Source organism: Ostrea edulis, chromosome 4 (assembly GCF_947568905.1).
Source record: "Ostrea edulis chromosome 4, xbOstEdul1.1, whole genome shotgun sequence".
Taxonomy (NCBI): domain Eukaryota; kingdom Metazoa; phylum Mollusca; class Bivalvia; order Ostreida; family Ostreidae; genus Ostrea; species Ostrea edulis.
The window spans coordinates 56788425-56860513 of record NC_079167.1 but is presented as its reverse complement, the minus strand read 5'-3'; the positions used below and the strand labels follow the sequence as shown (position 1 = coordinate 56860513).

At 36.4% G+C, this 72089-nt stretch overlaps 4 protein-coding genes across 20 annotated transcripts in view; 1 reads left to right on the top strand and 3 right to left on the bottom strand.

Annotated features, from left to right (window-relative positions):
- Window positions 1-8025, top strand: part of LOC125668078 (microtubule-associated protein RP/EB family member 1-like) — a 28432-nt gene extending 20407 nt beyond the window's left edge. For 6 of the 17 annotated variants that reach the window (XM_048901844.2, XM_048901843.2, XM_048901840.2 and 3 more), the window contains 3 exons: window positions 109-236; window positions 5279-5425; window positions 6854-8025. In XM_048901844.2, the coding sequence (XP_048757801.1) occupies window positions 109-236; window positions 5279-5425; window positions 6854-6910 (332 nt within the window). In that variant the 3' untranslated portion in view covers window positions 6911-8025. Of the gene's footprint in view, window positions 1-108; window positions 237-5278 lie in introns of all 17 variants that reach the window. The other 11 variants (XM_056163098.1, XM_056163095.1, XM_056163091.1 and 8 more) reach the window with 2 other exon arrangements.
- Window positions 8026-13396: 5371 nt separating this feature from the next.
- Window positions 13397-35182, bottom strand: LOC125669064 (deleted in malignant brain tumors 1 protein-like). Its single transcript, XM_056161404.1, has 17 exons — window positions 34888-35182; window positions 33702-34010; window positions 32202-32510; window positions 31016-31324; window positions 29515-29823; window positions 28328-28636; window positions 27958-28019; window positions 26827-27193; window positions 26592-26644; window positions 25577-25943; window positions 24416-24699; window positions 22890-23256; window positions 21640-21948; window positions 20454-20762; window positions 18303-18611; window positions 13852-17775; window positions 13397-13747 (listed from the first exon to the last, which is right to left on the bottom strand). The coding sequence occupies exons 1-17, from the start codon at window positions 35111-35113 to the stop codon at window positions 13665-13667; spliced, it is 8205 nt and encodes a 2734-aa protein (XP_056017379.1). The 5' UTR covers window positions 35114-35182; the 3' UTR covers window positions 13397-13664.
- An 872-nt stretch (window positions 35183-36054) lies between these two features.
- Window positions 36055-54438, bottom strand: LOC130053814 (deleted in malignant brain tumors 1 protein-like). Its single transcript, XM_056161403.1, has 14 exons — window positions 54201-54438; window positions 53004-53312; window positions 46697-47005; window positions 46504-46511; window positions 45507-45849; window positions 45137-45198; window positions 44007-44373; window positions 42758-43066; window positions 41572-41880; window positions 41202-41263; window positions 40072-40438; window positions 38823-39131; window positions 37637-37945; window positions 36055-36445 (listed from the first exon to the last, which is right to left on the bottom strand). Exons 1-14 carry the CDS (start codon window positions 54424-54426, stop codon window positions 36108-36110), a joined length of 3627 nt encoding a protein of 1208 aa, XP_056017378.1. The 5' UTR covers window positions 54427-54438; the 3' UTR covers window positions 36055-36107.
- Window positions 54439-55559: 1121 nt separating this feature from the next.
- Window positions 55560-56531, bottom strand: LOC125669063 (deleted in malignant brain tumors 1 protein-like). The gene is made up of 2 exons (XM_048903510.1): window positions 56186-56531; window positions 55560-55897 (listed from the first exon to the last, which is right to left on the bottom strand). The coding sequence occupies exons 1-2, from the start codon at window positions 56529-56531 to the stop codon at window positions 55560-55562; spliced, it is 684 nt and encodes a 227-aa protein (XP_048759467.1).
- Window positions 56532-72089: the final 15558 nt, after the last annotated feature.

Here is a 72089-nt window from a genome sequence, read left to right as displayed (position 1 = left end):
AAATCTGTTCAGCAGGATCATGAGAAATTTAAAATGTTGAATTATACACATATGAAGTTTGATTTTGGGAATCAATGATTGAAATTTATATATGTATGATTTTTTCAGCACCAGGTAGAACCACCACAAAGACCCCCTCTGTTATCAGTAAACCAGTAGCAAATGTGAAAGCAACAGTTAACAGCAGCCATGGGGGTGGAGATAACAGTGTAAAAATAGCAGAATTAACACAGCAGGTACATATCTCTTCTCCTCATCCACAGGACAGTCATCATATTTATCTGAATGATTTGAGAAAGATTTTATTATTCCAGACATGAAGTAGATTTGTAAAATAGACATGCATTCAAAAATGAATCGGGATATGTTGGTCACTTGTGTGTGAATTATATCTCCCCTCTTTCAGGGGGAGACATATTGTTTTTGTACTTTCCATCCCTCCGTCACAAAATCTTGTGAACGCTTCTCCTCCTATAATAAGCTTATCGGTTAGACTTGAAACTTTGTACAATGCTTCATTGCCATTTGTAGATGTGCATATTGTCAGGACAGGAGGATCTAATTATTTTCCTAAAAGTTATAGTGGGTCTAAGAGGAGTGGATGATGTAAAATAGCTTGTGAACACTTCTCCTTCTATATGGTTTATCGAATAGACTTGAAGTTTAGTCTGATACTTCAATGCCATTTGCAGATTAGGATTTTGCAGGGACAGGAGGATCCATTTGTTGTCCTTAAAGTTATAGTGGATCTGAGGTGTGGAGGGTGTAAAATAGTTGGTAAACACTTCTCCTATGTGGCTTATCAGAGTTCATTGACAGTAGGATATGGTATCAGAATATAGATTTTCACTGTGGTTCTTTATATGATTTTGATATTCACAGTAATATTTTTGGTTGTTAGAGTCATAGAACTTACATCAAGTCAGAACTTTTCTTTACAAAATTACACAGAAATGATTTGATTTTTCTCCGCTTCAAAGCAGAATTCCGCTTTGCGGACTGGAAAAATCTGTTCTCTATATAATGATTCCGCTTTCGGAAATTTCTAGGTTGTTCAGTAAACTTCACCATTTACGAATCTTATTTACCGGAATATCCAGTTTTGACTTTGAATTTTTCATAACAGTCAGTATTTCCTCATTTTATTCTTCTCGTTGATTGGTTGAATCATTATGATTTCGCCCAATCAGCAAACTCTACACTGATTGTAAACATGAAACTGCATCTTCACAAAAATATACAGAATATCTGTAAGAAATAAAGGAAATCGTCGCAAAATAGACTTGATAAAGAAATCAATAGAAACAGAGTTATTGTCCTTGGATTCAATATTTTGAGACGTATAATTGATTATTCATCTATAACTTAGACTTTTGAAATATTTTATTTTTAACAAGATTTTTTACAATAACTATAGGAAAAGACTCCAATAAAATTTATGTTCCTATCATTCATAAATCGAAATAAATCTTTGATTTTACAAAATCTGATGACATCACAGGAGGGTGGAATTACTTTAAGGCCATTGAAAATGTCCAGCTTTTGAAGAACCTTTTAGTCAAGTGTTGGTAGATAGTGTAGGACCTTTGCCTAAGACTAGGTTATGGAACCAATACTTACTATTGTTGGTATTTTTATAAAGCTTAAAACCTCAAAATTGGTTCACAGAATTCATTTTCTGAAAAGCTTCTTGAAGTCAAAATATCCATATTTGGTCGGGAACGCCCCCCTGGACCTCCTGTTCTAGGGGAGCTGCCCCTAGATACCCTGCTTGAGGAGGACACACACACACACACACACCCCGGGACCCCTTCACTTTTTAGCTCTTCTGAGCCGAAGAGCTAATCATATGGCCATATGTGTGGCGTGCAGTGTGCGTCAACTTTTTGGGAAAAGGGCTATATCTCAAGAACCCCTTGGCCAATGTTTGTCAAATTTGTCACAGGGTATCCTTGGCCCAAGGGCTTTCATTTGTATTAAAACTAGGGTTGTGACCCTTTAACAAGGGGAGATAATTAGGAAAATGCAAACAAAAGTAGTGGTTGCTAAAAAATCTTTTTCTCAAGAACCACTGGGCAAATTATCACAAAACTTATGCAAAAGGATGAGAATAGGTTGTAGATAAAAAATTGTTCAAGGCATCATCCTAGGGCAAAGGGTGTGGTCTCAAGGTCACTTCAAAGTTGACCTTAAATTTTGTTTTGTTAAAACTTTGATATTTTGCTTAGTACAAGGACTAGGATCATCAAATTTTGTGAGATGATGCATCTTAGGACCTTATATCATGTTGTCTCAAAAGTAGGTCATGGTGACCTACTTTTTGAATTTCGCATGTAATTATTATTAAATGGATTTTTATGCATATCTTGGACACTTTTGAGCCTATGATCATCAAAAGTTGTCAGTTGATGGATCATGGGACCTTGAACTGCGTCATGTGAAAAGTATGTCACCATGACCTACTTTCTGAATTGTATGGCTAATCATTTATGAATACATTTTAGGTTCTTATTTCAGATACCGAGAGGTTTAGAGTCATCAAACCTTGTAAATTGATGCGTCTAGAGGCCTCGAAACATATTTATAAAAAAAAAAGTAGGTCACAGTGACCCACTTTTTGAATTTTGCGGACATTCAAATTTCACATTTTCAATTTTAGATGCATATTTTGGACACTATGAAAGCTAGGATCATCAAACTTTGTCAGTTGATGCATCTTGAGTCTTCATAGTTTGTTGACCAAAAAGTAGGTCACTGTGACCTACTTTTGGAATTTGACGGCTATATTTTAATATTTCAGATACTATTTGACTTACAATTATCAAACTGTCAGTTGATGCATGTTGAGTCTTCAGAGTGTGTTGACTTAAAAGTAGGTCACTGTGACCTATTTTTGGATTTTGACGACTATATTTGAATATTTCAGATACTATTTGACTTACAATCATCAAACTTTGTCAGTTGATGGGTCTTGAGTCTTCCAAGTGTGTCGACCAAAAAGTAGGTCACTGTGACCTACTTTTGGAATTTGACGTTTATATCTGATAAAACCTTGTTAATTGATGAATCTTGGTTAGTGAGAATATTTGCCTGCTCTACAATGTATCAGAAGAGTGATTCTAGGCCCATGGGCCTCTTGTTCTTTCTAAATGTAGAATCATGTCTAATTATAAGGAAGTGAAATTTTGGCCATTTCATATATACAGTGAAACCCCGTTATTACGTTTTCCATTTTGTCACGATAAAATAATGTAATACCGGAGTCAACGTAATAAACGTTCCCAGTGAAATCCATTAAAAATATCATTTGAAAACTGTCTATCTTCCGTTGACTCCATGAAGGTGTGTGTGTGAACATATCTCTACTGTTTCTTTGTTTTAAAGACTATGACACTTGATTTATTTACATCTTATCTTAAATGTCCGTAATTCTTCATGTTTCCATCCCTTTTCTTTATTTCTTATGTAGGATAAATAAGGATGCTTTGATAAGCATTGCAGAACTGCTTTCGTTTCCGCCATTTTGTTCAACTTTAACGTAATGTGTTCATATAAATTTCTCTCAATAACTCGTTCCAGTTCGTATTCAACATTCTTCGTACATAAAACAAAAAATAACAAAACATTGTTTTTATTAAGTTATATCTCTACTACACGATACAAAACACAATTTAAACACACACACACACACACACACACACACACACCCAAACCAACAAAATGACGACACAAAACGCACGTGATATTCAACACTTGCACACTTTTTTCACCAACGATAAACACGGAGAACAAACACAATCCACTTTTTAAAAAATAATAATGCACTAATATTAAGATCACAATTATAGCACTAAATGATGGCACTAAAATCACATGCACAGCAAAAAAAGATATCAAGGAATTTTAAAATGTTCACTGAGCTAAATGCCTTGCACAAATCAGCTGATAACACTGGGCAGTTTGATCAGGGTATTTATGGACGAAATCTAACAACACCCAAACTATTATGTCAACATAACTGACAATTGTTTTAATTGAACACTGCCTTTTCTCACCTATGTCCAAGCCGTTATCCAAGCTGTTTCAACTGTGATATGATAAAATTTGTCCTACATGCTGTCTGTAAATAGAGTTTTAATATCAAAAGCAATCACACAATGCTAAACACACATATGGTTGAGAAATTATTATTTCTTTGATCATCAAAATATGAAAAATGAAGAAAATTTTATTGAGTACAATTTCTAAATAAACATAATTTAATTGCTTATCACTGGCTTTGATACAGGGTATTCACCTGTATTGATGTAGCTAGATCTATCAAAGTGTGACCAGTCAAGCGTCTCTAATCCCCTACATTTACATGGTGACTGCTAGGGCAGCCAAGGTGTGAATGGCTTATTATTTTGAGAATCACTATTGAATAATTAGGGGTTTATTACATTTTTGTTGGAATTTTTACAATGTAATACCAAGTCCCAGCATCTTGGGACAAGGTAATAACGAGGTCTATTTTATATAGGTTTGTTAAGAAACGGTTTTGTGCTTTGAAATTCCAACATAATATGCGGACTAACGTAACGTAATAACGGGGTTCCACTGTAAGACATATATAAAACTAATTAAAATTAAGATTAATTAAAATTGTTTATTTGCTGTTTTGTATTATATCAATTCTCTGTTTGCTCATTATAATAAAGCCACAACTAAGTTTCTTCACTTGAGATATACCCAGATTCACTGCGTTTTGTCATACTTCATGTGCTTTGTAAATACAGAAAGCTGATCGTTATTATTACATTCAAGATCCTTTCTTTTACCACTAAATGTCACAAACTTGTCAATGTTTCAATTCATCAATGCATTGCACATTCACCTTGACATTGCATCTCAGTAGATTCAGCACTTTGCAATCGATTTTAACTTTGCCATACATTAAGCGTTTTAGTGACCTGTCATTTCTCACTAGAGGAGTGTATTTATTTTTATTAAATCGCCAGATGATTGCTGATATACTTTCAGTATATTCATGATCGACACTGTCAACACATTTGATATTATTATCTTATATTTTGATTCACTTGAACACCCCCCAACCCCTTTCAGACAAGTTCTTGTAATTTTATCTGGTTATGGTAAAGGTTCTGTCATGTCATTTTTTTACAAAAAAATGTCATATTTCCCTTGCATTTCTATGTGTTTGTCAGGTACACAACTCAACTTTTGCATCTGGTAATTTTTTCTTTAGTAATAAGTGTCTGCTTTTCATGTATTTCAGATCACTGAACTGAGATTAACAGTGGAAGGATTAGAAAAGGAAAGGGACTTTTACTTTGGAAAACTAAGAGATATTGAAGTCACATGTCAAGAGAATGAAGATAGTGATGTTGTCAAGTCAATTATGGATGTCCTCTATGCAACAGAGGTATATTATATGTATAAATATATATACATACATAGATTTATTGCAAAATATTTTCTGCACTTAGTTTTGAAATTGTGTAAACAGAATAAGAGGGAGGAAATGTAGATTGAATATTAGAGTACATCACTATACTTTACATCTATCATAGAAATTGATGCAAATAATGTTATATTTCAGAATCAACAAAATGTACCAGTGGCAAGTTGTTTGTTTGAAATATGAATATTGTTTGATTTGGGGGGATTAATTGAAATATATATATATATATACAATATAAAAGGAAACTACATGTAAGTGAACATTTACGTATAACATTATTGTTGATAAAAAGAGTAGTTTACATAAACTTTCTACAGATCGTTCCAGCGTGTCTGGCTAGATGATTTTCACAATCAAGGCCCTTAAATGATTCCTTCCCTTTGTTCACCATATCTTGAATTATCATTCGCTTCATAACTCCAATCCAAGTTATATGATTGTTCAAGCCATATTATGCACACAGTTCACATCGCTTTACAGGAAATTTCACATTTTCACATATGCATATTAAAAAATAGATGTTGCTTCACATAGACATAAAAGATGTTGCTGCATTACGATTATTGTACCTGTCCTATCCAGTAGTGACTTGTGTCACATTTGCACTATTACAGTGTATTGGGTAAACATGGAAAATTTGTTGGGCAACAATTCCATGGGTAAGATAATGCAGGTATCCAATTTACTTCTTGAAATCCCTTTCCTTCCTTTAGATAAAGCACTCTTGCTGTCCATTTTGCAGTTGCCTTTCATTGCATTGTTGTGTAATTTTACCCCCAGCCAACAAAGTTTTGGAGGGGGTATATAGAGTCACCCTGTCTGTCTGTTTGTCTGGCCATCCTATTTTATTAGAAATATTTGTCCAAGTCATAACGATGTAATGGTGAGACATTAGAACCTCATATTTGGTTATGATTGGACAATATGTCATGATCCGGAACCAAGGTCATTTGGCCATGGTCAAGGTCACTGGTAAAAATAAAGTTTGAATTTTTTTTTGGTCCAAGTGGTAACTTTGTTATAAATGCAAAGGCATGGCACAAATTGCTTGTGATCAGATAGTGGTTCAGGAACCTAATTCAAAGTTATTTGGCCTAGTCATGATTACTGTTAAAAAGAGTTGGAAAAGTTAGATAAGCCCTGTGGAGGCAAAGATGCTTGGGTCAAGGATATTGTGTATGTCAATACAATTAGTACATTTGGGTCACTTCCTGTTTTGATAGGTCCAGGTAAAGTACACTGTGAAGTTGAATTGGTATAAAAGTCAGCTTATATAATATGCATGTGCAAAAAATGGTAATAGGAAGGCATATGGAAAATGGGTATTGCAATATCACAGCCAGGTCAACTTTGGTGTACAGTATTCATTGTACCCTGGTCTTTTTACAGGAGGGATTTGCTCCCCCAGAGGAGGATGGCAATGTTGAAGAAGAAGAGGAATACTGAGGTCCTCCCCACCACACCCAGCTAGTGCTAAACAAGCAACTCATTTTTTGGCTCAACCGGTTGCTTACCTTCAAAGCAAACATGAGGATTTTTAAATGCTTACACCTTAAATACCAAACGTTTAGTTTCTTCCTGTTTGACAAGAAGATTAGACAGGAAAGCTGTGTCATACAACAACACAAGTGCTACAAAAGAGGCCTTTGATTATCAGAGGAGATCTTTTCTTTTCGTTGTCTAACACACTGTGTATATATATATGTAAAATGTATTTATGAATGTGATATATTTCAAATTTTGACCATATGCTGTATTGTTTCTTTATTACCTTTGAGTGTTATGTAATCTGATTTTGAACAGGACATTGTTGATTGAAACACATAACACATAATTTTGATACTTTTCCTTTTCACATCTTTCTTCATTCATTTTAAGTTTCTATTTTCCGGGAAAAGTCCCAAGTTGAAGTAGATATGCTTCGTAATAAATACATCAGTGCTTCATTTATGTTAACTCATTTAAGGATTTTGTCTTCCTTTGTTACCTGATGAATTTTTTCATTTCAAGCTAAGTTGTTTTGTTTTTTATGTTAGTGTAACTTAGAAAAAGTACTGCTGACTAACAAAGAAAAATATAAGTGTATTATTAATTTAGATGGGGAAAAAGGAAAATAGGTGTATTCAAGAAATTTGATGTGATAAATCCTTACAATTATTTGTAACTTAATTTACACCACTGCATGAATCAAACTATGTTGAACAATAAACTATGTTTATTAAAGCATGGATGTAAGGTATTCTTGTGTGTTAGTATTAATTTTGACCACAAAAGATGTTCCTGAGGATATTGTAATTTTTTAATTTGATTTTTATAAAAGAAATTCAATTTCTTTTGAAATGTAATTTGTGCAGGGCTTGGTCCCTTTTGGATAAAAAAAAAAATTGGTTAAAAAAAGTTGTAAACTTTGTTGAGTACTCATTCGGTTGGAGCATCACATTATTTTGTAGTGTTAGAGTGAAGGAATGGGCTTCTCAAATAATGATAGAAATACACATATAATTTGTTATTCTGTATGATAATAAAGGTCTGCTAAAATATGTAAGATACTGGTAAAATTATATAGTGTTGCTGATTTATTTTCTCCTTTACATGAAAGGGAGACTTTGTCCAAGTCAAACTTCTGCTTTTTATACACCCGTCTTAAGATAGGACGTATTATGGTATAGCGTTCATGTCCATCTGTCTCTTAGCTTTTTCTTGTTGGGCTCATAACTTGACTACTTTGAGGCTCTTTGTCGCTGATGCATCTTGGGTAGGAGGTGTATCGCACTGTAAAGTTTGGTCTCTGTGAATTTCATTAAGGTATGACAAAACCGTGTTCAGCTCATAACTGGACAATTCATCAAACTTGGTTAATTAATGTATCTTTGACTTTGGTCACTTTGACTTCTAATTAAGATGATATGTCATTACCCTTGTTGCTCTATGTAGATTTGATTTTCAGAATCAACAAACAACTTGCTGTTGCATTTGTAGAGAAATGTAAATTGCAGATTAAAGGTACATGTGCCCCAATTTTTATTTTGGATTCTCTTAAGGATATCAGTACTACAGTATTTAAAATGAAACAAAAGAAAAAACTATTAAATTTGCATACAAATTCCTATGGTTATAGAGTTAGTTTCAAAATACTTTGTCTTTTTCTTTATTGGGGTTCAGTAGTTCTACTTAATGCTATATAAATTTAAGAGCAAATGGCAAGTTAATTGTTAAAGTCAACTAACCTTCCTGCAATATATTGAAAAGAAAACTGTTTTAAGGGAGGTAATTCCTGCAAATGTAAAAGTAATCTAATATTTATAAATGAAGAAATAAATACTTTTACATAAATTATAGCTTTATAACACTATAGATAATTATTTTGTTTCTAACAATTATGAAAAATATGCAATATTGAAATACAAATACTTAAAAAGTACGTCAAAACAGTAATTCCATTTGTCCCACTGGAGTAATGATCTAAGTCCTGGTGTTTCAAGGATTTAGTTGAACATGCAAAGATCATACAGATAAGAAACAAATTGTACCTGTCGAGTTAAAGATTAATGAGTATATTGTAAGGACATGAAAATGATTTGTCACTCTTTCATATAAGGGGAATTTCTTTGTACAACCCAAAATAGTGAAGTAATTCATACCATGTGAAAGAAATTTTCTAAATACATGTAATGAAATGTAATTATTTTGACAATTCAAGAGAGGTATTGAATAGTCATTTGCAATGGGCATCTAGGGACACTACAAGGAATAATCTGTTTTAGAGATCCCCAAATCGTTATGTGGCAGTGCACTTTCTTGTATTTTCCCCATCTTGGCAAACCATGTGTGGGCCTTGTTACATGCATCTTTTACAATGATGAGACATTGTGTAGCATACTATCTTGATCCATCGATGACTTCAACATTTGACTTAAAGGTCAAGTTGTTGTCTTTAGCATATGCAAGAGGTGATGTGGGATCATCAATTTGTCTGTCTTCAATTTTTGGGTTTCGGGATGGTATTGTAAAATGTTCCAAGCTCTAGCAATGAAACTTCACATGAAGGCTCCTTATGACTTTAAGCATTCTCTCTATAGCTTTTGAGGTCAAAAATGTTCAAAGAGTTAGGCCTAACATGTATTGTAAGAAGTGGTTTAAAGATTAGATAAGGCTAGATATTCAATTTTTTGTTATATATAAAGCAATGAAGTTTTCTCGGGTATCTTAAATGTGTGTTGATTAAATTTTCAATGTTAATAAACTGAATAGGTAACCAATCCAAAGTAATTTTTAACAATATAAAGAAATACACTGGCTAGCTTTATGAAATACAAGCACAAGATATGCAAACACTTAATTTTAAACGTGCTTTATTTTTTATTTAAAGTCAAAAGTTGTATCAATTTTAAGGTGTTTAAACTCAATGATGGTGTTCAAGGGAATATTCCATTTTACTGTGCTATGGTTTGTTGACCTTATGAAAGATTTGACATCAAATTGCATTTACATTTATTTTTCTCTACCAAATCACTAAGGTGTTGTTTTATGGAGAAAGAGTAGGATTAGAATTACCTTGGTTTTCTAGTTTGAATGACTTGTATGATTAAACCTGATTGGCTGATATCTAGCATACCAGAAAGTGTATGCGCCTTTGAGGTGAATATAACTAATTTTTTAGGATCAAAATTGGAGAATTCCCATATCAATACTGTTGGTGATTACATATGATCGTCTTATAAAAGCTTGTTTCCAATGTCTTTCAACTAGACCAAGCACTCTTGGTGTAAACAAAGATGTCTGACCATGTGTCATTTCTTAACCTCAAGTATTCGGTTTGAATTTATAGAATTATTCAGATAAAACATTGACTTTTTGGGTCAATATGATGCTTTTGCTACATGTACCTTCGAGGTCATGAGTTCGAGCCCCGCTCGTGGCATCGCTGCGTCAAACCTAAGACATGAACATCAGTAGTGAAACAAGTTGATGTTACATGGGTTTCAATGGTATCGTTTAAAGTGAGCATTTTGCAAATTCTATGGTCGTTATAAAGATCTAGTTGCCGATACAACATATCATTGGGTCAAATACTGTCTGACGTGTTTCATACTGATGATTCTTAGCACACTGATTTGACTACGGATTACTCCGTTTACCTGATTAGGAATCACGGCAGGTGTGACCGGTTGATAGGGGATGCTTACTCCTTTAGTCACCTGATCTCGCCTCTGGTATTTTTGCCCAACTCTCTATTAAAGTGTTTCTTATAGGAGTTAGGAGAATGATCACTGTTCGCTATCTTCACCTTTTATGAATGAAGATATCTTAAATTGTTTGAAAATATCATAAATCCAATTATTGCTCACAAGCAATAATTGATTTGATGCGCGCATCATTTCAATTGATTAAAGCAATAATTGATTTGATGCGCGCATTAATTCAATTTATGAGGGCAATAATTGATTTGATGCGCGCATTAATTCAATTTCTGCTCTCGTCGAATTAAATGATGCGCGCATCAATGTGGTGAAATTATTGCTTACACTTAATTTGGAGTTCGTTATAAATGATACCGCTGTATGTAACAACGAACCAGATCGGAATTCGAACTCGGGTGGCCAGAATTCAGGGGGCCCGGGTTCGAATTTCAGTCAGGGGCATTTCATTTTCTCCGTTCCTATTTCATTTATGGCCGGTTGCGTATCTCGAGTGTAAACTCCAATCAATGATACCGGGTTTGAATCCAGATTTACGCGTTGCATACAGGTAGGGCAGAGATAAGAACGGCAACTTCTAATAACTGAGAGATACCACGATATGTAAGTTGTAACCGGAAATCTGTTATCAGTAAATGGGGGGGGGGGGGGGGGGGGTTTGGGGTACACAAATGTGCTGTGTTGGGAGTAAAGAAAATTTTGCGTAATAGCTCCTTTGGACAATAATCGTATAAAATTTCCTGCAGAAATAGAATTTTAGATGTCGAGAGAGCGTTTATGCAACAAAGCATACCTGGTGTTGTGAGACTGATGAATTGTACCCACATTCCATTATTTCTCTAGGAGGGGATAATGCTGAACTGTTTAGAAATAGGAAAGGTTGTTTTTCTGATTAATGTACAGGCAATCTTTGACAACGAACAAATGCTGTGGTACGGTGGCCCGGCAGTACCCATGACAGTCGAATATTTCAGAACCCTAATATAAATGCGCAAAGTTTGAGCGCAGAGAAATAAATGGAGTTTTTCTTCAATCCATTTTGCCATCGTTTTGTTTATTTTCAGTGATATCCTTCTTCGAATCAATTATGTATTCCAATAAAACGGAACTTTTCCTGTGCAGTAAAATTTGGAGACTTGCAATCATTGACATCCTTTTATTTGTACAGTCGAAAATCTGGTTTAGTTTTGAAGCTAGCAATGGAATATTTTACAATTCCGGTAACTCGCACGGCATTTAAACCCATGGATCAACCACTGAGATGTACTACAAATACGCAACCGGCCATTGGTGCCGTAGACCACACCCCTGGGACTGACAGGTAAAAATGCCTGCCAGGTGATAAAGATCATGAGTTGATGTCTTCAAGTGTGAAGACATTTAAGATGTCTTCAAGTGTGAAGACATTTAAGGATCGAGGAAGGATTGTAGCGGTCAGCCGCGGGAATGATCGCCGGTGGCCAGATAGCTCCGTTGGTAGAGCACTTTACTAGAGATTTAGGGGTCCGGGTTCGAATTACGGTCTGGTCCGTTGCATTCTTTCCCTTTCTATTATATAAGTATCTGATATTCCTGTTATAGTATACCGATTCCAAAGGCCAGCCACTTAGTGTTTTTCTGTGGTTTCTATGGAGTATGTTAAGGTGTACAAGTAGAATACACAGCTCTAAAGGTCTATCTCTTTCACAATACAGTCTACTCCACTTATACTGAAGTCGCTTATATTGAACTATGCGTTATATTGAGGTGAAAATAAATCCCCTGTAACATTATTTATAGTCCCTATGATAATATCAATCAACCTCTCCATTCAATATGAGTGATAGAGCTAAATGGGCCGGGGTAAATTGTTTTTAAGGAATGGGGGAATACGAGGATATTGACCTACTTAAAATCCACCCCAATTTAATTTTAACTATTATTTAATCATATCATAAAATTCTTCTTATAAATTTTTAAAATGCATTTGAATATCATGATTATATATAATACTAGTGCAGAGTTTAGTCAAATAAAACATCCATTATTTGATTTTTCCTCTGGTTGTTATAGGCCTCAGTGGATAGAGCGTCAAACTTCCATGCGAAAGGACTTAGATTCGAATCCCATCTTTGCCTTTGGATTTAATTTGGAAATAATTTACTTTTTGTTAAAACTTAAAAGATGAATAATGACAGGAGTATTAGGGGGCCTTTGTACATATAGAGCTATTAAACTCAATAGAACATTACGAAGTAGCTGTCTGAAACTCTCCATTCCTTATTGATGGGAGAGAGCGCTTAATCAATAGAATGACGTCACAGATGGATTTTCATTATATTACATGGTTTGATTCCAATGAATGCGCGTTTGATAGGTAAAAAGGCGTATAACACGCGTCTATGTAAGTAAGTTTCGCACCTTCTGTTTACAAAAGCAGGATAATCAATAAAAGAAAAAACAAAAAGAAAAACCTGCCCTGACAATTCTTGGTTTGTGAAAACACAGAAATAGACGTATAAATGTTTCTCTATTAATGATATTAGTCTTTGATAAATGTTTAACCCACTGAAAGAGAGAAAACCTACAAGTAAACGTCCGTAAACACTTTAAAGTTTAAAAGGATAAGTATGTGTCCGGAACCAAAATTATAGCCGGAACCAACGTGATGCTCATACTATAAAATGTAAGAAAATCCGAGACATTTGACCTATGCCTTCTGAATAGTGGACCTCATAGCATATAAGACAAAAAGTCAAAAAGATATTTTTTATTAAAGATAAAAACCTGATAACAAATCCACAGAACGAGAACAAGATTTCTAATTACTAAATAACAATAAAGTGCAGAATCTTTTTACTGTATAACGTTTTCCTTCTCGGACTGGAACAGTCGTCGTGTGAAAAAAATTCAGAGTTCTACTTTGTAAATGATCAGTTGCTTTCACAGAAACCAGATCCGTTACGTTTCTTGTACAATGTTCGTTATAATTTTCTTTTAAATTATAAATGATATACATTATACTAGTTCATTAAAACAAGACAAACAAAACTAGTAACAACGCTTAACAGCATAGTAATTAGAGATGATGCCATTCTTGTATCCGCTGAAAAATGGAAATCATAAATTTATTAATATATTGAACTTCACTAAACTACTGCATGATTAAAAGTATTTTGATAAAAAAAAAAAAAAAAAAACCCTTCATACCTCCGCCGCCCAAGGAGTCCATTTGCACGAAACATGACCCAGATCCCGGTTGACAGTTACTAGAAGTTGTCTGCTCTGTGGTCTGTGCTTGTGGTGAAGTCTGTCCACCTGACGATGGAGTCGTGGTCTGTCCACCTGACGATGGTGTCGTAGTCTGTCCACCTGACGATGGAGTCGTGGTCTGTCCACCTGACGATGGAGTCGTGGTCTGTCCACCTGACGATGGTGTCGTGGTCTGTCCACCTGACGATGGAGTCGTGGTCTGTCCACCTGACGATGGAGTCGTGGTCTGTCCACCCGACGATGGAGTCGTGGTCTGTCCACCCGACGATGGAGTCGTGGTCTGTCCACCTGACGATGGAGTCGTGGTCTGTCCACCCGACGATGGAGTCGTGGTCTGTCCACCCGACGATGGAGTCGTGGTCTGTCCACCTGACGATGGAGTCGTGGTCTGTCCACCTGAAGAAGACACGGTGGTCTGTCCGTTTGATAATGTTGCTGTTTGTCCACCTAATGTAGTTTGGCCACTAGGTCCTTGGGTTGTACTTTGGCTTCCAGAAGTAGTTATTTGCTGAGAAATCAGTCCACTTGAAGAGGACATTGTGGTCTGTCCAGTTGATGCTTGAGTTGTACTTTGAGCTCCATGTGTAGTCACATACTGAGAAGACATTACAGTGGAAGCGGATGTCGGTTGTAAAGACATAGACGACGTTGTTGGATTAATTGAATACTGAGATGACATGGGGAGGCTGGAGGACATTGATGGATACTGTGAAGAAGTAGAAGGGTTTGGGTATTGAGAATATTGTGAGGAAATTGAAAGATATTGGGAAGACTGTGAGGACATCTGAGGGTATGAGGAGTATGGTGACATTGTTGGATATTGAGAGGACATTGGTGGATATTGGGAAGATTGTAAGGACATTGATGGATATTGGGAAGATTGTGAGGACATTGACGGATATTGAGAGGACTGTGAGGACATTGTTGGATATTGGGAAGATTGTAAGGATATTGTTGGATATTGGGAAGATTGTGAGGACATTGTTGGATATTGAGAAGATTGTGAGGACATTGGTGGATATTGGGTAGATTGTGAGGATATTGTTGGATATTGGGAAGATTGTGAGGACATTGTTGGATATTGTGAAGATTGTGAGGACATTGTTGGATATTGTGAAGATTGTGAGGACATTGGTAGATATTGAGAAGATTGTGAGGACATTGGTGGATATTGGGTAGATTGTGAGGACATTGGTGGATATTGGGTAGATTGTGAGGTCATTGTAAGATATTGGGTAGGTTGTGAGGACATTGGTGGATATTGGGAAGATTGTGATGACATTGGTGGATATTGGGTAGATTGTGAGGACATTGGTGGATATTGGGAATATTGTGAGGACATCGTTTGGTATTGGGAATATTGTGAGGACATCGTTGGATATTGGGTAGATTGTGAGGACATTGGTGGATATTGAGAATATTGTGAGGACATTGGTGGATATTGGGAAGATTGTGAGGACATTGGTGGGTATTGGGTAGATTGTGAGGACATTGATGGATATTGGGAAGATTGCGAGGACATTGGTGGATATTGGGAAGATTGTGAGGACATTGGTGGATATTGGGAAGATTGTGAGGACATTGGTGGATATTGGGTAGATTGTGAGAACATTGGTGGATATTGGGAAGATTGTGAGGACATCGTTGGGTATTGGGAATATTGTGAAGACATCGTTTGGTATTGGGAATATTGTGAGGACATCGTTGGATATTGGGTAGATTGTGAGGACATCGTTGGATATTGGGTAGATTGTGAGGACATTGGTGGATATTGAGAATATTGTGAGGACATTGGTGGATATTGGGAAGATTGTGAGGATATTGGTGGGTATTGGGTGGATTGTGAGGACATTGATGGATATTGGGAATATTGCGAGGACATTGGTGGATATTGGGAAGATTGTGAGGACATTGGTGGATATTGGGAAGATTGTGAGGACATTGGTGGATATTGGGTAGATTGTGAGGACATTGGTGGATATTGGGAATATTGTGAGGACATCGTTGGGTATTGGGAATATTGTGAGGACATCGTTTGGTATTGGGAATATTGTGAGGACATCGTTGGATATTGGGTAGATTGTGAGGACATTGGTGGATATTGAGAATATTGTGAGGACATTGGTGGATATTGGGAAGATTGTGAGGATATTGGTGGATATTGGGTAGATTGTGAGGACATTGATGGATATTGGGAATATTGCGAGGACATTGGTGGATATTGGGAAGATTGTGAGGACATCGTTGGATATTGGGAATATTGCGAGGACATTGGTGGATATTGGGAAGATTGTGAGGACATTGGTGGATATTGGGTAGATTGTGAGGACATTGGTGGATATTGAGAATATTGTGAGGACATTGGTGGATATTGGGTAGATTGTGAGGACATTGGTGGATATTGGGAAGATTGTGAGGACATTGGTGGATATTGGGTAGATTGTGAGGACATTGGTGGATATTGAGAATATTGTGAGGACATTGGTGGATATTGAGAATATTGTGAGGACATAGGTGGATATTGGGAAGATTGTGAGGACATTGGTGGATATTGGGAAGATTGTGAGGATATTGGTGGATATTGGGTAGATTGTGAGGACATTGATGGATATTGGGAAGATTGCGAGGACATTGGTGGATATTGGGAAGATTGTGAGGACATTGGTGGATATTGGGTAGATTGTGAGGACATTGGTGGATATTGAGAATATTGTGAGGACATTGGTGGATATTGAGAATATTGTGAGGACATTGGTGGATATTGGGAAGATTGTGAGGACATTATTGGATACTGGGAGTATTGAGAGGACATTGATGGATATTGGGAAGATTGTGAGGACATTGGTGGATATTGGGTAGATTGTGAAGACATTATTGGATACTGGGAGTATTGAGAGGACATTGATGGATATTGGGAATATTGTGAAGACATTGATGGGTATTGGGAAGATTGAGAGGACATTGATGGATATTGGGAATATTGTGAGGACATTGGTGGATATTGAGAATATTGTGAAGACATTGATGGGTATTGGGAATATTGTGAGTACATTGGTGGATATTGGGTAGATTGTGAGGACATTATTGGATACTGGGAGTATTGAGAGGACATTGATGGATATTGGGAATATTGTGAGGACATTGATGGATATTGGGAAGATTGTGAGGACATTGGTGGATATTGGAAAGATTGTGAGGACATTGGTGGATATTGGGAATATTGTGAGGACATCTGAGGGTATGAAGAGTATGATGACATTGTTGGATATTGAGAGGACATTGATGGATATTGGGAATATTGTGACGACATTGTTGGATATTGAGAATATTGTGATGATATTGATTGGTATTGGGTGGACATTGTTGGGTAGGAAGAAATCGGGGAATACTGAGAGTAATGTGTAGATACTGGTGGGTAAGGCGACATTGATGAGTATAGAGAACTATGCGAGGAAATATGAGGATAAGAGGACATTGGTGAATATTGAGAATATTGGGATGATGGAGTATAGTACTGCGAGTATTGAGACGACGTTGATAGATTCAAGGATGACATATTTTCACATGTTACTCCTGCATCATTGGCTGCTGCACAGTTGCTTGTTGTGTCTGAATAGTCTACAGGACAAGCATAAATATTGGGCTCCATTCCCGTGCATTGCACATTAAATATCGCTCTGCTATAATTGTAATCTCGCACCATTTGATTTGCAGTTCCCGATAGGTATCCGAATTGTTGACACAAAACGTTAGCATCCTGATCATCCCACATATACCCGCAGACAGTACCAACGTATCCAGTTGTGTTGTGGGCAGCCATTACTCTGCCGTCATGGCCTATGTACACCATATTGACAAGCCCTACGTAAAAAGATCTTTATCAGCATAACGCATTAAAGACGCACATAACTTACTTGTACATGTAACGTGATTGCCATAATGACATGATTTTTTATGATAAATTTGACGACATGCAAATGGGATGGTGACGCGTAACAATAGAGCCAATTGCTCCGTTATGGGTATGGTTACCGCATTACAAATATAATAACTGTTTTATCCGTCTGATGAAATTAAATAATCCAAACTTCATTCAAAATTATCAACAAACTTAGCTTTGAACATATATATCATAAACTTTGTATATATCTAAAATTGACTACAATAGAAGGCATAGACGGAATTGCCATTCCAGGCTAATGTTATTTATTCAATAACAGTAGATTAAAACAATTCATCAAACCCCTCTGCATCAATGTATCATGTAAAACGAGCTATTTTTATTCACATTGAGCATTTCCAATTTTGTAATTATGACGTTACGCCTAGATTTTTTAAACGAGTAATTAAATTGTCATTCTAACGGAATGGAAAGTGTGTAGTCTTACCATTTGACATACTGCTACAGTTAACACCAGCATCATCAGAATAGGTACACATTCCACCTACGTCAAATCCATCAGCTGGACAAGACATAAGGTCCGTCTCATGACCAGAGCAACGTACATTGAAGACTAGTCTGTTGGACACTTGATCTCGTGGCAAATGGATTGCAGTTCCAGAGGGAAATCCCATCTGACGGCAAACAACGTCAGCATCAAAGTCGTCCCACATGTCACCACAGATGGTACCCGTTCCATTGATGTTGCTTACGTATACTCGTCCTCCGGAGGCAATGGTCACCGAGCCCTGTCCACCTACAACAGTTACACTCATTCTCAGGGTAAAATTAACATACGGTGTGGCACGTATTTTCTAAAACTTCAATAATAACGTATGGTATCTGTGGTGTTTTAAGAGACATCATTCAGCACTTATAAACTAGTCAACATTTCTGAAGCTCAGTTTGTTTTCTATGTCCTTATTGATCGAATTTTGGAAGGATATATATAAGTAAGGATCATGATAGCAATGCTCTTTTGCAGGTCTTTTCACTGTGCATTAGGATATTTAGGTTGAAGCTTTTACAATTTTGCATCTTTATAGGACATGTAAAATCTTTATGTTTCAACTGATTCGATAAATTCATTTTTAAGTACACATAATGAAAATAGATCTATGAAGACTATAGTGAAGTGGGAAACTTAGAAAGTAGGTGTCCGAATGTGAAACATTAGAAAGTCTCTTTATGAAATAGTCAGTGGAGAAAAAGCGTTTCACATCATCATTGTAAATTGTCATACTACATAAATTAATGATATGCTATCATTGAGGAAGTGTATCTTGTTGACCATGTCACTATGCAAATCTATAAAAATCTTCATATCTCAAATCTATAAATACTTAAGGTATTTGATATACAGATTATAACTTATAGCAAAACTATATACTGGTACTCTTACCTTTCAGATTCAACACATAAATATGATATTAATTAATCGAAAAATAACATCCTTTATAGACTAAGTTTGATCCGTACGACGTGTTCATTTACAACTTCATGTGCTTTTTCAACAGTGAAAGACGCCATCAGGTCGTTTAAGAGTGATATATTAGAGTGATTCATGTACAAAATTCGACTTGAATCTTGTTCTTCACCCAAAGAAGACATAACCAATACCCGAATGAGCCGATTGAACGTCGGTACAGTATGTTATTCAGTTAAAGCTTTTACAATTTTGCATCTTGATAGGATGTGTAAAATTGTTATATTACACCTCATTCGATAAGTTCATTATTTACAAAAAGACATAAAATAAACATCCGAGAAGTGTATCTTTTTGGCTATATTTTTATGGTTTGATGGTTGGTTTGATATTGTTTACCGTCCCGCTCGAGAAGATTTTGTACTCACATGGAGACGTCAATATTGTCGATGAAGGGCTTCAAAATTTAGGCCTATGCTTGGAGCTTAAATCCTTTGAGAGGGGAGATATATTTATCGTGCCACAGCTGGTGTGACACGGGAGCCTCAGTTTTTGCAGTCTCATAGGACGGACCGCCCCATTTAGTCGCCTTTTACGACAAGCAAGGGTACTAGGGACCTATTCCAACCCGGATACTCACGAGATTATTTATTTTAAATATACATAATGAACATCTATGAAGACTCGTGAAGTGGGACATTTGGGATGTAGGTGTGAAATGTGAAATATTATCAAGAGTATTCTTATGAAATGGTCAGTGGAGAAAAACCGTTTCACATAATCATTGTATACAGTCATTCTACATAAACTAGTGATATGCCATCAATGAAGAAGTGTATCTTGTTGACCATGGTACTATGAAAATCTGTAAACATTTTCATATCTTAAATTTATAAATACTTACCATTAAGATTCAACACATGAATATGATATTAATTAATCGAAAAATAACATCATGTTATAGACTAAGTTTGATCCGTACGACGTGTTCATTTACAACTTCATGTGGTTTTTCAACAGTGAATGACGCCATTACGTCGTTTAAGAGTGATATATTACAGTGATTCATGTACAAAATTCGACTTGAATCTTGTTCTTCACCAAATGAAGACATAATCAATACCCGAATGAGCCGATTGAACATCGGTATGAACCTGAATTGAGGCTACTCACTCTGAGATATATTGTTGCAATTTACACCGGCGTCACCAAGATATGGACAATTTCCAAACATATCCCACTGGTCCACCGGACACTGCTGCACCTGGGTTTCGTTGCCATTACAACGGACATTAAAGATGACTCTGTTGTACATGTAGTCACGTGGGAGAAAACTGGCAGTTCCGGATGGGAATCCCATTTGTCGGCAAACAACGTCAGCATCCACATCATCCCATCTGTCAGCACACACCGTCCCCGTTCCGTTCACGGTGTAACTTAACACCCTTCCTCCTGGTCCAATCATTACAGTTGATTGTCCACCTATGAAGAATGTGAAATACATGTATAAGAGAATCTAAAAGTCATGAACTGCAAATTCAATCAATTTTAACTCAACATTTTTAAAACCTCATTTTTTCCATTTCGTTATCAATCGACGATTTGATGGATACATATAAGTAAGGATTTTGATAGCAATGTTGTTTCACAGGCCTTTTCATCGTGCAGTATGTTATTCAGTTAAAGCTTTTACAATTTTGCGTCTTTATAGGATGTTTATCACCTCATTTGATAAGTTCATTATTTTAAAAAAAAGACATAAAATAAACATCGGAAAAGTGTATCTTTTTGGCTATATATATTCAAGGTTTGATGGTTGGTTCGATATTGTTTACCGTCCCGCTCGAGAAGATTTTTTACTCATATAGAGACGTCACCATTGCCGATGAAGGGCTTCAAACTTTAGGCCTATGTTCGGAGCTTAAATCCTTTGAGAGGGGAGAGATCTTTATCGTGCCACAGCTGCTGTGACACGAGAGCCTCATTTTTTGTGGTCTCATCGGAATGACCGCCCCATTTAGTCGTCTATTACGACAAGCAAGAGGTACTAAGGACCCGGATCCCCACGAGATTATTACTATAGAAATTCACTAATATTTTCATATCTCAAATCTATAAATACATATAGTATTTCACTTCCAGATTAATACGAACTTAAAGTCTAACTAAATACTCTTACAAGGAAGATTTAAATAATTATGATATCAATTAATCGAACAATGACATCGTATTTTAGAATTAGTTTGATAAGTACGATGTGTTCATTTACAATTTCCAGCGGTTTTCAACAGTGACTCAAATGAACAATATATCGGTAAATTAGTGTCATTCTAACGGAATGGAAAGTGTGTAGTCTTACCATTTGACACACTGCTACAGTTAACACCAGCATCATCAGAATAGGCACACATTCCACCTACGTCAAATCCATCAGCTGGACAAGACATAAGGTTCGTCTCATGACCAGAGCAACGTACATTGAAGACTAGTCTGTTGGACACTTGATCTCGTGGCAAATGGATTGCAGTTCCAGAGGTAAATCCCATTTGACGGCAAACAACGTCAGCATCAAAGTCGTCCCACATGTCACCACAGATGGTACCCGTTCCATTGATGTTGCTTACGTATACTCGTCCTCCGGAGGCAATGGTTACCGAGCCCTGTCCACCTACAACAGTTACAATCATTCTCAGGGTAAAATTAACATACGGTGTGGCACGTATTTTCTAGAACTTTTAGAATGACGTATGGTAACTGTGGTGTTTTAAGAGACCTCATTGAGCACAAGTCGATATTTTTGATACTCATTGTTTTCCATTTGTTATTAATCGACGTTTGATGGATACATAACAGGAAGGATTATGATAGCAATGTTGTTTTACATGCCTTTTCATCGTGCAGTATGTTATTCAGTTAAAGCTTTTACAATTTTGCATCTTGATAGGATGTGTAAAATTGTTATATTACACCTCATTCGATAAGTTCATTATTTACAAAAAGACATAAAATAAACATCCGAGAAGTGTATCTTTTTGGCTATATTTTTATGGTTTGATGGTTGGTTTGATATTGTTTACCGTCCCGCTCGAGAAGATTTTGTACTCACATGGAGACGTCAATATTGTCGATGAAGGGCTTCAAAATTTAGGCCTATGCTTGGAGCTTAAATCCTTTGAGAGGGGAGATATATTTATCGTGCCACAGCTGGTGTGACACGGGAGCCTCAGTTTTTGCAGTCTCATAGGACGGACCGCCCCATTTAGTCGCCTTTTACGACAAGCAAGGGGTACTAAGGACCTATTCGAATCCGGATCCCCACGGGATTATTTCTATGGAAATTTATTAATATCTTCATATCTCAAATCTATAAATACATAAGAGTATTTCACTTCCAGATTCATATGAACTTGAAGTCTAACTAAACACTCTTACAAGGAAGATTTGAATAATTGCGATATAGATAAATCGAATAACATCCTATTATAGAATGAGTTTGACAAGTACGATGTATTCATTTACAATTTCCAGTGGTTTTCAACAGTGACTTAAATGAACAATATATCGGTAAATTAGTGTCATTCTAACGGAATGGAAAGTGTGTAGTCTTACCATTTGACACACTGCTACAGTTAACACCAGCATCATCAGAATAGGCACACATTCCACCTACGTCAAATCCATCAGCTGGACAAGACATAAGGTTCGTCTCATGACCAGAGCAACGTACATTGAAGACTAGTCTGTTGGACACTTGATCTCGTGGCAAATGGATTGCAGTTCCAGAGGGAAATCCCATTTGACGGCAAACAACGTCAGCATCAAAGTCGTCCCACATGTCACCACAGATGGTACCCGTTCCATTGATGTTGCTTACGTATACTCGTCCTCCGGAGGCAATGGTCACCGAGCCCTGTCCACCTACAACAGTTACAATCATTCTCAGGACAAAATTAACATACGGTGTGGCACGTATTTTCTAGAACTTTTAGAATGCCGTATGGTATCTGTGGTGTTTTAAGAGACATCATTCAGCACTTATCAAACTAGTCGATATTTTTGAAGCTCATTTTTTTTTTCCATTTTCTTATCAATCTACGTTTGATGGATACATAAAAGTAAGGATTATGATAGCAATGTTCTTTCTCAGGCCATTTCATCGTGCAGTGTGTTATTCAGTTAAAGCTTTTACAATTTTGCATCTTGATAGGATGTGTAAAATTGTTATATTTCACCTCATTCGATAAGTTCATTATTTACAAAAAGACATAAAATAAACATCCGAGAAGTGTATCTTTTTGGCTATATTTTTATTGTTTGATGGTTGGTTTGATATTGTTTACCGTCCCGCTCGAGAAGTTTTTTACTCACATGGAGACGTCAACATTGTCGATGAAGGGCTGCTAAATTTAGGCCTATGTTTGGAGCTTAAATCCTTTGAGAGGGGAGATATCTTTATCGTGCCACAGCTGCTGTGACACGGGAACCTCAGTTTTTGCGGTCTCATCGGAAGGACCGCCCCATTTAGTCGCCTTTTACGACAAGCAAGGGGTACTAGGGACCTATTCCAACCCGGATCCTCACGGGATTATTTATTTTAAATATACATAATGAACATCTATGAAGACTCGTGAAGTAATTTGGGATGTAGGTGTGAAATGTGAAACATTATCAAGAGTATCCTTATGAAATGGTCAGTGGAGAAAAACCGTTTCACATCATCATTGTATACAGTCATTCTACATAAACTAGTGATATGCCATCAATGAAGAAGTGTATCTTGTTGACTATGTTACTATGAACATCTGTAAACATTTTCATATCTTAAATTTATAAATACTTACCATTAAGATTCAACACATGAATATGATATTAATTAATCGAAAAATAACATCCTGTTATCAACTAAATTTGATCCGTACGACGTGTTCATTTACAACTTCATGTGGTTTTTCAACAGTGAATGACGCCATTACGTCGTTTAAGAGTGATATATTACAGTGATTCATGTACAAAATTCGACTTGAATCTTGTTCTTCACCAAATGAAGACATAATCAATACCCGAATGAGCCGATTGAACATCGGTATGAACCTGAATTGAGGCTACTCACTCTGAGATATATTGTTGCAATTTACACCGGCGTCACCAAGATATGGACAATTTCCAAACATATCCCACTGGTCCACCGGACACTGCTGCACCTGGGTTTCGTTGCCATTACAACGGACATTAAAGATGACTCTGTTGTACATGTAGTCACGTGGGAGAAAACTGGCAGTTCCGGATGGGAATCCCATTTGTCGGCAAACAACGTCAGCATCCACATCATCCCATCTGTCAGCACACACCGTCCCCGTTCCGTTCACGGTGTAACTTAACACCCTTCCTCCTGGTCCAATCATTACAGTTGATTGTCCACCTATGAAGAATGTGAAATACATGTATAAGAGAATCTAAAAGTCATGAACTGCAAATTCAATCAATTTTAACTCAACATTTTTAAAACCTCATTTTTTCCATTTCGTTATCAATCGACGATTTGATGGATACATATAAGTAAGGATTTTGATAGCAATGTTGTTTCACAGGCCTTTTCATCGTGCAGTATGTTATTCAGTTAAAGCTTTTACAATTTTGCGTCTTTATAGGATGTTTATCACCTCATTTGATAAGTTCATTATTTTAAAAAAAAGACATAAAATAAACATCGGAAAAGTGTATCTTTTTGGCTATATATATTCAAGGTTTGATGGTTGGTTCGATATTGTTTACCGTCCCGCTCGAGAAGTTTTTTTACTCATATAGAGACGTCACCATTGCCGATGAAGGGCTTCAAAATTTAGGCCTATGTTCGGAGCTTAAATCCTTTGAGAGGGGAGAGATCTTTATCGTGCCACAGCTGCTGTGACACGAGAGCCTCATTTTTTGTGGTCTCATCGGAATGACCGCCCCATTTAGTCGTCTATTACGACAAGCAAGAGGTACTAAGGACCCGGATCCCCACGAGATTATTACTATAGAAATTCACTAATATTTTCATATCTCAAATCTATAAATACATATAGTATTTCACTTCCAGATTAATACGAACTTAAAGTCTAACTAAATACTCTTACAAGGAAGATTTAAATAATTATGATATCAATTAATCGAACAATGACATCGTATTTTAGAATTAGTTTGATAAGTACGATGTGTTCATTTACAATTTCCAGCGGTTTTCAACAGTGACTCAAATGAACAATATATCGGTAAATTAGTGTCATTCTAACGGAATGGAAAGTGTGTAGTCTTACCATTTGACACACTGCTACAGTTAACACCAGCATCATCAGAATAGGCACACATTCCACCTACGTCAAATCCATCAGCTGGACAAGACATAAGGTCCGTCTCATGACCAGAGCAACGTACATTGAAGACTAGTCTGTTGGACACTTTATCTCGTGGCAAATGGATTGCAGTTCCAGAGGTAAATCCCATTTGACGGCAAACAACGTCAGCATCAAAGTCGTCCCACATGTCACCACAGATGGTACCCGTTCCATTGATGTTGCTTACGTATACTCGTCCTCCGGAGGCAATGGTTACCGAGCCCTGTCCACCTACAACAGTTACAATCATTCTCAGGGTAAAATTAACATACGGTGTGGCACGTATTTTCTAGAACTTTTAGAATGACGTATGGTAACTGTGGTGTTTTAAGAGACCTCATTGAGCACAAGTCGATATTTTTGATACTCATTGTTTTCCATTTGTTATTAATCGACGTTTGATGGATACATAACAGGAAGGATTATGATAGCAATGTTGTTTTACATGCCTTTTCATCGTGCAGTATGTTATTCAGTTAAAGCTTTTACAATTTTGCATCTTGATAGGATGTGTAAAATTGTTATATTACACCTCATTCGATAAGTTCATTATTTACAAAAAGACATAAAATAAACATCCGAGAAGTGTATCTTTTTGGCTATATTTTTATGGTTTGATGGTTGGTTTGATATTGTTTACCGTCCCGCTCGAGAAGATTTTGTACTCACATGGAGACGTCAATATTGTCGATGAAGGGCTTCAAAATTTAGGCCTATGCTTGGAGCTTAAATCCTTTGAGAGGGGAGATATATTTATCGTGCCACAGCTGCTGTGACACGGGAGCCTCAGTTTTTGCAGTCTCATAGGACGGACCGCCCCATTTAGTCGCCTATTACGACAAGCAAGGGGTACTAAGGACCTATTCGAATCCGGATCCCCACGGGATTATTTCTATGGAAATTTATTAATATCTTCATATCTCAAATCTATAAATACATAAGAGTATTTCACTTCCAGATTCAAATGAACTTGAAGTCTAACTAAACACTCTTACAAGGAAGATTTGAATAATTGCGATATAGATAAATCGAATAACATCCTATTATAGAATGAGTTTGACAAGTACGATGTATTCATTTACAATTTCCAGTGGTTTTCAACAGTGACTTAAATGAACAATATATCGGTAAATTAGTGTCATTCTAACGGAATGGAAAGTGTGTAGTCTTACCATTTGACACACTGCTACAGTTAACACCAGCATCATCAGAATAGGCACACATTCCACCTACGTCAAATCCATCAGCTGGACAAGACATAAGGTTCGTCTCATGACCAGAGCAACGTACATTGAAGACTAGTCTGTTGGACACTTGATCTCGTGGCAAATGGATTGCAGTTCCAGAGGGAAATCCCATTTGACGGCAAACAACGTCAGCATCAAAGTCGTCCCACATGTCACCACAGATGGTACCCGTTCCATTGATGTTGCTTACGTATACTCGTCCTCCGGAGGCAATGGTCACCGAGCCCTGTCCACCTACAACAGTTACAATCATTCTCAGGACAAAATTAACATACGGTGTGGCACGTATTTTCTAGAACTTTTAGAATGCCGTATGGTATCTGTGGTGTTTTAAGAGACATCATTCAGCACTTATCAAACTAGTCGATATTTTTGAAGCTCATTTTTTTTTTCCATTTTCTTATCAATCTACGTTTGATGGATACATAAAAGTAAGGATTATGATAGCAATGTTCTTTCTCAGGCCATTTCATCGTGCAGTGTGTTATTCAGTTAAAGCTTTTACAATTTTGCATCTTGATAGGATGTGTAAAATTGTTATATTTCACCTCATTCGATAAGTTCATTATTTACAAAAAGACATAAAATAAACATCCGAGAAGTGTATCTTTTTGGCTATATTTTTATTGTTTGATGGTTGGTTTGATATTGTTTACCGTCCCGCTCGAGAAGTTTTTTACTCACATGGAGACGTCAACATTGTCGATGAAGGGCTGCTAAATTTAGGCCTATGTTTGGAGCTTAAATCCTTTGAGAGGGGAGATATCTTTATCGTGCCACAGCTGCTGTGACACGGGAACCTCAGTTTTTGCGGTCTCATCGGAAGGACCGCCCCATTTAGTCGCCTTTTACGACAAGCAAGGGGTACTAGGGACCTATTCCAACCCGGATCCTCACGGGATTATTTATTTTAAATATACATAATGAACATCTATGAAGACTCGTGAAGTAATTTGGGATGTAGGTGTGAAATGTGAAACATTATCAAGAGTATCCTTATGAAATGGTCAGTGGAGAAAAACCGTTTCACATCATCATTGTATACAGTCATTCTACATAAACTAGTGATATGCCATCAATGAAGAAGTGTATCTTGTTGACTATGTTACTATGAACATCTGTAAACATTTTCATATCTTAAATTTATGAATACTTACCATTAAGATTCAACACATGAATATGATATTAATTAATCGAAAAATAACATCCTGTTATCAACTAAATTTGATCCGTACGACGTGTTCATTTACAACTTCATGTGGTTTTTCAACAGTGAATGACGCCATTACGTCGTTTAAGAGTGATATATTACAGTGATTCATGTACAAAATTCGACTTGAATCTTGTTCTTCACCAAATGAAGACATAATCAATACCCGAATGAGCCGATTGAACATCGGTATGAACCTGAATTGAGGCTACTCACTCTGAGATATATTGTTGCAATTTACACCGGCGTCACCAAGATATGGACAATTTCCAAACATATCCCACTGGTCCACCGGACACTGCTGCACCTGGGTTTCGTTGCCATTACAACGGACATTAAAGATGACTCTGTTGTACATGTAGTCACGTGGGAGAAAACTGGCAGTTCCGGATGGGAATCCCATTTGTCGGCAAACAACGTCAGCATCCACATCATCCCATCTGTCAGCACACACCGTCCCCGTTCCGTTCACGGTGTAACTTAACACCCTTCCTCCTGGTCCAATCATTACAGTTGATTGTCCACCTATGAAGAATGTGAAATACATGTATAAGAGAATCTAAAAGTCATGAACTGCAAATTCAATCAATTTTAACTCAACATTTTTAAAACCTCATTTTTTCCATTTCGTTATCAATCGATGATTTGATGGATACATATAAGTAAGGATTTTGATAGCAATGTTGTTTCACAGGCCTTTTCATCGTGCAGTATGTTATTCAGTTAAAGCTTTTACAATTTTGCGTCTTTATAGGATGTTTATCACCTCATTTGATAAGTTCATTATTTTAAAAAAAAAGACATAAAATAAACATCGGAAAAGTGTATCTTTTTGGCTATATATATTCAAGGTTTGATGGTTGGTTCGATATTGTTTACCGTCCCGCTCGAGAAGTTTTTTTACTCATATAGAGACGTCACCATTGCCGATGAAGGGCTTCAAAATTTAGGCCTATGTTCGGAGCTTAAATCCTTTGAGAGGGGAGAGATCTTTATCGTGCCACAGCTGCTGTGACACGAGAGCCTCATTTTTTGTGGTCTCATCGGAATGACCGCCCCATTTAGTCGTCTATTACGACAAGCAAGAGGTACTAAGGACCCGGATCCCCACGAGATTATTACTATAGAAATTCACTAATATTTTCATATCTCAAATCTATAAATACATATAGTATTTCACTTCCAGATTAATACGAACTTAAAGTCTAACTAAATACTCTTACAAGGAAGATTTAAATAATTATGATATCAATTAATCGAACAATGACATCGTATTTTAGAATTAGTTTGATAAGTACGATGTGTTCATTTACAATTTCCAGCGGTTTTCAACAGTGACTCAAATGAACAATATATCGGTAAATTAGTGTCATTCTAACGGAATGGAAAGTGTGTAGTCTTACCATTTGACACACTGCTACAGTTAACACCAGCATCATCAGAATAGGCACACATTCCACCTACGTCAAATCCATCAGCTGGACAAGACATAAGGTCCGTCTCATGACCAGAGCAACGTACATTGAAGACTAGTCTGTTGGACACTTGATCTCGTGGCAAATGGATTGCAGTTCCAGAGGTAAATCCCATTTGACGGCAAACAACGTCAGCATCAAAGTCGTCCCACATGTCACCACAGATGGTACCCGTTCCATTGATGTTGCTTACGTATACTCGTCCTCCGGAGGCAATGGTTACCGAGCCCTGTCCACCTACAACAGTTACAATCATTCTCAGGGTAAAATTAACATACGGTGTGGCACGTATTTTCTAGAACTTTTAGAATGACGTATGGTATCTGTGGTGTTTTAAGAGACATCATTCAGCACTTATCAAACTAGTCGATATTTTTGAAGCTCATTTTTTTTTTCCATTTTCTTATCAATCTACGTTTGATGGATACATAAAAGTAAGGATTATGATAGCAATGTTCTTTCACAGGCCATTTCATCGTGCAGTGTGTTATTCAGTTAAAGCTTTTACAATTTTGCATCTTGATAGGATGTGTAAAATTGTTATATTTCACCTCATTCGATAAGTTCATTATTTACAAAAAGACATAAAATAAACATCCGAGAAGTGTATCTTTTTGGCTATATTTTTATTGTTTGATGGTTGGTTTGATATTGTTTACCGTCCCGTTCGAGAAGTTTTTTACTCACATGGAGACGTCAACATTGTCGATGAAGGGCTGCTAAATTTAGGCCTATGTTTGGAGCTTAAATCCTTTGAGAGGGGAGATATCTTTATCGTGCCACAGCTGCTGTGACACGGGAGCCTCAGTTTTTGCGGTCTCATCGGAAGGACCGCCCCATTTAGTCGCCTTTTACGACAAGCAAGGGGTACTAGGGACCTATTCCAACCCGGATCCTCACGGGATTATTTATTTTAAATATACATAATGAACATCTATGAAGACTCGTGAAGTAATTTGGGATGTAGGTGTGAAATGTGAAACATTATCAAGAGTATCCTTATGAAATGGTCAGTGGAGAAAAACTGTTTCACATCATCATTGTATACAGTCATTCTACATAAACTAGTGATATGCCATCAATGAAGAAGTGTATCTTGTTGACTATGTTACTATGAACATCTGTAAACATTTTCATATCTTAAATTTATAAATACTTACCATTAAGATTCAACACATGAATATGATATTAATTAATCGAAAAATAACATCCTGTTATCAACTAAATTTGATCCGTACGACGTGTTCATTTACAACTTCATGTGGTTTTTCAACAGTGAATGACGCCATTACGTCGTTTAAGAGTGATATATTACAGTGATTCATGTACAAAATTCGACTTGAATCTTGTTCTTCACCAAATGAAGACATAATCAATACCCGAATGAGCCGATTGAACATCGGTATGAACCTGAATTGAGGCTACTCACTCTGAGATATATTGTTGCAATTTACACCGGCGTCACCAAGATATGGACAATTTCCAAACATATCCCACTGGTCCACCGGACACTGCTGCACCTGGGTTTCGTTGCCATTACAACGGACATTAAAGATGACTCTGTTGTACATGTAGTCACGTGGGAGAAAACTGGCAGTTCCGGATGGGAATCCCATTTGTCGGCAAACAACGTCAGCATCCACATCATCCCATCTGTCAGCACACACCGTCCCCGTTCCGTTCACGGTGTAACTTAACACCCTTCCTCCTGGTCCAATCATTACAGTTGATTGTCCACCTATGAAGAATGTGAAATACATGTATAAGAGAATCTAAAAGTCATGAACTGCAAATTCAATCAATTTTAACTCAACATTTTTAAAACCTCATTTTTTCCATTTCGTTATCAATCGATGATTTGATGGATACATATAAGTAAGGATTTTGATAGCAATGTTGTTTCACAGGCCTTTTCATCGTGCAGTATGTTATTCAGTTAAAGCTTTTACAATTTTGCGTCTTTATAGGATGTTTATCACCTCATTTGATAAGTTCATTATTTTAAAAAAAAGACATAAAATAAACATCGGAAAAGTGTATCTTTTTGGCTATATATATTCAAGGTTTGATGGTTGGTTCGATATTGTTTACCGTCCCGCTCGAGAAGTTTTTTTACTCATATAGAGACGTCACCATTGCCGATGAAGGGCTTCAAAATTTAGGCCTATGTTCGGAGCTTAAATCCTTTGAGAGGGGAGAGATCTTTATCGTGCCACAGCTGCTGTGACACGAGAGCCTCATTTTTTGTGGTCTCATCGGAATGACCGCCCCATTTAGTCGTCTATTACGACAAGCAAGAGGTACTAAGGACCCGGATCCCCACGAGATTATTACTATAGAAATTCACTAATATTTTCATATCTCAAATCTATAAATACATATAGTATTTCACTTCCAGATTAATACGAACTTAAAGTCTAACTAAATACTCTTACAAGGAAGATTTAAATAATTATGATATCAATTAATCGAACAATGACATCGTATTTTAGAATTAGTTTGATAAGTACGATGTGTTCATTTACAATTTCCAGCGGTTTTCAACAGTGACTCAAATGAACAATATATCGGTAAATTAGTGTCATTCTAACGGAATGGAAAGTGTGTAGTCTTACCATTTGACACACTGCTACAGTTAACACCAGCATCATCAGAATAGGCACACATTCCACCTACGTCAAATCCATCAGCTGGACAAGACATAAGGTCCGTCTCATGACCAGAGCAACGTACATTGAAGACTAGTCTGTTGGACACTTGATCTCGTGGCAAATGGATTGCAGTTCCAGAGGGAAATCCCATTTGACGGCAAACAACGTCAGCATCAAAGTCGTCCCACATGTCACCACAGATGGTACCCGTTCCATTGATGTTGCTTACGTATACTCGTCCTCCGGAGGCAATGGTTACCGAGCCCTGTCCACCTACAACAGTTACAATCATTCTCAGGGTAAAATTAACATACGGTGTGGCACGTATTTTCTAGAACTTTTAGAATGCCGTATGGTATCTGTGGTGTTTTAAGAGACATCATTCAGCACTTATCAAACTAGTCGATATTTTTGAAGCTCATTTTTTTTTCCATTTTCTTATCAATCTACGTTTGATGGATACATAAAAGTAAGGATTATGATAGCAATGTTCTTTCACAGGCCATTTCATCGTGCAGTGTGTTATTCAGTTAAAGCTTTTACAATTTTGCATCTTGATAGGATGTGTAAAATTGTTATATTTCACCTCATTCGATAAGTTCATTATTTACAAAAAGACATAAAATAAACATCCGAGAAGTGTATCTTTTTGGCTATATTTTTATTGTTTGATGGTTGGTTTGATATTGTTTACCGTCCCGTTCGAGAAGTTTTTTACTCACATGGAGACGTCAACATTGTCGATGAAGGGCTGCTAAATTTAGGCCTATGTTTGGAGCTTAAATCCTTTGAGAGGGGAGATATCTTTATCGTGCCACAGCTGCTGTGACACGGGAGCCTCAGTTTTTGCGGTCTCATCGGAAGGACCGCCCCATTTAGTCGCCTTTTACGACAAGCAAGGGGTACTAGGGACCTATTCCAACCCGGATCCTCACGGGATTATTTATTTTAAATATACATAATGAACATCTATGAAGACTCGTGAAGTAATTTGGGATGTAGGTGTGAAATGTGAAACATTATCAAGAGTATCCTTATGAAATGGTCAGTGGAGAAAAACTGTTTCACATCATCATTGTATACAGTCATTCTACATAAACTAGTGATATGCCATCAATGAAGAAGTGTATCTTGTTGACTATGTTACTATGAACATCTGTAAACATTTTCATATCTTAAATTTATGAATACTTACCATTAAGATTCAACACATGAATATGATATTAATTAATCGAAAAATAACATCCTGTTATCAACTAAATTTGATCCGTACGACGTGTTCATTTACAACTTCATGTGGTTTTTCAACAGTGAATGACGCCATTACGTCGTTTAAGAGTGATATATTACAGTGATTCATGTACAAAATTCGACTTGAATCTTGTTCTTCACCAAATGAAGACATAATCAATACCCGAATGAGCCGATTGAACATCGGTATGAACCTGAATTGAGGCTACTCACTCTGAGATATATTGTTGCAATTTACACCGGCGTCACCAAGATATGGACAATTTCCAAACATATCCCACTGGTCCACCGGACACTGCTGCACCTGGGTTTCGTTGCCATTACAACGGACATTAAAGATGACTCTGTTGTACATGTAGTCACGTGGGAGAAAACTGGCAGTTCCGGATGGGAATCCCATTTGTCGGCAAACAACGTCAGCATCCACATCATCCCATCTGTCAGCACACACCGTCCCCGTTCCGTTCACGGTGTAACTTAACACCCTTCCTCCTGGTCCAATCATTACAGTTGATTGTCCACCTATGAAGAATGTGAAATACATGTATAAGAGAATCTAAAAGTCATGAACTGCAAATTCAATCAATTTTAACTCAACATTTTTAAAACCTCATTTTTTCCATTTCGTTATCAATCGATGATTTGATGGATACATATAAGTAAGGATTTTGATAGCAATGTTGTTTCACAGGCCTTTTCATCGTGCAGTATGTTATTCAGTTAAAGCTTTTACAATTTTGCGTCTTTATAGGATGTTTATCACCTCATTTGATAAGTTCATTATTTTAAAAAAAAGACATAAAATAAACATCGGAAAAGTGTATCTTTTTGGCTATATATATTCAAGGTTTGATGGTTGGTTCGATATTGTTTACCGTCCCGCTCGAGAAGTTTTTTTACTCATATAGAGACGTCACCATTGCCGATGAAGGGCTTCAAAATTTAGGCCTATGTTCGGAGCTTAAATCCTTTGAGAGGGGAGAGATCTTTATCGTGCCACAGCTGCTGTGACACGAGAGCCTCATTTTTTGTGGTCTCATCGGAATGACCGCCCCATTTAGTCGTCTATTACGACAAGCAAGAGGTACTAAGGACCCGGATCCCCACGAGATTATTACTATAGAAATTCACTAATATTTTCATATCTCAAATCTATAAATACATATAGTATTTCACTTCCAGATTAATACGAACTTAAAGTCTAACTAAATACTCTTACAAGGAAGATTTAAATAATTATGATATCAATTAATCGAACAATGACATCGTATTTTAGAATTAGTTTGATAAGTACGATGTGTTCATTTACAATTTCCAGCGGTTTTCAACAGTGACTCAAATGAACAATATATCGGTAAATTAGTGTCATTCTAACGGAATGGAAAGTGTGTAGTCTTACCATTTGACACACTGCTACAGTTAACACCAGCATCATCAGAATAGGCACACATTCCACCTACGTCAAATCCATCAGCTGGACAAGACATAAGGTCCGTCTCATGACCAGAGCAACGTACATTGAAGACTAGTCTGTTGGACACTTGATCTCGTGGCAAATGGATTGCAGTTCCAGAGGTAAATCCCATTTGACGGCAAACAACGTCAGCATCAAAGTCGTCCCACATGTCACCACAGATGGTACCCGTTCCATTGATGTTGCTTACGTATACTCGTCCTCCGGAGGCAATGGTTACCGAGCCCTGTCCACCTACAACAGTTACAATCATTCTCAGGGTAAAATTAACATACGGTGTGGCACGTATTTTCTAGAACTTTTAGAATGACGTATGGTAACTGTGGTGTTTTAAGAGACCTCATTGAGCACAAGTCGATATTTTTGATACTCATTGTTTTCCATTTGTTATTAATCGACGTTTGATGGATACATAACAGGAAGGATTATGATAGCAATGTTGTTTTACATGCCTTTTCATCGTGCAGTATGTTATTCAGTTAAAGCTTTTACAATTTTGCATCTTGATAGGATGTGTAAAATTGTTATATTTCACCTCATTCGATAAGTTCATTATTTACAAAAAGACATAAAATAAACATCCGAGAAGTGTATCTTTTTGGCTATATTTTTATGGTTTGATGGTTGGTTCGATATTGTTTAACGTCCCGCTCGAGAAGATTTTTACTCATATAGAGACGTCAACATTGCCGATGAAGGGCTTCAAAATTTAGGCCTATGCTTGGAGCTTAAATCCTTTGAGAGGGGAGAGATCTTTATCGTGCCACAGCTGCTGTGACACGGGAGCTTCAGTTTCCGCGGTCTCATCGGAAGGACCGCCCCATTTAGTCGCCTATTACGACAAGCAAGGGGTACTAAGGACCTATTCGAATCCGGATCCCCACGGGATTATTTCTATGGAAATTTATTAATATCTTCATATCTCAAATCTATAAATACATAAGAGTATTTCACTTCCAGATTCATATGAACTTGAAGTCTAACTAAACACTCTTACAAGGAAGATTTGAATAATTGCGATATAGATAAATCGAATAACATCCTATTATAGAATGAGTTTGACAAGTACGATGTATTCATTTACAATTTCCAGTGGTTTTCAACAGTGACTTAAATGAACAATATATCGGTAAATTAGTGTCATTCTAACGGAATGGAAAGTGTGTAGTCTTACCATTTGACACACTGCTACAGTTAACACCAGCATCATCAGAATAGGCACACATTCCACCTACGTCAAATCCATCAGCTGGACAAGACATAAGGTTCGTCTCATGACCAGAGCAACGTACATTGAAGACTAGTCTGTTGGACACTTGATCTCGTGGCAAATGGATTGCAGTTCCAGAGGGAAATCCCATTTGACGGCAAACAACGTCAGCATCAAAGTCGTCCCACATGTCACCACAGATGGTACCCGTTCCATTGATGTTGCTTACGTATACTCGTCCTCCGGAGGCAATGGTCACCGAGCCCTGTCCACCTACAACAGTTACAATCATTCTCAGGACAAAATTAACATACGGTGTGGCACGTATTTTCTAGAACTTTTAGAATGCCGTATGGTATCTGTGGTGTTTTAAGAGACATCATTCAGCACTTATCAAACTAGTCGATATTTTTGAAGCTCATTTTTTTTCCCATTTTCTTATCAATCTACGTTTGATGGATACATAAAAGTAAGGATTATGATAGCAATGTTCTTTCACAGGCCATTTCATCGTGCAGTGTGTTATTCAGTTAAAGCTTTTACAATTTTGCATCTTGATAGGATGTGTAAAATTGTTATATTTCACCTCATTCGATAAGTTCATTATTTACAAAAAGACATAAAATAAACATCCGAGAAGTGTATCTTTTTGGCTATATTTTTATTGTTTGATGGTTGGTTTGATATTGTTTACCGTCCCGTTCGAGAAGTTTTTTACTCACATGGAGACGTCAACATTGTCGATGAAGGGCTGCTAAATTTAGGCCTATGTTTGGAGCTTAAATCCTTTGAGAGGGGAGATATCTTTATCGTGCCACAGCTGCTGTGACACGGGAGCCTCAGTTTTTGCGGTCTCATCGGAAGGACCGCCCCATTTAGTCGCCTTTTACGACAAGCAAGGGGTACTAGGGACCTATTCCAACCCGGATCCTCACGGGATTATTTATTTTAAATATACATAATGAACATCTATGAAGACTCGTGAAGTAATTTGGGATGTAGGTGTGAAATGTGAAATATTATCAAGAGTATCCTTATGAAATGGTCAGTGGAGAAAAACCGTTTCACATCATCATTGTATACAGTCATTCTACATAAACTAGTGATATGCCATCAATGAAGAAGTGTATCTTGTTGACTATGTTACTATGAACATCTGTAAACATTTTCATATCTTAAATTTATAAATACTTACCATTAAGATTCAACACATGAATATGATATTAATTAATCGAAAAATAACATCCTGTTATCAACTAAATTTGATCCGTACGACGTGTTCATTTACAACTTCATGTGGTTTTTCAACAGTGAATGACGCCATTACGTCGTTTAAGAGTGATATATTACAGTGATTCATGTACAAAATTCGACTTGAATCTTGTTCTTCACCAAATGAAGACATAATCAATACCCGAATGAGCCGATTGAACATCGGTATGAACCTGAATTGAGGCTACTCACTCTGAGATATATTGTTGCAATTTACACCGGCGTCACCAAGATATGGACAATTTCCAAACATATCCCACTGGTCCACCGGACACTGCTGCACCTGGGTTTCGTTGCCATTACAACGGACATTAAAGATGACTCTGTTGTACATGTAGTCACGTGGGAGAAAACTGGCAGTTCCGGATGGGAATCCCATTTGTCGGCAAACAACGTCAGCATCCACATCATCCCATCTGTCAGCACACACCGTCCCCGTTCCGTTCACGGTGTAACTTAACACCCTTCCTCCTGGTCCAATCATTACAGTTGATTGTCCACCTATGAAGAATGTGAAATACATGTATAAGAGAATCTAAAAGTCATGAACTGCAAATTCAATCAATTTTAACTCAACATTTTTAAAACCTCATTTTTTCCATTTCGTTATCAATCGATGATTTGATGGATACATATAAGTAAGGATTTTGATAGCAATGTTGTTTCACAGGCCTTTTCATCGTGCAGTATGTTATTCAGTTAAAGCTTTTACAATTTTGCGTCTTTATAGGATGTTTATCACCTCATTTGATAAGTTCATTATTTTAAAAAAAAGACATAAAATAAACATCGGAAAAGTGTATCTTTTTGGCTATATATATTCAAGGTTTGATGGTTGGTTCGATATTGTTTACCGTCCCGCTCGAGAAGTTTTTTTACTCATATAGAGACGTCACCATTGCCGATGAAGGGCTTCAAAATTTAGGCCTATGTTCGGAGCTTAAATCCTTTGAGAGGGGAGAGATCTTTATCGTGCCACAGCTGCTGTGACACGAGAGCCTCATTTTTTGTGGTCTCATCGGAATGACCGCCCCATTTAGTCGTCTATTACGACAAGCAAGAGGTACTAAGGACCCGGATCCCCACGAGATTATTACTATAGAAATTCACTAATATTTTCATATCTCAAATCTATAAATACATATAGTATTTCACTTCCAGATTAATACGAACTTAAAGTCTAACTAAATACTCTTACAAGGAAGATTTAAATAATTATGATAGCAATTAATCGAACAATGACATCGTATTTTAGAATTAGTTTGATAAGTACGATGTGTTCATTTACAATTTCCAGCGGTTTTCAACAGTGACTCAAATGAACAATATATCGGTAAATTAGTGTCATTCTAACGGAATGGAAAGTGTGTAGTCTTACCATTTGACACACTGCTACAGTTAACACCAGCATCATCAGAATAGGCACACATTCCACCTACGTCAAATCCATCAGCTGGACAAGACATAAGGTCCGTCTCATGACCAGAGCAACGTACATTGAAGACTAGTCTGTTGGACACTTGATCTCGTGGCAAATGGATTGCAGTTCCAGAGGTAAATCCCATTTGACGGCAAACAACGTCAGCATCAAAGTCGTCCCACATGTCACCACAGATGGTACCCGTTCCATTGATGTTGCTTACGTATACTCGTCCTCCGGAGGCAATGGTTACCGAGCCCTGTCCACCTACAACAGTTACAATCATTCTCAGGGTAAAATTAACATACGGTGTGGCACGTATTTTCTAGAACTTTTAGAATGACGTATGGTAACTGTGGTGTTTTAAGAGACCTCATTGAGCACAAGTCGATATTTTTGATACTCATTGTTTTCCATTTGTTATTAATCGACGTTTGATGGATACATAACAGGAAGGATTATGATAGCAATGTTGTTTTACATGCCTTTTCATCGTGCAGTATGTTATTCAGTTAAAGCTTTTACAATTTTGCATCTTGATAGGATGTGTAAAATTGTTATATTTCACCTCATTCGATAAGTTCATTATTTACAAAAAGACATAAAATAAACATCCGAGAAGTGTATCTTTTTGGCTATATTTTTATGGTTTGATGGTTGGTTCGATATTGTTTAACGTCCCGCTCGAGAAGATTTTTACTCATATAGAGACGTCAACATTGCCGATGAAGGGCTTCAAAATTTAGGCCTATGCTTGGAGCTTAAATCCTTTGAGAGGGGAGAGATCTTTATCGTGCCACAGCTGCTGTGACACGGGAGCTTCAGTTTCCGCGGTCTCATCGGAAGGACCGCCCCATTTAGTCGCCTATTACGACAAGCAAGGGGTACTAAGGACCTATTCGAATCCGGATCCCCACGGGATTATTTCTATGGAAATTTATTAATATCTTCATATCTCAAATCTATAAATACATAAGAGTATTTCACTTCCAGATTCATATGAACTTGAAGTCTAACTAAACACTCTTACAAGGAAGATTTGAATAATTGCGATATAGATAAATCGAATAACATCCTATTATAGAATGAGTTTGACAAGTACGATGTATTCATTTACAATTTCCAGTGGTTTTCAACAGTGACTTAAATGAACAATATATCGGTAAATTAGTGTCATTCTAACGGAATGGAAAGTGTGTAGTCTTACCATTTGACACACTGCTACAGTTAACACCAGCATCATCAGAATAGGCACACATTCCACCTACGTCAAATCCATCAGCTGGACAAGACATAAGGTTCGTCTCATGACCAGAGCAACGTACATTGAAGACTAGTCTGTTGGACACTTGATCTCGTGGCAAATGGATTGCAGTTCCAGAGGGAAATCCCATTTGACGGCAAACAACGTCAGCATCAAAGTCGTCCCACATGTCACCACAGATGGTACCCGTTCCATTGATGTTGCTTACGTATACTCGTCCTCCGGAGGCAATGGTCACCGAGCCCTGTCCACCTACAACAGTTACAATCATTCTCAGGACAAAATTAACATACGGTGTGGCACGTATTTTCTAGAACTTTTAGAATGCCGTATGGTATCTGTGGTGTTTTAAGAGACATCATTCAGCACTTATCAAACTAGTCGATATTTTTGAAGCTCATTTTTTTTCCCATTTTCTTATCAATCTACGTTTGATGGATACATAAAAGTAAGGATTATGATAGCAATGTTCTTTCACAGGCCATTTCATCGTGCAGTGTGTTATTCAGTTAAAGCTTTTACAATTTTGCATCTTGATAGGATGTGTAAAATTGTTATATTTCACCTCATTCGATAAGTTCATTATTTACAAAAAGACATAAAATAAACATCCGAGAAGTGTATCTTTTTGGCTATATTTTTATTGTTTGATGGTTGGTTTGATATTGTTTACCGTCCCGTTCGAGAAGTTTTTTACTCACATGGAGACGTCAACATTGTCGATGAAGGGCTGCTAAATTTAGGCCTATGTTTGGAGCTTAAATCCTTTGAGAGGGGAGATATCTTTATCGTGCCACAGCTGCTGTGACACGGGAGCCTCAGTTTTTGCGGTCTCATCGGAAGGACCGCCCCATTTAGTCGCCTTTTACGACAAGCAAGGGGTACTAGGGACCTATTCCAACCCGGATCCTCACGGGATTATTTATTTTAAATATACATAATGAACATCTATGAAGACTCGTGAAGTAATTTGGGATGTAGGTGTGAAATGTGAAATATTATCAAGAGTATCCTTATGAAATGGTCAGTGGAGAAAAACCGTTTCACATCATCATTGTATACAGTCATTCTACATAAACTAGTGATATGCCATCAATGAAGAAGTGTATCTTGTTGACTATGTTACTATGAACATCTGTAAACATTTTCATATCTTAAATTTATAAATACTTACCATTAAGATTCAACACATGAATATGATATTAATTAATCGAAAAATAACATCCTGTTATCAACTAAATTTGATCCGTACGACGTGTTCATTTACAACTTCATGTGGTTTTTCAACAGTGAATGACGCCATTACGTCGTTTAAGAGTGATATATTACAGTGATTCATGTACAAAATTCGACTTGAATCTTGTTCTTCACCAAATGAAGACATAATCAATACCCGAATGAGCCGATTGAACATCGGTATGAACCTGAATTGAGGCTACTCACTCTGAGATATATTGTTGCAATTTACACCGGCGTCACCAAGATATGGACAATTTCCAAACATATCCCACTGGTCCACCGGACACTGCTGCACCTGGGTTTCGTTGCCATTACAACGGACATTAAAGATGACTCTGTTGTACATGTAGTCACGTGGGAGAAAACTGGCAGTTCCGGATGGGAATCCCATTTGTCGGCAAACAACGTCAGCATCCACATCATCCCATCTGTCAGCACACACCGTCCCCGTTCCGTTCACGGTGTAACTTAACACCCTTCCTCCTGGTCCAATCATTACAGTTGATTGTCCACCTATGAAGAATGTGAAATACATGTATAAGAGAATCTAAAAGTCATGAACTGCAAATTCAATCAATTTTAACTCAACATTTTTAAAACCTCATTTTTTCCATTTCGTTATCAATCGATGATTTGATGGATACATATAAGTAAGGATTTTGATAGCAATGTTGTTTCACAGGCCTTTTCATCGTGCAGTATGTTATTCAGTTAAAGCTTTTACAATTTTGCGTCTTTATAGGATGTTTATCACCTCATTTGATAAGTTCATTATTTTAAAAAAAAGACATAAAATAAACATCGGAAAAGTGTATCTTTTTGGCTATATATATTCAAGGTTTGATGGTTGGTTCGATATTGTTTACCGTCCCGCTCGAGAAGTTTTTTTACTCATATAGAGACGTCACCATTGCCGATGAAGGGCTTCAAAATTTAGGCCTATGTTCGGAGCTTAAATCCTTTGAGAGGGGAGAGATCTTTATCGTGCCACAGCTGCTGTGACACGAGAGCCTCATTTTTTGTGGTCTCATCGGAATGACCGCCCCATTTAGTCGTCTATTACGACAAGCAAGAGGTACTAAGGACCCGGATCCCCACGAGATTATTACTATAGAAATTCACTAATATTTTCATATCTCAAATCTATAAATACATATAGTATTTCACTTCCAGATTAATACGAACTTAAAGTCTAACTAAATACTCTTACAAGGAAGATTTAAATAATTATGATAGCAATTAATCGAACAATGACATCGTATTTTAGAATTAGTTTGATAAGTACGATGTGTTCATTTACAATTTCCAGCGGTTTTCAACAGTGACTCAAATGAACAATATATCGGTAAATTAGTGTCATTCTAACGGAATGGAAAGTGTGTAGTCTTACCATTTGACACACTGCTACAGTTAACACCAGCATCATCAGAATAGGCACACATTCCACCTACGTCAAATCCATCAGCTGGACAAGACATAAGGTCCGTCTCATGACCAGAGCAACGTACATTGAAGACTAGTCTGTTGGACACTTGATCTCGTGGCAAATGGATTGCAGTTCCAGAGGTAAATCCCATTTGACGGCAAACAACGTCAGCATCAAAGTCGTCCCACATGTCACCACAGATGGTACCCGTTCCATTGATGTTGCTTACGTATACTCGTCCTCCGGAGGCAATGGTTACCGAGCCCTGTCCACCTACAACAGTTACAATCATTCTCAGGGTAAAATTAACATACGGTGTGGCACGTATTTTCTAGAACTTTTAGAATGACGTATGGTAACTGTGGTGTTTTAAGAGACCTCATTGAGCACAAGTCGATATTTTTGATACTCATTGTTTTCCATTTGTTATTAATCGACGTTTGATGGATACATAACAGGAAGGATTATGATAGCAATGTTGTTTTACATGCCTTTTCATCGTGCAGTATGTTATTCAGTTAAAGCTTTTACAATTTTGCATCTTGATAGGATGTGTAAAATTGTTATATTTCACCTCATTCGATAAGTTCATTATTTACAAAAAGACATAAAATAAACATCCGAGAAGTGTATCTTTTTGGCTATATTTTTATGGTTTGATGGTTGGTTCGATATTGTTTAACGTCCCGCTCGAGAAGATTTTTACTCATATAGAGACGTCAACATTGCCGATGAAGGGCTTCAAAATTTAGGCCTATGCTTGGAGCTTAAATCCTTTGAGAGGGGAGAGATCTTTATCGTGCCACAGCTGCTGTGACACGGGAGCTTCAGTTTCCGCGGTCTCATCGGAAGGACCGCCCCATTTAGTCGCCTATTACGACAAGCAAGGGGTACTAAGGACCTATTCGAATCCGGATCCCCACGGGATTATTTCTATGGAAATTTATTAATATCTTCATATCTCAAATCTATAAATACATAAGAGTATTTCACTTCCAGATTCATATGAACTTGAAGTCTAACTAAACACTCTTACAAGGAAGATTTGAATAATTGCGATATAGATAAATCGAATAACATCCTATTATAGAATGAGTTTGACAAGTACGATGTATTCATTTACAATTTCCAGTGGTTTTCAACAGTGACTTAAATGAACAATATATCGGTAAATTAGTGTCATTCTAACGGAATGGAAAGTGTGTAGTCTTACCATTTGACACACTGCTACAGTTAACACCAGCATCATCAGAATAGGCACACATTCCACCTACGTCAAATCCATCAGCTGGACAAGACATAAGGTTCGTCTCATGACCAGAGCAACGTACATTGAAGACTAGTCTGTTGGACACTTGATCTCGTGGCAAATGGATTGCAGTTCCAGAGGGAAATCCCATTTGACGGCAAACAACGTCAGCATCAAAGTCGTCCCACATGTCACCACAGATGGTACCCGTTCCATTGATGTTGCTTACGTATACTCGTCCTCCGGAGGCAATGGTCACCGAGCCCTGTCCACCTACAACAGTTACAATCATTCTCAGGACAAAATTAACATACGGTGTGGCACGTATTTTCTAGAACTTTTAGAATGCCGTATGGTATCTGTGGTGTTTTAAGAGACATCATTCAGCACTTATCAAACTAGTCGATATTTTTGAAGCTCATTTTTTTTCCCATTTTCTTATCAATCTACGTTTGATGGATACATAAAAGTAAGGATTATGATAGCAATGTTCTTTCACAGGCCATTTCATCGTGCAGTGTGTTATTCAGTTAAAGCTTTTACAATTTTGCATCTTGATAGGATGTGTAAAATTGTTATATTTCACCTCATTCGATAAGTTCATTATTTACAAAAAGACATAAAATAAACATCCGAGAAGTGTATCTTTTTGGCTATATTTTTATTGTTTGATGGTTGGTTTGATATTGTTTACCGTCCCGTTCGAGAAGTTTTTTACTCACATGGAGACGTCAACATTGTCGATGAAGGGCTGCTAAATTTAGGCCTATGTTTGGAGCTTAAATCCTTTGAGAGGGGAGATATCTTTATCGTGCCACAGCTGCTGTGACACGGGAGCCTCAGTTTTTGCGGTCTCATCGGAAGGACCGCCCCATTTAGTCGCCTTTTACGACAAGCAAGGGGTACTAGGGACCTATTCCAACCCGGATCCTCACGGGATTATTTATTTTAAATATACATAATGAACATCTATGAAGACTCGTGAAGTAATTTGGGATGTAGGTGTGAAATGTGAAATATTATCAAGAGTATCCTTATGAAATGGTCAGTGGAGAAAAACCGTTTCACATCATCATTGTATACAGTCATTCTACATAAACTAGTGATATGCCATCAATGAAGAAGTGTATCTTGTTGACTATGTTACTATGAACATCTGTAAACATTTTCATATCTTAAATTTATAAATACTTACCATTAAGATTCAACACATGAATATGATATTAATTAATCGAAAAATAACATCCTGTTATCAACTAAATTTGATCCGTACGACGTGTTCATTTACAACTTCATGTGGTTTTTCAACAGTGAATGACGCCATTACGTCGTTTAAGAGTGATATATTACAGTGATTCATGTACAAAATTCGACTTGAATCTTGTTCTTCACCAAATGAAGACATAATCAATACCCGAATGAGCCGATTGAACATCGGTATGAACCTGAATTGAGGCTACTCACTCTGAGATATATTGTTGCAATTTACACCGGCGTCACCAAGATATGGACAATTTCCAAACATATCCCACTGGTCCACCGGACACTGCTGCACCTGGGTTTCGTTGCCATTACAACGGACATTAAAGATGACTCTGTTGTACATGTAGTCACGTGGGAGAAAACTGGCAGTTCCGGATGGGAATCCCATTTGTCGGCAAACAACGTCAGCATCCACATCATCCCATCTGTCAGCACACACCGTCCCCGTTCCGTTCACGGTGTAACTTAACACCCTTCCTCCTGGTCCAATCATTACAGTTGATTGTCCACCTATGAAGAATGTGAAATACATGTATAAGAGAATCTAAAAGTCATGAACTGCAAATTCAATCAATTTTAACTCAACATTTTTAAAACCTCATTTTTTCCATTTCGTTATCAATCGATGATTTGATGGATACATATAAGTAAGGATTTTGATAGCAATGTTGTTTCACAGGCCTTTTCATCTTGCAGTATGTTATTCAGTTTTAAAGCTTTTACAATTTTGCGTCTTTATAGGATGTTTATCACCTCATTTGATAAGTTCATTATTTTAAAAAAAAAAGACATAAAATAAACATCGGAAAAGTGTATCTTTTTGGTATATATATTCAAGGTTTGATGGTTGGTTCGATATTGTTTACCGTCCCGCTCGAGAAGTTTTTTTTACTCATATAGAGACGTCAACATTGCCGATGAAGGGCTTCAAAATTGAGGCCTATGTTCGGAGCTTAAATCCTTTGAGAGGGGAGAGATCTTTATCGTGCCACAGCTGCTGTGACACGAGAGCCTCATTTTTTGTGGTCTCATCGGAATGACCGCCCCATTTAGTCGTCTATTACGACAAGCAAGGGGTACTAAGGACCCGGATCCCCACGAGATTATTACTATAGAAATTCACTAATATTTTCATATCTCAAATCTATAAATACATATAGTATTTCACTTCCAGATTAATACGAACTTAAAGTCTAACTAAATACTCTTACAAGGAAGATTTAAATAATTATGATATCAATTAATCGAACAATGACATCGTATTTTAGAATTAGTTTGATAAGTACGATGTGTTCATTTACAATTTCCAAAGATTTTCAACAGTGACTCAAATGAACGATATATCGGTAAATTAGTGTCATTCTAATGGAATGGAAAGTGTGTAGTCTTACCATTTGACACACTGCTACAGTTAACACCAGCATCATCATAATAGGCACACATTCCACCTACGTCAAATCCATCAGCTGGACAAGACATAAGGTCCGTCTCATGACCAGAGCAACGTACATTGAAGACTAGTCTGTTGGACACTTGATCTCGTGGCAAATGGATTGCAGTTCCAGAGGGAAATCCCATTTGACGGCAAACAACGTCAGCATCAAAGTCGTCCCACATGTCACCACAGATGGTACCCGTTCCATTGATGTTGCTTACGTATACTCGTCCTCCGGAGGCAATGGTCACCGAGCCCTGTCCACCTACAACAGTTACAATCATTCTCAGGACAAAATTAACATACGGTGTGGCACGTATTTTCTAGAACTTTTAGAATGCCGTATGGTATCTGTGGTGTTTTAAGAGACATCATTCAGCACTTATCAAACTAGTCGATATTTTTGAAGCTCATTTTTTTTCCATTTCGTTATCAATCGACGTTTGATGGATACATAAAAGTAAGGATTATGATAGCAATGTTGTTTTACAGGCCATTTCATCGTGCAGTGTGTTATTCAGTTAAAGCTTTTACAATTTTGCATCTTGATAGGATGTGTAAAATTGTTATATTTCACCTCATTCGATAACTTCATTATTTTAAAAAAAAAGACATAAAATAAACATCCGAGAAGTGTATCTTTTTGGCTATAATTTTATGGTTTGATGGTTGGTTTGATATTGTTTACCGCCCCGCTCGAGAAGTTTTTTACTCGTATGGAGACGTCACCATTGCCGATGAAAGACTTCAAAGTTTAGGCCTATGTTTGGAGCTTAAATCCTTCGAGAGGGGAGAGATCTTTATCGTGCCACAGCTGCTGTGACACGGGAGACTCAGTTTTCGCAGTCCCATTGGAAGGACCGCCCCATTTAGTCGCCTTTTACGACAAGCAAGGGGTACTAATGACCTACTCCAACCCGGATCCTCACGGGATTATTTATTTTTGAATATACATAATGAACATCTATGAAGACTCGTGAAGTGGGAAATTTGGGTTGTAGGTGTGAAATGTGAAACATTATCAAGAGTATCCTTACGAAATGGTCAGTGGAGAAAACCGTTTCACATCATCATTGTATACAGTCATTCTACATAAACTAGTGATATGACACCATTGAGAAAGTGTATCTTGTTGACCATGTTGCTATGCAAATCTATAAACATTTTCATATCTTAAATTTATAAATACTTACCATTAAGATTCAACACATGAATATGATATTAATTAATCGAAAAATAACATCCTGTTATAGACTAAGTTTGATCCGTACGACGTGTTCATTTACAACTTCATGTGGTTTTTCAACAGTGAATGACGCCATTACGTCGTTTAAGAGCTTGTCTACGAGAAAACCATGCAAAATGTGATGGAAGCAAGGTTGTCGGATCAACAACATATTTTGAGTGTAATAAAGTACATCAATATCAAATACTTTGGCATATTTTTTTCGGGGGTGTAGTCATTGGATAGGGATTTGCAGCCATGTTACTGAAAATAGCACTTTTGTTCTGACAAAAGGGTAAAATTATGTATATTTTACCCTTTCTATTTTAAAATTCTAACAGGTTATTGAAAATGGATTTTTAAAAATTGACACAGTTTATAAAACAACTGGATATGCATATTCATATTGTTTAGTGGGAATCTAAAATTTTGCTTCCGTTTAAGTGCACAAAGGTCACAAATTTGGCACGATTCCAGATTTTGATAAATTGCAGAAAATGAAAACTTTTGAATCAACTAGTAGTAAAAAAAGTAACGCTTTGATTTATTCAAAATTACTTTCATCTTATAGAGAAGAAGTATATTTACGATACATCAAAAATCTGTCTTTGGACTCTGGATTATAGTAAATATATTAACACTTCAAGTTGGGCATTTTTTCCTGCTTGTAGAGCTTTTATTCTGGTAGCCACCTAAACCTGTTTGCCATGCATGGTCCTTGTTATCTTATTAAGTCTTATATAATTTTATGATTTCACATCAGATGACCAGAAGTATGTATCAATCATTTTTTTTGTTGCTATGGGTCCTGGTTGCCATGGTGACAAATTGCAAAATTTGAAAAAATAACGTTTCTAAAAAAAATAATATGCATCGTATGAATAGTTGTAATTTAACAAAATTGATATTTGTGTACTATTAAAATGCAATTTTTAAAAACAAATTTCATGCCAATTTATATTATGCTATATATAATAAATTCTTTATTTAGACAGGATAGCACGATTAGTACAAATGACTAGTTTACATTGTGGTCCTACAGAGACTTAAATATACCACAAGCAATTGGATTATATTTCTTCATAGATTTGCTTTTCCCATGGATACAATAAGGATAAATCTATTTTTTTTAAAATCTGACTGGTTATTGAAAACATTCTGAAATAATCAAACTCAATCGCAAATACTAAGCCAGACAGCAATGTAACTTTTGAAAAGTTGTATGAGAGTCACAATATTGATATTCTAAAACAAATAAAATTGTTGCCATAGTAACATTTAGACCAATTTAAAGACTGACGTGCTTTAAGTTCAAAAGTAAAACTTGTGTGAAGACAGAACTTGATAAATATCCACAGTATAATACCCCAAATCTTTATCTTTTCCTCGGGACAGTTAACACGTCATATGAAGTTGTCAGGTACAATATATTAGATAAAAAGTACTTTGTGGTTAGGAATTTTTAGATGTCATCAAACTTTAACAAATGAAGTACCCAGAAAAAAAATTGAGCAGCAACCCTTTAACAATTAAATAACATGCTTAATATGTACATATAAACAAGAGTTGTCAGATGACTGTACCTAACCGTTTGTTTAAAAGTTTTTGAAAAATAGGTCAAAGTCCAAGGTCGACGTTGACAAAAGAAATGGCATCTATGTTTGAAACATCAAAGATCTATCACTCTTGGTTCAAAAGATATAACCAAGATAAAGTTTTTGAACAGTACGTTAAAGTTCAAGGCAAAGGTCGTTGGGTCAAACCAAAACAAAGGTCTCTTCATGAGGCATCTATATATGTAAAATATCAAAGCCTTACCCCTATTCGTTTAAAAGACATAGCCCAGGTTGAAGTTTTTAAAAAAATAGGTCAAGGTCACAAGGTCGAAAGTCTTGGTACCACATCAAAGGTCTCTTCATGGGGAATCAATAAGGGATATATCAAAACCCTACCCCCTTGGTTTAGAAGATATAACCCAGGTTAAAATGTTTCCTTAAAGTGGCGCCGACGCCAACACTGGGGTCATTACAATACATTTAGCTCTCAGGATAGTCGTCCCGGTGAGCTAAAAGGAATGTGCATGTTCTTTTCTTGTCTTTCTTTTGTTTTTTATTCTTACATGTAGCGTATTATTCTACATTCTAAATCCATACGAAAGGGTTCGAAGCAGCCATATTCAATACCGGAAATTAATGATCATAAACATTATATTGAGAGGAGAGGGGTGTTAATGGTAAAATGCTCTTAGATAGTGAATGATCTTGTTAAAATCATAAAATAATCAATAATATTCAATATATCTAAATACAGAAATATTCTTTGCATTCGTACTCCACTCCCAACACCATTACACGTACAAATGAAATATAGCTTAAATACCAAATGACAGTAATCACATAAATTGCACCGAAGATGAAAGTCAAATAATGATAACGTCCGAATTCGCACAAAAGTAAAGAAGTTCGCTTGTAATATTAATTTGTAATGAAATGTATTGTTTATACCTGACCCGGCTGGTATAGTCTGTCCTGTCTAAACACGTACAGTGTAGGTGGAGAGGCCCCGTAGTTGGCACTCATCACCAGGGCGGAGGGTGTGGGCGGGTGGCAAATGTTTTATAGAACCCCCCAACTCCCTAAAATTACTTTTAACACAACCCGAAGCTCAAAATCCTTGATAATGATAATAATGGGGGGGGGGGGTTCCAAGGATTTAATTCATCAGTTCAAGCTTCCATTTCAATTGTTTATTGATTGCCATAAAAAAAAAGTAAGGGGGGGGGGGGCTGATTTAGCTAAAGAGACCTGATCGAAATAATCTTCGGTTTCCCTGTCAGATAAATGATTTTTCCAAATTTTTTCCCGATCAATTTCTCATGATGAACAAAGTATAGTGACGAACCAAACTCTACCTACATCAATGACTTTAAGAAACTACATTAGCATATACATATATGTAATACCATCAGTTTACAATATCTATATATTTGTTGTTGGTAAAATAGAGAAAGTTGTAAATTTTCGCATGTTGAATCGTAACCTATGATTAAGCATCAAGTATGTCATATTGTACATTGAGCACTGCAGAAAGATACCGAGCAAACTGTTACAATATACATTCTTTGAGTTCACTTTATGCAGTTTTATGTCACACTTTTCTTATTTTGTCCTGTCCTCATTACTTAGTGCATATATGTAAACTAATAACAAATTTTTGTCATCAATCATGATGGTAAATACATTTTGCAAATTCGGGGAGGAGGGGGGGGGGGCTGCACTAGATCCTCACATGCTCCATCTGGACTGACTATAGATGCATATTTTCTTTGATTTCCTCCATATAACATCTAAATTATTCTGAATTATCAAGGAAAGAACGCTTTCAATTCTTCAATGACAAAATGCCTGACCACTGGTACTAGTTTGCAGTATAACAGGACGAAGTACCGGGTATTTTTTAAACCCTGCCAATATTTAGAAATTTCTGGATTACATTCACAGATACTGTTATGTCTTTCATTGATATCACATAAACATGATGTACAAATTCTCAAATCCCATTTCAAGTTGGAATCATAATATTGCTATCATTTTGTATCTTCTACGTATGAATAGTGCATCAAAGGGGAGGTAATTCCAGCAACAGGTCTATTTCATTAAAAGACCCCCTTTTTCATATAAAATAGTAGATTACTGGGATTTATTTATTAGAAAATGTTAAATCTATAAATAAAATTAAATTTCCAAACAATTTATGCATCTAATATCACAATTTAAATCTTTAATCTTTTAAAAGATAATTTTAAATGCTTAAAAATATTCATTTTTGTCAGTTTTTAAATTTTAATTGCAAATGAACGGCCAAAAGTCCAAAGTACAATTTTTTTTATATTTTACAGACAAGGATTTGATATCAAAGTATTATACACTTTTGAAGAAATTTAAGCGTTACTTTTGCAGCAACACCTATTTCAAAATTGACCATATAACACAAAATGAAAAAAGTTTGGCACAATGCCAAATTACAGGCTCCATGTAATCTCTATATGGACACTTATGATGTCAAACATGATTTCTCCATAAGTGGTTTACAAGGAAATATCATAAAAAATCCATTCTTTTCATAAGCCTTCAGAATTGATTTGCATTTTTGAAAAAATAAAACCCTAATATTTAAGGATTTTTCTTGTGTTCAAAGACTAATCCGCGTGTAAATACAGAATGCGCTGTTACTAAAAATAGAAACGACCTATCAATAAATTCACCTCAAATTATAATTATTCAAACCATATACTCCAATGATATAAATGATTAGAAATGATATTGATGACCACCATTTCCTTCATTTTTATATATTTGCATGGTGTTCTCGTAGACAAGCTCTTAAAGGGACTGGTTCACGATTTTTGAAAAAAATGTTTTTCATTTTTGATGTTAAACATTAAAAATATAACTCATTTAATGTTGACAGCCAAAATTTTGACTTTCTGAATGCAAGAATAAAAGCAATATTTTAGCCTTAAATCTGTGTTATGTAAACAAAGACTCGAGTCTTTTAATGTATACAAACAAACCAGTGAAACAATAATTTTGTAATATAAAGCATCTTAATTCTGCAGAGTCACAAATTTTAACTTTTAGATGACACATTTTACCCAAAGAATGGTTGAAATGTGAAAGATATGATAAACTTTGATCAATATCCATTTCTTTTGAAAACTTCGTAAACAATAACATACCACAATCTTTGTTTACAAAACAAATAATAAACTCCATAAAATGAGCTTCTGTGATAATGTATAACATTAATTTTTATGTGAAATCTTTTAAACATATTAGACAGTAGCTTTTGATCATTAAAAGTGAAAAACAAAATTTTGGGGGAAATCGTGAATCAGTCCCTTTAATTAAGAGTGATATATTACAGTGATTCATGTACAAAATTCGACTTGAATCTTGTTCTTCACCAAATGAAGACATAATCAATACCCAAATGAGCCGATTGAACATCGGTATGAACCTGAATTGAAGCTACTCACTCTGAGATATATTGTTGCAATTTACACCGGCGTCACCAAGATTTGGACAATTTCCAAACATATCCCACTGGTCCACCGGACACTGCTGCACCTGGGTTTCGTTGCCATTACAACGGACATTAAAGATGACTCTGTTGTACATGTAGTCACGTGGGAGAAAACTGGCAGTTCCGGATGGGAATCCCATTTGTCGGCAAACAACGTCAGCATCCACATCATCCCATCTGTCAGCACACACCGTCCCCGTTCCGTTCACGGTGTAACTTAACACCCTTCCTCCTGGTCCAATCATTACAGTCGATTGTCCACCTATGAAGAATGTGAAATACATGTATAAGAGAATCATAAAGTCATGAACTGCAAATTCAATCAATTTTAAGTCAACATTTTTAAAACCTCATTTTTTCCATTTCGTTATCAATCGACGATTTGATTGATACATATAAGTAAAGATTTTGATAGCAATGTTGTTTCACAGGCCTTTTCATCGTGCAGTATGTTATTCAGTTAAAGCTTTTACAATTTTGCGTCTTTATAGGATGTTTAAAATTGTTATATTTCACCTCATTCGATAACTTCATTATTTTAAAAAAAAGACATAAAATAAACATCGGAAAAGTGTATCTTTTTGGCTATATATTCAAGGTTTGATAGTTGGTTCGATATTGTTTACCGTCCCGCTCGAGAAGTTTTTTACTCACATGGAGACGTCAACATTGCCGATGAAGGGCTTCAAAATTTAGGCCTATGCTCGGAGCTTAAATCCTTTAAGAGGGGAGAGATCTTTATCGTGCCACAGCTGCTGTGACACGGGAGCTTCAATTTTTGCGGTCTCATCGGAAGGACCGCCCCATTTAGTCGCCTTTTACGACAAGCAAGGGGTACTAAGGACCCGGATCCCCACGAGATTATTACTATAGAAATTCACTAATATTTCATATCTCATATCTATAAATACATACAGTATTTCACTTCCAGATTAATACGAACTTAAAGTCTAACTAAATACTCTTACAAGGAAGATTTAAATAATTATGATATCAATTAATCGAACAATGACATCGTATTTTAGAATTAGTTTGATAAGTACGATGTGTTCATTTACAATTTCCAGCGGTTTTCAACAGTGACTCAAATGAACAATATATCGGTAAATTAGTGTATCATTCTAACGGAATGGAAAGTGTGTAGTCTTACCATTTGACACACTGCTACAGTTAACACCAGCATCATCATAATAGGCACACATTCCACCTACGTCAAATCCATCAGCTGGACAAGACATAAGGTTCGTCTCATGACCAGAGCAACGTACATTGAAGACTAGTCTGTTGGACACTTGATCTCGTGGCAAATGGATTGCAGTTCCAGAGGAAAATCCCATCTGACGGCAAACAACGTCAGCATCAAAGTCGTCCCACATGTCACCACAGATGGTACCCGTTCCATTGATGTTGCTTACGTATACTCGTCCTCCGGAGGCAATGGTCACCGAGCCCTGTCCACCTACAACAGTTACAATCATTCTCAGGGTAAAATTAACATACGGTGTGGCACGTATTTTCTAGAACTTTTAGAATGACGTATGGTATTTGTGGTGTTTTAAGAGACCTCATTCAGCACTTATCAAACTAATCGACATTTTTGAAGCTCATTTTTTTCCATTTCGTTATTAACCGACGTTTAATGGATATATAAAAGTAAGGATTATGATATCAATGTTGTTTTACATGCCTTTTCACCGTGCTGCATGTTATTCAGTTAAAACCTTTACAATTTTGCATCTTGATAGGATGTGTAAAATTGTTATATTTCACCTCATTCAATAAGTTCAATATTTAAAAAAAAAGGCATAAAATAAACATCAGAGAAGTGTATCTTTTTGGCTATATTTTTATGGTTTGATGTTGGTTCGATATTGTTTAACGTCCCGCTCGAGAAGTATTTTACTCAAATGTAGACGTCACCATATCCGATGAAGGGCTTCAAAATTTAGGCCTATGTTCGGAGCTTAAATCCTATGAAAGAGGAGATATCTTTATCGTACCACAGCTTGCCTTCTACGACAAGCAAGGGGTACTAAAGACCTATTCGAACCCGGATCCCCACGGGATTATTTCTATGGAAATTTATTAAAATCTTCATATCTCAAATCTATAAATACATATATAAATTTCACTTCCAGATTAATCTAAACTTGAAGTCTAACTGAATACTCTTACAATGAAGATCTAAATAATTATGATATCGATGAATCGAACAATAACATCCTATTATAGAATGAGTTTGATAAGTACCATGTGTTCATTTACAATTTCCAGCGGTTTTCAACAGTGACTTAAATGAACAATATATTGGTAAATTAGTGTCATTCTACCGCAAAATCCGAGGCCCCGTGTCGCAGCAGGTGTGGCACGATAAAGATCCCTCCCTCCTCAATCGCTATAAGCGCCAAGGATAGGACTAAATTTTGCAGCCCTTCACCGGCAGTGGTGACGTCTCCATATGAGTGAAATATTCTCGAGAGGGACGTAAAACAATATTCAATCAATCATTCTAACGGAATGGAAAGTGTGTAGTCTTACCATTTGACCCACTGCTACAGTTAACACCAGCATCATCAGAATAGGCACACATTCCACCTACGTCAAATCCATCAGCTGGACAAGACATAAGGTCCGTCTCATGACCAGAGCAACGTACATTGAAGACTAGTCTGTTGGACACTTGATCTCGTGGCAAATGGATTGCAGTTCCAGAGGGAAATCCCATCTGACGGCAAACAACGTCAGCATCAAAGTCGTCCCACATGTCACCACAGATGGTACCCGTTCCATTGATGTTGCTTACGTATACTCGTCCTCCGGAGGTAATGGTCACCGAGCCCTGTCCACCTACAACAGTTAAAAACATTAAATCATTGTTTTCTTTATCTCTTTGTCATTTGCACAGCCTCTTTACAACTCCAATATATATTACTTGCATCGTGTTGAGATTCATTTAGTTGAAAGGAGCTTTGTCGTGATGAATATTGACCTTTTCTTTTATTTGATTGATTTCTAAAGATGTTTTGACTTTAGGTAAACTGATCATATCGTACTTTCCTAACATGCATGCATTAAAAAAAGAAAATACAAACAACAAAGAAGAATTGTCCCATTGCATCCAGTTGAAGAGAATACCTTGAGTTCCTGTTGAACCTGAGCATTGGATACCAACATCAGTTGCACCAAAACATGCCAAGGATTGGTCGTATGTGTCGTATGGACATTCATCCAATGAATTCTCATTTCCATTACATCTTACGTTAAACAAGGCATGAGGGTAAGAGGAGGGAAGGAGAGGATAGTACGTTGCATTTAGACCATAGCCTAGCTGTCGGCATATTACTCTTGCATCGTCATCATCGAATTCCAAGAAGCAAGCACTTCCAGATACAATACCGCCATTCAGTAATAGCAGGCGATTGTCCTGATCTAAATTGACGGTGTACTGGCCTAAAAATTGATAATATTCATCATTTCCCATGTAGCTTGCAAGATGATTTTCGATTGGGTAATACGCTGGGTGTAAAGTTCCGTATTTGTTTGAATGACGAATAGAAATTTATAACAGAGTACTATATCTTTTGTAGAGTTAGTGGGAGTAAGTGGAAACCGAAAGACCATTGAATGGTCTTCACAATAATATCTTGGAATGTATTTTGCATTTAATTCTGTCATTATATCGCAAATTCATCTGGAGTTTAACTGCATTACACCATAATTACATGCATCTTCGAAGAAATCACTTGCAGACATGAAAAGATTAGGTTGATATAAAAGAGGTGAGAAAAGAGGGAAAGGAGGAAGATAGCGATATGAGATATTTTAAAGTTTTATATTCTTATTCATTTAACCTCCTGTTAGTTCGTTATAACCAGACTTCGTTATACCCGATAAAATCGTTGATATTTTTCTCTCACAGAGGAATAAATAACACTTCGTATTAAGCATGAATTAGTTATAAGCGTTTTTACTGTATTGGTATTGGTATTTGAGAGTGCGGGTCGGATGGAAAATGTGTAAGAAATGTTTGTTTTACCTCCCTTTTTTCACTCATATTGAGACGTCACCAGCTGTAGGTGAAGTACCACAAATTTAGACCTATCCTTATCGCTCAAGGCCGTAGCAGTAAGAATTCTTTATGCTACGTTCCCACTATTACGGCACGATTGAAATCGGGGTCTTAATCGTGGAATAATTGTGGCGTTACCTAATCTTGACGTCAGTCGTGACAAGCGTGTTGATCGTAGAAAATTATTTGACTGTCTAAAACTTTTATACGATCAACATGATTAATTTTCAGTCGTTATAATCGCATCAGATCGTACTGCATCGTAATGAATCGCAACATATCGCATCTAATCTTGCTCCCAATAGTAATGGTCCCAGTCAATCTTTTACAAGGTAAACACCACGCTTTGGTACGATGTGTTACGATGTCCCACGATTTGTTACCATAGTTATGATATAAGCATACAGTAATGCCACAGATGCCACGTTGTCATCAACGTCAACTTCCGCCAGTTTCAATGGTTGTGGACTGTATTGTTCACTTTCCAAATGTTAAAAATAATGATTAAATGAAGTTAATGATAAGTTGAGCTGTATAGATACATGTCCGGGTCCAATCGTAACTCAAACAGTGGTCATCTTTGATCCTGATCGTGAAAGATGTCGCATCCTATCGCAACATAGCGCACCGGTTCGTGATTAACGTAACGTATACGAACGCATCTGCACGTATATGATCGTCCAAAATCGGGAACCCGCATCGTGATGATTATATGAGATCGAGGTTGATCGGGACAATCTTATCAGAACGTATGTGATCGTAGATCGTGACATATCGTGTCATCTGAAATTTATATATCCTGGCCTTTCCGTATCAAAGCGCAACAAATCGTATAAGAACGTATAAACTGGCATCACCTCGTATCAAAACCTGAAATTCCAGAAAACTTCTGCAATCAGCTACGAATGGTCACTCGTGGCGTTTATAACGGATCGCACGACAGTGGGAAACAGGCATCAACGTGCTAACGCGACAAGGGACCTCCGTTTAAAGATCATATCATATCATTTCTAAATGTCGAGAGTTTTTGAAAAAGGAAGAAATGTACAATCTATTACAAATCACGTAGCTTAGTCGTATATTAGTACATGTATACATAAGAATTGTATAAATGATTTAACGCATGCTATGCTGGTTTTATCGATATAAAAAATCATTATATGAACACGAATCTGTTTTATGACAATTGTATTGGTCATACTAAATCATGTGAAGATAGGTAAAAAAAAAAAATAATAATAAAATCAATATCTACTATTTGTTTCATACCGGACCTCCATGGACAATGTGCGTCGGAAATTTAAACTTGGAGAAATGCCATCAATATCTTTCTAATTATTTATTGTTTATAATCTATACACTACACAAAATGACGATAGATTCTTTATAGGCACATAAGCTTTCAAAATACTGTGTAAATATGATTTCGAAGCACAGATGATAGAATTGTATTTCTTTACGCAAAACAAATAGAGAAAACCTGAACATTGAGGTATGGACGTGGTCAGCTTAAATGTTGATTATCTTAATTTTTTAGTACATGTATATACACTGATCAATGAAGTTTTTTAACTTGTAGGTTGTCATTTTCCGTCCACTACAAATAAAAATCATACTTTATTGATTCTGAGGGATATTTCATTGCTTAGGTAGTTGAAAAAACTCAGTTTTAGTATTAACTTATTCCCTTTTCTATGTATTTATTAGTCTTTATTTTAGTTTGTTTTATTGTTTTACATGCAAAGCGCTTTGGGGTATGAATAAGGTAAAGCGCTATATAACGTTTAAAATAATAAATAATAATAATAATTGATGTTTTCTTTCATAGCATCAAGATAGAACAAGATTAACTTTTGTTTGTTTGTTTGTTTTTACGCCCCTTTGAGAATATTTCATCCTTGCTGATACGTCACCAGCTGGTGGGGAAATACCTTAAATTTAGACCAATGCATAGCTCAGAACCGTAGCAGTGGTTTTTTTTTTTATCTTGCCAACACCTGTCGTGATACGGGACCTCCATTTTCTTTATGGTCTCCTTCGAATGACCCGTAGGCATAGGCGTAGCTTGGGTTCGAATATTACCGAGGCAGGGGGTCTGTGGGGCGCAGCCCCCCAGAAGCTATCGACATTTTAACAACGTAAAAGGTGTTGTTGTTTTTTTTTACCGAGGCAGCTGCCTCGGTTGCCTCAATGGTAGGAACAATTGATACCTGCGTTTGACGCAGCCGTGGCACGAGTCGGGCTCGAACTCACATTTGTGAAGACATTTATTAATGAGATACCCTTGGTTAGCGATGATGGGGCTTACCCAATAAAACAGGAGCAAAACATAGATAACCACACTGGAGGTGGAAACCTATACGTCACGTCACCCAATTCAGCATATCATTAAACCTATACGTCACGTCACCCAATTCAGCATATCATTAAACCTATACGTCACGTCACCCAATTCAGCATATCATTAAACCTATACGTCACGTCACCCAATTCAGCATATCATTAAACCTATACGTCACGTCACCCAATTCAGCATATCATTAAACCTATACGTCACGTCACCCAATTCAGCATATCATTAAACCTATACGTCACGTCACCCAATTCAGCATATCATTAAACCTATACGTCACGTCACCCAATTCAGCATATCATTAATCCTATACGTCACGTCACCCAATTCACCATATCATTAAACCTATACGTCACGTCACCCAATTCACCATATCATTAAACCTATACGTCAAGTCACCAAATTCAGCATATCATTAAACCTATACGTCACGTCACCAAATTCAGCATATCATTACACTATTTCTCGTACATGTATTTTCATTGGTTAATAACGTTGGCATGCGTATGAATTACGAAACTCTTATCTTTAATCTGTCCAGGATGAAGGTGAGAGTAGCAAGTCAACAATTGTCCATTTGTTCGCACATGCGCGGGTTGACCACGTGTTGATGCTAGTGTCTTAATAGAACCAGTCGCGTGTCGTCAACACATTACATATAATATATTTATAAATTACTCCATCTTCATTGTCTCTCGAATTTAAAACTGCATATGTTGCCAATTTCCATACTCACGCATGCCTTAAAACATTCAGTGATTTATTACCATCACTTTTATATAAATTACATGTACTAAATCCCTTTACAATTGTGGCAATTGTGATGAGAAATAAATTCAGTTCATTGTAAAGTATTCACATTCATGCTTTGTGTGGTTGTTATAACACCCCCATTTGGATTACACGCACAGGTTTACAGAAATTACAAAAACGAGTAATGTTCTCGCTTTTTTATAAGGGGTTTTGAGGTTGGATTCTTCTAACACAGAAATGAGGGTTTATGTATAGAACAGAGCTCTTTAAGGAATCTGATGTTATAGATCTATTACAGTAATGCAGGATGACCCTAAAACAAACACTTTGGTGAAATGGATGTGAGGCTCAATGGGTCTATTTAGTAGAACAATTGGTTCACATTTTGAATGTTATTTTCCTTCAATTTTATTTTCCACTTTAAATAGTAATTAGATTGTTTTCAGGATTTTGTTCATAGCACAGGGAAAGGGGGTGTTTCAGTAAGAACAAGAAGAATACATTCATTTTGTGTGTTGCGTCATAATTCAATAAGATTTTTCTAATTTTTTAAAACAAAAGAACTTGAGCAATTTCAGCAAGTTTTGTTTTATAAAAGGGTGAGCGCGCGAGCATCCAGTAAACTTTTACTCGGGGTCTGCGCTCAACATTTTTCTAATCAAACCTATATCTAAACATTCCCTCATTTATTATTATCACACATTTATATAGCACTTTATCTAATTAAGACAATTACCCTAAAGCGCTTTACATGTAAAACAGTAAAAACAAACTAAAACAAAGAACAATAAATACATAGAAAAAGGCATAAAATAATACTAAAACTGGGGTTGTTTTTTTTTTTTTAAATAACTGGATACATAAATACCGAATTACAGATTAAATGCAAGTTTTAAAAAATGTTTTTAAAAACAGATAATGAATCTTCGACACGACGATCCAACGGGCGGCAGTTCCAAGAAATATCAAACCGTCTTACGCCATACAGTTTAGTACGAGCGCGCGGCTTTAGAAGGTACCGTATATACTCGCATATAAGTCGCATTTTTGGGAGTTAAATTTTAGTCCAAAACTCTATGTCCGAGTTATAGGAGTGGTCTAAGAAGATTAGTATTTTTCTGGATGGCGTAATATATAGCCTAGTATTTTTTAAACAACAAAAACATGGACGAAATAAACAAAATAGTAACTGTTTAATTTGTTGAGAACAAAAAGTGAAATATCGATGTCATATCCCAAACTATTATTGGTACACAGATAAATACATAAGAGTATTGATATGAAATAGATTAGTTGGGGGAAAATATCAAATATTGGCACATTTCTGAAAATATTATTTGAAACAGAGGTAAAAACATTTTAGCATTGATTTGAAATTGTCAACCGATTCTTGAAAAAAGTTAGACCGACTTATAAATGGGTCAATGGCAATTCTTTCCAAAATAAACTAAAAACTATATAACCAACTTTATAGGCGAGTATATACGGTATAACGAATCCGCAGACCAAAGTGTTCGCTGGGGATTGTAGACTTGAACTAGTTCCTGGATGTAATTCAAAATCTGACAAAACATTTTAGATTCACATGATTTTTAATAATATGCACATACTGTACCAGGAACATTATCATGTATTCTCTAAAAAGAGGAAAGTATGCAGTTTTCAGATTTAGAAAGACATGCAGAACTTGGATATTGCTATTCCAGATTGTACAAAGATTGAAGAACAGCGGGGTGAAATGCGGCAAGAACTTGAGAGAAAATGGAATAAAAAGCAAAATTTGTTAAGACCGGTGAAAGATCTGTCATAGTCTATTTCGGCTATATGTATGGAAGAGGCAGCAACGAGAAAGGCTTACCAGGGGGAAATAAGATTTGAAGAAAATAGAAAGAATCATAGAAAGAAAACGAAAAATTCGAGCAGCACTAAAGAGTAAGATGATCCAGGAGAAAATGTAGAAAGGAGAAATACAGAGAAGCAGAGATAGTGGCGAGAGAGAACAATTAAGTCCTAGCACACCAGAATCTTCTCCTTCCCAAGGTGAACACCAAATAACAGTATTCAAAAAATGAGCAAATCCTGTTAAACTAAAACATTAAAAGAAGCGTTCCCACGGACACCGACAAAATGGTTTGCAACCGTAAAACATACATGTACTTAACATTGAAGAAATCACCTAAAGTTAAGGAATAACAGCGCGGAAGGGTTGCGCCATCATCAGAAGAACACATAGAATTAGAAATGGAAGACATACAAGACATGAAATCGTTCTTGAACTATGTAAGATTTGAACGGGATGATAAATCATGTGAAGTTGTCGAAAGTCTAAATACATTGGTACCAGGACCAGCAGATGGAAAATTGCGAAAGCCCTTGATCTGTGTGTTCCTTACCTTTAACTGATCCAAGAACCACAAGAAGGACCAGGGTAACATATTGAGAATTCACCATTCCACACGAAACGGAATCTAACTTCAAAAATTTAAAAATAGGCAAAAATAGAGTTCCTAGGAGTAGCAATGTCCGTTAAATAAACTTTATACATTAAGCGAAATTTGCACACTACTGGTCAGTGTTGGACATCGATTCAGTTTCCAATCGACTTCGTGTGCTAGTAATTGACGTAATGGACAGCGGAGGTCAATATTTTAAAAACGGATTGAAAATTGAATTTTGTGAAAGAAGAAACATAAATAGATTGGTAAACTTTCCATTTTCACACCGAAGCCTAGTGTAGTTAGTATACATATGTAAATATTATACACGTCTAAGGTTTACCACAGGTGACCTAGTCCCGGGTTATTTCCAATGCATGAATATCTAATAAAAATCTTGACCAGGGAAAATCATTATGAAGTCAGAAACTGCATACGGATAAAAATTTTGAAAGTTAAGAGGGCTTCTTTCAAAATTTAAAATTTTCCATAACCACTAGATTTGAAATTACTATACATTTGTATGGCGTGTCCACAGATACTCGGAGAATAGACGCATTTGAAAACGGACGCGAATGTTTACGGATCAGACAATATTTCAATGCAGACTATTTCGATTTATGGTTAGAAATAAATCGATAGTCTTTAGAGTTTTTTGTTTTTGGACTTTTTATGAGTTTGAAATCAATTTGACTTACTTACTCATCGATAAAAGCATCCATGCCCTGGTGAAATATAAATTTTAGCATCCAAATACCGATAAACATGTGCTTTTTCGAAATCGCAATTAAAGTAAGCATCAATAATGCAAGTTTTGATTTCAGATTAACGAATCATACATACACAACTATCTTTTATTTATTATTTTATCAGGTCTGTGCAAACATTTTATAATTGAGGTTCTCCATTCTCTTGTTATAGCTCTAATAAAAATTATTAAGCAATCGGGCTTCTGTTTTACAAAAGAACTTTTACGACTAAGACTAAAAATGCTACATAGTTTTAAACTTCATTAACCTAATTAATTTTGTGAGAATATATAAAATTACAGAACTGAATTCAATTAAAATCACAGTATCATCGATGGAAAGAATAAAATAAATTGCAATAGAAGATTTTTGTCTCTGTCGTAGGTTTTTTGTATTTAAACATGAATCGCAGAGTAGGTATGCGAGTGTCACTTCTCACAGATTTGTGTATTCTAACATGGTCTGAGAAACGATCTTCATACCATGTTATGTACATCTGCTAGAAAGTGTTTGCATTGTGTATTAAAAAAGGTAGAGATTTACCGCCCACAATTCAGTTAAATATAATGTTTACATGATCCCTAGCAACAATTGTTCGGTCATTCCCTGCAATACAATCCCCCAAAATATGCATACATTACTGTAGTCACGTGAGCATGATACACTCTGGACATATACATAGTTACTAAATCATGGCTAGAATGCAAGAATTAGTGTTTGTTTCACTAGGTAATTTTCATTTCAGTTGAAACGATTTCAATATTCTCTTAAATGAAAGCTTGATGCTGAAAAAAGTATATCTTCCATCCTATCCTCTCGATACATGGCTTTTTCGTGAAAATATTTATTTTAATTAAGATATTTCATCACAACAGAGACAGTTTAGGAATATAGAACAGACTGCCCAAACTTGTGTACAAGTAAACTGGCAAAAAGGGGCTTTAATTGGTTTCTTGTCTTTCAAGGTTTCATATAGCATGTCAAGGTCACTGAAACAGAAATTCATAAAAGTTTGTTAAACTTTCAGAAATTAAAACAAAGACGGTGTTGCACAGAAGCGGTAAGTTTCCCTGATCGCGTGCCGGGTGTTTAAACACTCGTGACGTATACCTGACCTTCATCCAGATTTAAACTTTGCCATTTAAATACTTGTAGGATTCCCCAGTACTATAAAGGCAAGTCTTTTCGCCTTTCACTCAGAGAAGCGCACAGGTTTTCTTTAGCAGTTTTGACTACTAAAGCAAAGGTAAAATGTGTCACATCCTGTATTCGGCGTGTCTGTTGTGAGTCCCATTCACATCTTGGAGAGGAAGTTATGGGCGGCGGAAACACAGGTGCTTGTGGACAGGACTTCCGGTACCCCCCTTCTTTTATTTTTAAATATTCAATTCCTTGGGTATTTCGGACGTATTTTTGATAAAATATGTAACTTCAGAGTTTATCTATTTCAATGGAATACACAAATCTCGCATAGAAACCGTTTTTAAAAATGTCATATCACCGATCATAATATATGAACAAGGTGTGCAACTCAGCCAGCGACATGTTGAAAAAATCTACACCTCGCTGAGAAATCCTATCGAAAAAACACCAATAATGCATATACCAACTGAAAAGAACGGTCATTCTAAATCTACTGATGATTCGTGGATTAAATGCATCGCTATTTGGTGCGCAATAACTACTTCACACCGCTCAATTTCATCGTTTTAACCTCGCCACTTCTCATTTCTGACTATAACGAACGGAAGTTGTAATGCTGGAATATTTCTGCCGCAGCCAACTATTTTTAGAACGAGAAAACCCGGGACGAGGTCTTCCGAATACCATTAGCTACACGAAAAGGAAAGAGAATACCGATCAAAATATTTCAAATCGGTTGTGGAAAGACTTTAAAGACATACACACTTACACATTATTGGAACCATACCACTTTTAATATATCCAAATATACTATCATTGTAAACTCTTAAAGGACACATCGCATGTTTTTAAACTTTTTAATTTTTTCAGCAAAATTAATTCATTTCATGCCTAAAACTACTTTACATGTGTTTTAAAAGAAACAGTTTGCGTAGTTTTCGAGTTTGATAGCGATGAAATTCAAATCTTGCGATATGCATATTTTCTTCGATATTTTACGCGCCATTATCTGTGACGTCATATGCGACCTCGAGCGAGAAGATTTGAAAACAGTTGTTAGACATTTCATAAACAGATTAGATTTAATTGACAAACAAACAATTATCACATTAACGGCTTGTAAATAACACTGCATTGGGTTGTTTTGTGCCGTTTAAGGGTGTACTTGCTGTCAGTACAGATGATTTGGACTGTGTTTTTTTCAATTTTCGAAGGAAGGTATGAGGGACAAGACGTAAATATTTTTTGTCGGCACAACGACTTTGCCATAAAAAACCCCCAGTAGAATTTGTCCCTGTACTTTTTCAAACAAGCTCTTGGACAAAGACGTATATAAACTGCGAGAAAATGGTTCTATCGAAGCTTCGCACTGTTACATATAGGCCTACCGCATATGCATTCCGTTCTGCTCTCAAATTCAATACACACGCGCACGAACTGACCTTCACCTTGTAACAACATATAGACAGAACTTTGCTAGCAGTGTCTACCAACTGGTAGTTTTAAAAACGAAATTTAAAGATAAAAGATAATAGAACTTTCAATTATGAATAATAAAATATGATATTTCCCAACTTTGAATTGAATTATAATGCTTTCATTTTTTTTTTTTTAAAGGAACGCGTACGTGTTTACAACAACAGCACGCCGCGCTCCCACTTCCTAAGTAACAACATGTAGATAACAAAATATAATGATTAATAAAATTCCTTGAATAAAATGATTTAAAAGTATTGTGATTTTCACAATAAGTTTGATCATTTTTATTATATTTTTTTCCCCGAAATGCACCCGTGACAGTAGGCCTAGTTGTCAATGCTACATAATCGTATTATAATTTAGGCCTATCTAACTTCTCCAAAAATAAATTTTATAATAATTGCACTGTTTGTTTTAGAAAAGCAACAACGCTAATTACAGTTGTTTACAGAAATGGCATTCCCAAATAGTGTTTAGACAGTGATCCCATGTAAACATTATTTATTCGCAAATTTAGGTAGATTTCATATTCGCTTTCCTCGCTACATTTGGGTCGCTATTTGTATGCACTGGTGGCTAAAAGATATAAGACTCGGGAAATTTGTCAACATCGAAATAAATGTTATCCATGGTAAATAAATTAGGCCCCTAAAACCCGAGTTTTTAAAAATATCTAACACTACTATTACAACAAGTTGATCGACGAAGGTCGCATATGACGTCACTGTACCACGTGACTACCTATCTAATTAACTAGGCTTTTTGAAATCGGGGCTTAGATTTAAGTCCGTATTGTGGCAAATTATCGCAATACTTCAGTGAACGAACTATTACAATTAATTTCTATAAGCATAAGGAAGACAAAATGCAGATAATTCTGTATACTTTGAAAACACGAGATGTGTCCTTTAACCCTATACGATATGATTTGGATCATAATGGTGTTGACACAATACCCCCCCCCCCCCCCCCCCCCCCGAATAACCTACATGAGTTGACTTTATTGTGTTTGCAAGACATTGCTGATAAGCAGTAGAGAGTTTCAACCAAAAAGTCGAATCATGTATGTTCTTCGGAGAAGGGTGGGGGCCTGAACCCCTGTGATTAGGTCATACTGAACAGATCGATGTTTGATTATAATTATCTAAAATGATATTGGGAGTGGGGTAGTTTTTTTTTTTTTTTATCATGATGTGAACTATACACAAAATATGTGTGCGATGCATGCACAAGTGCTGGTTGTTGATATTTGTTTAATCTTATATTTAAGTTATAACATAAAGTTTTGACATTCCTTTATCAATTAATTTGTTACCCCCCCCCCCTACTTTTTATATTTTTAATCGAATTTGGATCTGATCATATGTAAGGGGCTTGATAAACTATTTTGTTTCTTTTTAAAAAACGAATGTTAGCCAATGCTTTATAGTTGGCCTTATAACTGAAATGTGGAACATTGTCAATATATTGTGCTTTCATGGTTCTTTCTGATTTCCATGATAAATTACCTACCCAACACTATGAGGTTTTTAATTATATTTGTGGATGTGCTAGTCTTTCCACAACCGACTTGACCAGTTAAATGAAATTACATGTATGGCACGCCAAATTCACAAAAATGAGCTAAACATAGTTTCACAGTTGATAAACTAGGTTTATCGACTGTAAACTACAGTTTACGGACCGTAAATTATAGTTAACGACGTTAATCTATATTTCACATCTGTAAACCATAGTTAACAGATAATCTATGTTTCACAAGCGTAAACTATAATTAACAATGAAAACAATCATTAGCGATTGCAAAACAGTTTATCTGATAAATACAGTTTCACGATTGTAAACTACGGTTTACAAGTCTAAACTATTATTAAGTTTATCTGATAAATATAGTATCACAATTTGCGAAACCAGGATTAACAATTGTGAACTATAGTTAACGAATGTAAATTATAGTTTACAAATGTGAATCTGTATTTATCAGCAAAATCTATTGTTAACGTTTATTTAAAGACATAAACTTGGATTAACATTTGTAAACTATAGTTTACAACCGTTAAATATAGTTTTACGGATGAAAACTATAGTTAACGAATCGTTAACTATAGTTTACAGTTCGTAAACTATAGTTTACAGTCGATAAACCTAGTTTATCAACTGTGAAACTATGTTTAGCTCATTTTTGTGAATTTGGCGTGCCATATACATGTATGACCCGCTTTGGCTAGACTTGATTACTATGATCGGTATTCTCTTTCCTTTTCGTGTAGCTAATGGTATTCGGAAGACCTCGTCTCGGGTTTTCTCGTTCTAAAAATAGTTGGCTGCGACAGAAATATTCCAACATCACAACTTCCGTTCGTTATAGTCAGAAATGAGAAGTAGCGAGGTTAAAACGATGAAATTGAGCGATGTGAAGTAATTATTGCGCACCAAATAGCGATGCATTTAATCCACGAATCATCAGTAGATTTAGAATGACCGTTCTTTTCAGTTGGTATATGCATTATTGGTGTTTTTTCGATAGGATTTCTCAGCGAGGTGTAGATTTTTGGGAGTTGAACTATGTTCAATCTCCCTGGGTCATCACGCACTTTTCTGCGCAGTAATTTGTATTGATTTGTATAGTGGTCGTCAGCGGGGGTTCTGTGTCAGCTGATTTACTCCTAGGTAAATCAACATAAACTTTTATAAACATCCGCCATTAAATAATCCATGTAACTTTTCTGAATTAATCTAATTTTGATAATTGACATGTAAGTAAATGCAATGACATTGTATTCAAATCAATTTGAATACAAGATTTCGATCAAATTGGTACTGATATACATAGAAAAATAAAAGATAAGGTTGAAAATTGTCGTTTGTAGCGCAGCGTCACCTATAAACATTGATAGGGAAACGAACGACAACTGCACACAAGAACTATTGACACCGTGGCGCGAAATATCGAATATGGTGCGAAACCTCAGAAAATTTACAAGAAATAACTCTACAACATTGTGTATGTGTAGATCTATATATTTGGGTTTTTTTTTTAATGTGATATAAAAAATGCTTGATGTTACATGTATATTGAATTAAAACACGTCATTCCCAGTCAACAACTTTCGATCGGGATCGGAATACGAAATAAAATTTCTTATATCCGGTTGCAAAGTGAAACTGCTTCATGCTTCAAGTTATTGAATTACGTAGTAATTGCACGTTACACATTAGAGAACTGTTCCTTTTAATAAAGAAAGTCACAAAATAGATACAAAATGAGTGTACCTTATTCATTACTGTTACCGAGCTTTCGTCGGCGAAAATCTCGAAATGGAGTGTTTCGCTGCGCTTGATGACGGTAAGGTCCACATTTTCTACGTGAGTATTTTGATATTTGTTTATGAATTTTTTGCGCATACATGGTATGTCTCGGCTAGGAATAATGGAAACTTTCTCACCTATGTATGTAAAGACATATTAATCTCTATTTTTAAAAATGTAGAACACTTTTATCAAATGACAATGTTTGAAAACGCTTAGAGCCCCGATGTCAGAATTTCCTTTTCCAAAACATTAATATGTCAAATTCATTATCCTTTTCGAATAGTATGTACCATATTTTGTACCAGTTATCCATTTTGAATCCCCTATTACAATAGGATTTTGCTGCACTCTGTAATGTTTGAGTGGATGTCATGAGTGTGTGTCAAACAGAAATTTTAAGAGCATGGGATAAGGTGCTGCCATGTATTACTTCACTATCAAAGTTTAACCCAGTTGCCACAATGTTGAATTTATGCTGCAAAAAGGATTGGAAATTGCTCTGGTCAAAACACATTGTTTATTTGTCTACAGTTTATTTGTCTACAGATCTTGTACATGTATAGTTTATTAATCACTATAGATTTCCAGCATCACAAGTCTGATTCCACTATATGCTTCCCATACTGTCAGGTTCATTCACCCCCTGTTTGAGCCACAGTATAATATCCCAAATACCTTGGCAATAAATAACATTATTTGACTAGTGTTTCATTTTTAGCGGAGTTGCGATGAAGTCGAACTCGGCTTATGATCTGATGAAGTGCCTTTGGGCGAGCAGGCGGGCACGCATCAACATTTCATTTCCGCACCATAGCTCTTGAGCAAATTATAGGATCTCATTCAAACTTAGATGGATTGTCACCCTCAGTAAGATGAGGAAGCCTATCGATTCTGGGGTCACTAGGTCAAAGGTCAAGGTCACAGTGGCTATAAATAGACTGAAATTTGAAGAAAATTTTGTTTTCCGCACCATAGCTCTTGAACGAATCATACGATCTCAGTCAAACTTAGATGGATTGTCACCCTCAGTAAGACCAGGAAGCCTATCGATTCTGGGGTCACTAGGTCAAAGGTCAAGGTCACTGCCTATAAATAGACTGAAATTTGGAGAAAATTTTGTTTTCCACACCATAGCTCTTGAACGAAATATAGGATCTCAATCAAACTTAGATCGATTGTCACCCTCAGTAAGACAAGAAGCCTATCGATTTCGGGGTCACAAGGTGAAAGGTCAAAGTCACAGTGGCTATAAATAGACTGAAATTTGGAGAAAATTTAGTTTTCCACACCATAGCTCTTGAACGAAATATAGGATCTCAATCAAACTTAGATCGATTGTCACCCTCAGTAAGACAAGAAGCCTATCGATTCCGGGGTCACAAGGTCAAAGGTCAAAGTCACAGTGGCTATAAATAGACTGAAATTTGGAGAAAATTTTGTTTTCTGCACTATAATTTTTTAACACATTATAGGATCTCAATTAAACTTAGATGGATTATCGCCCTTGATGAGACAAAGAAGCCTATTGATTTTGGTCAAGGGTTAAAGGTCAAGGTCACAAAGGATTTAAGTCGGTTGAAATTTATGTACGCAAAATTTTGCTCCCTGCTTGATAATTCTTGCAAACTTTTCTACCGGTTCCCTCTATGCCCATTCCTTGCGCAACTCGGCTTGTGCATCTCCGATGCCGGACGATTTTTAATTTTTTTGCATTTCATTTATTTTGAGTTATTATACAATTATTTACCATTCCATTGATCCTCTACAGGACTGTAGTATACTCAGGTGACAGTTTAGCATATTGGACTACCTTTTCAAGTAATGAATCCTTAGAATTAGCTACAACTAGGATTAAACTTGAATGTATATATACAGGGGAAAAAACTTCTTCATAACTGCAAGGCATTGCTAACCATATTGATTTGAATGTTTGGGCCATAATATGTGGTCACATTTTTCATGAGAATATAAAGGGGTGAAATTCTAGAAAACAACAACACGACTTCAGTTACTCGAGGAGCGTTGTGGCCTATGGGCCTTCCGTTATCCATGTTTGCTGTTGTAACGCTTTGAAAAACAACAACAGTTGATTTGTATCTAAAATCATGATAATATTCAGTCATTTATCCCCCTACCCTTCCAGTGCTATCTGTTCTAACTGAATTTCCACAATGTTCAACTCCCATGAGTACTTTCAGTACTTTGATTTCAACATGTCGCTGGCTGAGTTGCACACCTTGTTCATATATTATGATCGGTGATATGACATTTTTAAAAACGGTTTCTATGCGAGATTTGTGTATTCCATTGAAATAGATAAACTCTGAAGTTACATATTTTATCAAAAATACGTCCGAAATACCCAAGGAATTGAACATTTAAAAATAAAAGAAGGGGGGTACCGGAAGTCCTGTCCACAAGCACCTGTGGGCGGAAAGGGTAAAAACGAAGTTAATGCAAAACGAAGAATTAATTTTCAAAAACATTATGAAATACAAAACAAACCAGCTACAAATAAAATCAAAAGACTCCGTTGCAAAACCAACGATCACCAATGCAAAACCAACAATTGACGCTAAATGGCGTGTAAAAAAGACATAATCTGAATTAATGCTAGATGGCGCGCGAGTCTATCTACGTAATCATTATACGTGTATAGGTTTTGAAACGAATTTCCCGCGAAATTGCCAATCATGTCGGATTCTTAGAACGCCAACATATCAGAAACTGTAAAACTTAATTTTGC

Coding starts and splice junctions, on each gene's coding strand:
- LOC125669063 (XM_048903510.1), bottom strand. CDS start 56,531: ATGGGAAATGATGAATATTATCAATTTTTAGGCCAGTACACCGTCAAT. Junction 55,898..56,185: donor AGGTTCAACAGGAACTCAAG/GTATTCTCTTCA, acceptor TAACTGTTGTAG/GTGGACAGGGCTCGGTGACC.
- LOC125669064 (XM_056161404.1), bottom strand. CDS start 35,113: ATGTGGGACGACTTTGATGCTGACGTTGTTTGCCGTCAAATGGGATTT. Junction 34,011..34,887: donor CTGTAGCAGTGTGTCAAATG/GTAAGACTACAC, acceptor CATTCTTCATAG/GTGGACAATCAACTGTAATG. Junction 18,612..20,453: donor TTGCAACAATATATCTCAGA/GTGAGTAGCCTC, acceptor TAACTGTTGTAG/GTGGACAGGGCTCGGTGACC.
- LOC130053814 (XM_056161403.1), bottom strand. CDS start 54,426: ATGTGGGACGACTTTGATGCTGACGTTGTTTGCCGTCAGATGGGATTT. Junction 41,881..42,757: donor CTGTAGCAGTGTGTCAAATG/GTAAGACTACAC, acceptor CATTCTTCATAG/GTGGACAATCAACTGTAATG. Junction 37,946..38,822: donor CTGTAGCAGTGTGTCAAATG/GTAAGACTACAC, acceptor CATTCTTCATAG/GTGGACAATCAACTGTAATG.